This window comes from Acanthopagrus latus, chromosome 9 (genome assembly GCF_904848185.1).
Source record: "Acanthopagrus latus isolate v.2019 chromosome 9, fAcaLat1.1, whole genome shotgun sequence".
Taxonomy (NCBI): domain Eukaryota; kingdom Metazoa; phylum Chordata; class Actinopteri; order Spariformes; family Sparidae; genus Acanthopagrus; species Acanthopagrus latus.
The window spans coordinates 14,308,207-14,380,295 of NC_051047.1; the positions used below are offsets into that span (position 1 = coordinate 14,308,207).

The following is a 72,089-nucleotide window of genomic DNA, read 5'->3' on the forward strand; positions in this document are numbered from 1 at the left end:
CCACACACAGGCGGTTGGGGTCGAACCCTTTGAACTGGTGATTTAAGGAGTGAATTAATCTTTCATGAAAAACACTCAGGGGAAGCAAGCGGCACTGTTCAGCCTAATTTAATTCTTTTTACCTTAGTGATGTAAAATGTCTTCAACCCGTCCAAAAAGGATGTGAAAATCGAAGATACTTGAGGCTTCAGGGCGTGACCTGTGAAAACATCAGATAAGAGTCAGCTCTATCTACTCTTAAAGAAGTGGGCCTTAAAAAACGGATCATTTTCTTTCACCCATTAGTCATAGCCTGCTTCTGCTCGCATCCTCCAGCATTCTGAGAGGGCAAGTGAGTCAGATTTATTTGGGGTTTCAAACAAAAGGAGGAAATATAAATGGTAACATTTGAATAACTTTACAACTGGCCAGTGGCTGCCAGCGACAGCGACTATAAATCAGAGGCTTTCCGAAGGGAAGTGGGGTTGACACAGCGATATCCGTCTTCCTCACCCACACTTTTTGATTTATTCCTGATCGGACGCACAAAAGCGCCTGTGGACAAGCGAAAATGAGGGGCTGGGGCCAATGGGATGGTTATCAATCACAGCAGGGAAGTCACGGGTGATGTCGCCGAGACTTAACAGTTCATTTATTTCCCCCCATGCTCAAGTCTCTTCATCACTTAGTGTCCTAATTGTTTCCATTCCAAAATTTGATTGCAGGTCTTTAGGTCTCTCGCAGCCATCATACTCGTTAATTAAATACTCAACATCCAGAGAGAGAAAATTACACCTACACTGAATTATTTTACTTTTAACTCTCCCCTCTGTGGTTTAGTTGCCTTTTTTTTGGCATATATCAACACAGGCTGCTACTGACTACAACAGTCTCATTATTCATCTTGTGCATCAAGACAGGCTGTGCTAAATTGTACTTGTAGTCCTGTGAATACATCAACTCTCCTTACTCAACAGCCGACATGATTAAAAGTGAGGACAAGCCACTAATAAGCCCAAGACGGTATCATAGAGGCATGAGTTTTAGTTATTAGTGAAAAACCTGGTCGCTTCATCTTCCCTACTTAATGCTAAGAAGTGCCTACTCTGTGAAAAGTGGAAATATACGGGAGATAATGAGATCCCTGGAGACTGGGGAACTTTACAGAGATCTCTGGCAGTGCCAGATGCATTCCACTAGACCTTAAGAAACAACATCATAAAATTTCGATGTAACAACTACTTAATTTTGGCCAGGGTCATTTTTCATCTTGCTTCAATTCGTTGTCTGTGTGTGCAGCTATTCTGCTGCAGAAATGATAATCAATTTAACAATTCTGTGCTGTAGAAGGTAAAATCATTGCGTGCTGTACCGTTGCCATTCATTGTTCTTCTCTCAGGAGGTATATACAGTACATCAATGAAAAAACAACTCACAAAAATACAGTAAGACTAAGTAACACATTTAAACTCGTAAATATGATTATTAGAATGCTGCTAGTTAACTGCTTGCCTCTTGATAAAGCTCTCTGATCAAACCTAAAGGTTAAACTGGGGCCTAAAAAAACACTCCCTGAAAACAAAAACCAGGTCAAATAAAGTCCTACTTGTAAGTTAAAGGTTAACCATAAAAGCACCCGGAGGGCTTAAATGAGAGTCATGTTTCTATACAAGGGAGAATGACAGCTGTGATATGCTTTAAGTCTACACTGGCCTGTATTATTAATTATCAAACAAAACTTACCAAATTTAAACTGCTCATTATCCATGAGACGTATAGATGCTGGGGCACACCTCTGAAAAACAAAAGACCATCTATATTAGTTTTACTGAGCAATATTTCCTCCCCCCCAAAAAAATACGGATACAATAATAACCTGCTTTTCATAGCTGATACCAATAACATAACTGATAATTCTACATTTTTCCTTATTTATTTTTTTCTCAGAATATAAAGACTCAAACTTTTTTAAACCACTGTAAAAAATATGTCATACATGTACCATTTTTTCTGTACCAAGAAGAAGATTAGATCATCCATCCTTCTCACCATCAGTGAGATGGTTGCATTTTTAGTATGTTAGCAGGGATAGCTTAGCTCAGACTGGTAGGATTTTAACAACACATACAAACAGTCTAAACATTTTGTGAGATTTTTTTGCTGCATGTAATGGCCAGATCACTTTTCAACAAGTAAAGTGATGACCTGAAAGTGCTTATTACAGTTTGGGCAAACCTCCAACACACCCAATAAGCCTCTGGCCTTAACCTCCTTCTGAGGCAGGGGGGAAGCAGCAACAAAACGCAGCGTATTTGGAAAGAGATTAACAAGTTACCTGTTTGGCAACCTCTCGCAGACAGGCAACTCCCTGCTCAAAATTAGGGAACACCACAGAGCCGTATTTCTGATACTCTGGCATGGGACGAATCTTCATCGTGACCTCAGTGACCACACCCAGGGTTCCTGTGGAAAATCACAGTGAGAGATTCTGAGTTTAACAAAAAGGAGCAAACCAGTTCCCACAATTTATATGACCTAACCCCCTCCAAGAGCGGAACTTAAGACCGTTTTACTGGGCTCTGGTACATGTCCCGAGGGTCCTTTGGGTGACCTTCGTCTCACATTTCACCTAGTATATCTGGTTTTCTACCACACACTGGGGGACAACTAAGATTTATCAACTTAAGAGCATGAGGAAATAAAGCAGAGCTCTATCAAAGGCTGCGAGGCTAACAGCGGCAACACATGTAGGTACACCCAAATGTCTGGCTGACCTTATGAACCTGAAAACTGTCAACCATTAGCTGCTGCTGCTGAGGGAGTCATATTGCCTGTGTAACAACCAGTGTCTATTCGACCTTACACAGCAAATATGTCTGGGAAAAATAAAATAAACTGCAAATATCATTGCAAACTGTAGCTATGGGATGCCATCCCCCAAGTCACATTCATTTTATTCATCCTAACCCCAAAGATGCTGAATGTTACCTTCCTAACTGACTGACTTCATGAGCAAAGTGTCATTCTCAGATTAAGAGAAGAAAATTATAATTAGGAAGGCATAACATTCTTTAAGAGTATTTTACCTCACAAAAAAATCAACATAAGCAACTATTCATATAGAAACATCTGGATGACCAAAACAAACCTTGTGGCTTGCAAACTTTGGCCTGGGGGCCCCACTTTGGGCAGGGATGGATTAGATTAATTACAAATTGTGAACATCACAGTGACATTTCATCACCTTTTCCTTTAATATTGCAAACAGTTGCTTATTTACACATCCATCAGCTTCAAAGCAACAGTAGAATTTATTCGAACTTGTCCGACAACCTGGTGAATGTACATCCAATATTCATTCAATTTCAGCTACGATTTTTGTCTCTCCGACTCCTGTGGGATATATTTAGCTCTTTAAGTGCTAAATGCTCCATTACTATGTTCCCCAGCTAATCGCTGACTCTGTCTGTCTGTCATTTAGTGCTGAGAAGATAGTGTTCATTGGGTTTTAAGAGCTTTTTCATCTAAAACAGCTGCCTGCTGTGGCTGAAAATACTATATAAATTAATCGTATTATTCCTTCTGTCTTATGCTTGTTAATGGTATATCATCTCTTTGTGGTTTGTAATGACTAACAATGAGCTTGATCCAAAAATAGGGCAGAACAGAACAGAAAACGTTGATCATTTTTAACTAAATATATTAAGGTTTAAGACAAGATGTAACAAAAAATTCACTATTTTCTGATGTGTTACCTGGTAAAACACATAATCAAACCAACAAGAGGATAATGTGAGTTGCAGACCTATTTTCATGTTTATGAATTTTAGCCCGTGACCCAAACCCATTACCGCCCCGGAGCCTGCATGTTCTGTATTTCTCTCTCCTGAATATAGCCTGCTCCATTAGGAGCCTGTTATGGCTGTTAATGAGCCCTCTAACGTGACACTACATGCCACACGCTGCTCCCTAGTGGCCCAGTGGAAAACATGTGACTCCATTAGGCCTCAGCCATGACAGGCCCCTCCCTCCTGATAGTGTGCAGGAGGAGTGAGCGAAGGAGTGAGGAGGAGGAGTCAGAGAAGCAGAGAGAGAAAGAGAGAGAGAGAGAGAGAGAGAGAGAGAGAGAGAGAGGGAGGAGCTAGAGTGAGAGGGGGAAAGGGGGTGAGTGAATCACTGAGGAATAAAGGAAACAGCAAAGGTTAGAAAAACACTCTCTTGAGGATGATTGCAATGCAATGAAATGAGTGAGTCCATTTTTACTCAAACTGTCTTCCAGGAGAGGGGCTATTCCTAATAAAGAGTCTGAAAAGCTTTTGAAAATACAAAAAAAAAAAAAACGTGTTGACCATTGTGAAGCCACCACATTAGAATCAAAGAATATGCGGCCCTGTGCATTAAATTAGCGCCGGTTGGCTTCACTCACCTACATTACATCCTCCACGGTTGAGAGGATATTTTAAAAGAGAAGGGGATTATCATTGATTATTCCAATCATTCGTTACGCTGGTTGAAGCAAGAGGGAAGAAAATACTTTGTATTCAGGCTACTTCAAGGTCAGTGAGATAGTGGGACCTGGTTGTTTTGCAGTGAATGAGACGCTCCAGGTTTCACAGTAATTTCTGATAAAATGGATGTGTTCCACTTAACATGCAGAGCGTGGTGGTTGAGGGTTTTAGTGTGGTGCCTTGGTGCTGCTGTTGTTGTGGCCTGCTGTCAGACTGCAGGATGCTGTTTCTGGGGTGAGGAGGTAGATAATTTTAATGAGACTGTGCGGTGGTGTGACCTCCGAGGTCCAGGTTTAGGCCTCCCAGAAGTGCATACACTCCCAGAGACGTGTGGTCCTGTCCCATCTCTGTTACAGCACAAGCTCATTTTGTTGACACTACCTACTCTAACAAAATGCTTAGGAAATTTTAACTTTTATCATTTGCCTTCACTTATGAACTAGACCTCTTATAAAGATTCAACCTGCTGTTGGACTACAGTTAGACACCCACAGTGCTGGATGTACGTTGAGCTTTTCTTATTTTATTCTCAAAATTACATTTATTGGGGTTAGGGGTCAGATGTGGTGATATACATTCTAGAAAAATAATGTTTTTTTTTAGGTTATATACATATATATATTCATATCTTTATGCTGAACTGCCTTGCTTTTGTGAAAATTTATGTTTGTATTTTTAACTCTATTTAATGATTTTATCAAGTGAACTGCACAAATAGCCCATTATCAAGGAATCATACCAGCATGCTTCAAAATAAGGCGAGTATTGTGAAGTGTTAAATTCTGCATAATTTAAGAGCAGACTGAAGCTAATACTTCTTTACAAATGAAATCTTAAAAATTACTATTTTGGAAATAGGTACACTCTAATAAACTTAACATGTTGTGGACACTATCATGATGTCTCAGTTATTCTACATGCTTATACACGATATATATAAACAATGAGAAAAGGTTTGATTTTAGTGGAGTTGTTAAATAAGCTCTCCCTCTCACTATACTGCACAGAAACACACAACCCCTCCTGGGTAATATTGTAGTATGACGCCCAATTGGACTACTGGGGATTTTATTATCAAAGAAAGAGACATAAAACACTGGTTAAGTTTTGACAAGTGCCCTGTTGTGTGTGACGTTTTCACTGCAGTGAATAGATAATGACTGATTTTCATTTTTGGGTGATCTTACCCTTCAACATTCATGCAAAATAATAATCATTCACTGCCAACATTACCATTAATAATATTTACTAATAATGATACTTTCATGATGAATCCATGAATCCATTTGACTCTGATCTTACATACGGATGCTGTATTTCAATAAGGTATTGAAATCCCTTCTAATGAGTACAAATGGAGATTTCTGCAGTGATCCCAGTCCAGTCAGGGAGCAGATTGCTGAGCTTTGTAGGGCGAATATAAAGTTTGCATCCACAGCTGTTTAACATAGCGATGCCAAGAGTCTCTGAACCTCCTCATTATGTAGGGAGAAACTGGCATATGGCAGTATTCTCAGTGGGCATTCACAAGGACAGGGCGCTGCAGATGGGGTGGGGAGGACACTTGCTGGTTCCTAACTAACAACCCCTCCAGATCACTCTTCCACCAGAGCTAGTTAATATGTAAGAAGCCCACAGCATGAGAATTGTCCTGATGTTACTGTTTTATCACACAGACCTGGAGACATGCACACAAACACACAAAGTCACACACAGGCCCACATGCTCGGGTGTGCTTAGATCACATGAGAGAGGGAACAAACCTTCTGAGCCCATGATGAAGTGGTGAATGTCTGGCCCTGTGGACATGCGTGGGCCCTGACAGCTCTTTTCAATTACCCCTCGTGGGGTCACCATCCTTATGTGGATGACCTGTTCAGACACACAACACAACCAACACCTTTTAGAGACAAAACAGTGGTTTCACTTTCTTTTAAAGATTCACAAATGTTGAAAAATATTATATTTTTGGTGTTATATGTACCACAAGCATGAAGGCATTTCATAACTGATACTTTGATTGCTGCAAAGGGCAAAGTACATTTAATCTGCTAATAATTTCCTTTTCTAATTATTGTGCAGTGCCTGCAGCCTTCTGACTGTCCAGCATTTTGAACAAACATGAGCAGGTAGGAAGTGGGAGGGCCTGCGACTCACAAGGTCCTCAATGTTGCCGTAGATGTTCTTCTTCATGCCTGATGCTCTGGTTGCTACCCAGCCCCCAAGGGAGCTGAACTCCATGGAGTCAGGCTCATGCCCTGTACAATAGCCGCTCTCATTAAGCTGTTGAAAAATGAAAGAGAACATGCACTTGTGGTTCAAATTCAAAGGGAGCCAAATGTATTTGGAAAACGAACATTTTAAACCCACAAGAATGTTTTAATAACAAGCAAAAAGAATGAGCATGCAAAGGGAAAAAATAATTGCAGCTCTGCTGCTGAGAGTTTCAATGCTCTCGTTTTGCTGCAAAGCTCAAACTCGGGTTTTATGGCATTGCAGAATTTTACTACCGCCTAAAATAAACTGAGAGGAATAAAACAAAGAAAAGACTAAAAGAGAGATTGGTGCATTATTTGGTTAGCACAAGATTACATGTTTAGGCTTTTTTAATCTATTCTAGTCGAAAATTAAAATGAAAGAAACTTCACTTTCACATGTTTATGTAAATCTGTGTGTTGAAAAGAGACTATGTCTTAGACAGTTTTGATGGAAGATTTCTGCACATTCAGCTTCCACTGCCCCACCCAATCCACAAAATACTGCAAGTGACTTCTTGCCACATGGCCATAACAATGTGACAATGCACTTTGGGGTCATTTTCAATACAAAAAACCCCTTTGAGCATCCAAGCAACCTTCATCAGATGTACCATCCCTCCGGCTTCGAGGAGACTGTGTAGGTCATCAGGATTCCACACATTCTCCTTAAGATTGCATCTTTAGGCAGAACATTTAGTAGTAATAACAATAAGGACCTTAAAGTACAACAACAACCCCCACCAGAGGCACAAGACCGGGGTTAAGTCGGGCCTAGTTTTATCACAGCCCTCCCCTGGAAGGCAGTTTATAATGCAGACCCATCTGCTCCATCATAACGACACGGTCTAAATGCAGAGGTGGGGTCTGCTTTAGATGCAGCTCACGCATTCTTCTACATCAAATGCCTGCTCCTTCTCCATTTTTCTGAATTAGCTTGATGGTGCCATCTGCTCATGACCGCCGCCTCACTCTGTAATCTCTCTCCTTCAGCACTCTGCTCCCGTCTCAAACTCCTTCCTAAACCCTTTTAGATCTGCTGAGCAAAGAGCACCAAGGTGAATGAGCATTGGGCAACCTGCATATGAATGGGTAGCACAACGCAATTGTTGGTCCAACATTTACAGTAATGCGGGCTGGTTCAGTGGGTGAAGACGGAAAACATGAACAGTACTTACCAATCTCTCCAAATCCTGGCCAACGATGCCAGCTTCAACGTGGGCAGTTAAATTTTTCTCATCAATCCACAGAATGCGGTTCTGTGAATGAAAAACAAACAACATGAGTGAGGAGGTCATAAAACATTCACTTCATGCCAACTATGGAATTTGTTTCATTTATCTAATGTGAAAAAACGCCATTAATTTCAGCCAGGTTACAAGATCTTAATAGAAAACCTTGTGTATCACCATGTCTGTCCTATGACATTAACAATACACTCATCAGCAGTCCATGGAAGCAGTCCCCTGACAGTTTGCTTACAATAGTGGAAGTTTTGTCCTTCTAGCCTGACGGTCACATGTCTGAGGATAAATGTGTGCACAGGGGCTTCAGGACGGAGACCATTTCCTCAAGGTTAAACTCAATTTAACATCTAATTCCAAATATATGCCTCGTATTTGGGCCGCTGAGCACATGGCTTGCCCCTACCTGCAGGAGGTCATTTCACACCTGCCATCAATTATTCTCCAGAGGTAGTAAACTTTATGTTCCAGCCACACTGCTCCTTTCATGTGCTTCCATTTGAGCCACATCACCTCCGACCCCTGACACAGAACACTGGTCAGTCGCTGGTGTCTGTGGCAACTCAGTGACTAGCAGCATCCAGACAGCTTATATGTCGCCTCTGTGTGAGCTTGGATCAAAGGTCTGTACTGTGCTGCAGAATGTATTCACCATTTTGCATCAGATCCAATGGAACCTCATGTTCATGGTGAAGTGCTTGGTCTCTCTTTTTAAAATAGTGGCTGCTACAACAGTGACGCATTTATCATCCTAAAAACAAAAATTAATTTATGACAATTGGCGGCAATTAATGCTATTTTTACGAGACAGAAAAATGTTAAAAAAGCAAATTTTCACAAGGTGATTTTTTTCAAATGACTCATTGATATAACATGTAATACTTCCTATTAAATTACAGCTATACAGAACAAGAAGAAAAATGTTTAACTGTGTCACTGATAAAAAAATATTTTTCAATTAAGCATGCTGATTAAAAAAATTAGAAAACAGGTGCTCTAATTCTAACATGAAAATCTGTCCTGGCATATCTTTTTCTTGACTCATCTTGGAGAAACATTAAACAGAATTTAGCTCTGTGGTCTTACTCGAAGTGGTAGATGGTGATGGCATTACGCATCAGTGTAACATGTAATTATGTTAATGGCATATTCCTTATGGTGTCTCCATTCTGTAATTCACATCTTTATACATATATATTAAAAGTGTACTTCTAAACATTTATGACAGAAGAAAAGTCTCTAAATCTTGATCTAATGTTTTAAAGTTTCACAACGATATAATTTACTCAACAGTATTAGTCTGCATTAGATTTGTGTTTAGTTTTTCTTGTCATTAGTGCAGATGAACTCTTTTGACTCTATACAGTTGTTTACGTACCATCTGTGAAGTGTCCAGAGAGATAATGGAGCGAGTTTCCTCTGGGGGGCACTCAAGGGCACTAGAGACACTAGTCCCTCCTGAGTGAGAGAGAAAAAAAAAACAGCAGTCACAATAGGGGTTACAGTAGAGAATGGACCACGTGATTATACTGTACACACTGTCCTTGTTCATGATCTTAAACACAATCAACACTTTAAATGTGAAATGTGTCTGCAGCTTAGTGTAGTGAGTATATTAAAAAAAAATCAAGCGATTTACAGCTTTTTAATACATCAGAAAGTAGTTTGGAGAAGATGCTGCAATGTGCATAAATGTCTGCACTGACAGATATACAAACTACAGAAAAGAAAAAAAAAGTTTGCACAGTGCAAATATCCTCATTCTTCTTGAAAAGACTTGAGGCTTTAGGATTTACATTTATGGCTTACATCACTCTCGCGAAACCAGTTGACAAACTAGTGCAATGCTACAGACAATAATTCCAGTCATTTTGTCTCCATGATGCAGCTAACAGAAGTGAGTGACAGGAGACATGCGTGGGTGATAGAGAGAGGTATGATAGAGGTCCGCAGGCTGGAAGTGAACTGCAGACACTGCGATTACATCACATCCTTAGATAAGACGCTCAGAAGGATGTGTGCTAAGGTTTTCTGTTGCTCAAGCACAAAACACACACAGCAAGATGCGAAATTCAGTCAGCAGTTCAGTATGTTATTTAGTAGATTAATTTATGAGGCAAAATGAACTTCTCTCGCATGTCATGGGTATAATGTTATATTAAAGTACATTCAAGGCAAATATACATCTAGCATTGTATACAGTGTGTGACAACTAATTATGTTGATTAGAGGCATTGCTTTCACAACTCACCTCCATATGGTATCACACAAACATTGTGTTTGCACGCCAGTTCCACAATTTTCACAACGTCATTGTGGCAGTCTGCAAAACATAGGATATCATTTGGAGATTAATGGTCATCAAGAAAATGTTTTAGTTTATTGTCCTCCTGCATTGATAAATTAAGTAATCACTTAACAACCAACAGTGGGCACAAGGCAAAAGAAATAAGAAAACCGCATATAGCACCACATGTATACAGAAGGCAATAAATAAATGTATATGTGCTGAGCCGTTTGAGCTGGGGGAGCGACAGAGTGGCAGGGTGTGTTTTCATCTGCCTGGGGCTTTCCTCAGGCGGAGTCAGCCTGCATGAAGCTGCGCTCTCAGGGGTGGGATGTGCTGGATCAATACAAACTAGTTTTGGCCAATCACAGAGCCCACATCCATTCACACTGGAGCAGTGAGCGAGTGGGAAGAGCAGCAGTACCTTCCTACGTAGACGTGCTTGACCGGCCTCAAGTGCTTTTAGAGGCGGTGAGAAATGCCTGCATTCTAGATATTTTTGCCATCCAATTAAACACATGGCTTCTGCCTGCGGATTACAGTTCAACAACTAAACCTCCACTTAAAAAACACAGCTTGACTTAGGGGGACTACTGAGGAATGTAAATTATATGTGAAAATATCTATTAGATCCACAGCAAATGAGAATGTATTTGCAGTCGGGTTGGTAAAATTCAAATTTGGTGCTGGCGTGGATGAAACAATACGTACAGTTGCTTGGTGATTTGCTGCCCATTCGGGATGCTGCTAATCAAGTTTCAACCATCAGTCAACACTCATTTGCATGATAAAATAGTGCCAGCCATAACAACAGAAAACCAATCTCGGAATCATAATTCATGGGTGTACTGTGGTGGGCCAGACCGTGGTGTATTGGGTGTCAACCGTCCTCCCCCTGACGCTTCTTATTAAGCCTCCACTCATACATATTAATATCCCTGCCTCTGCAGAGATTAACCCTTTAAATCACCTAAGCCAGTAGGGGGGGATCAGCGATACTACGTGGGAGGAGAAAAACAAGGAGATAAAAACACGGAGATGATGACACAGCTTCTCAACTCACTTGGCCATACCACCATGTCTGGAACGCGACCAAATTTGCCTTCCCGTAGAGCGAAGATCTCGTGTAAGCAGTGTCCTGGGAGAAAACACAGGAAAGAGATGACACAGAATAAGAACACTGTTGCTATTTCAAAAATCAGACAAAGTGGGTGATGTTTTTAGAGGCTGACCGATACTGGACTATGGAGCTGATGTCGATATGTAATACAGGCAGGTATTTTACAGTTTATCTTAAATTACATCAGTGCATTGAAACAGCACACTTCACTATATCAATATTGGGCAATAATATAAATCAGCCACTATATTGTCCAGAAATATCCAAGAACTCTCCTCCCAGAAAGCCTTACCATGGGCTCGAAACACCCGGTCCTCTGCGTCGTGGGAGAAGGGAATACCTGTGGATTTCAGTTCCTCCAAGAAGGCCTCGTTCAGTGTGGCAGGCTGTACAGCGCTGCTGGTCAAAAGGGGCTGAAACAAAACAGAGTCAATGTGGTTTTGGTGACTGTGACCAAGACTTTGTAATTCAGATTTATTTGTTGTGTCTTCAATTAATGGCACTCACTGTTGCAGTAGTTTTATGCTGCAGATTGGCTCCAAATGTGCCCTCCATCCAGTCTTTCAGACCGGGAATGATCATACCACTTAGTCTATACCTGCATTGTGTAAAACAGAAGACAGAATGTGTGAACAGCCAATTAAAAAAAAAAAAATCAACTAAGCTTCATGTATAAGTGATTTCCTGTGGTGGAAGTCAAAGCCCTCAATTGGAAACATCCAAATGCTTGACTGGGCTTATTCATTTGGAAAACCAGGCCTGTGTCTAATAAGAATAGAGTGTGAGGTTTGAGTCCAATGAGGTTATTAGGCAAGCGGAGAAGCAGCGACAGTCCTGTCCATGTGATCGCCCTCGCCATCCCTTGCATAATTGAGCTGCTGGCACGGCCTGGGCCAGCCCATCAGGGGGACTGTGGTGTGCCTTTGTCCAAGAGAGCATGAAACACACTCTGTAATGAAAAAGCCTCTGTCACAGTGAGCGAGGAGGAGGAGAACGCCATCTCTGACATTCACTCAACTGAGCCCCAGCCCCGGTTCACTGTATGCCACCCAGGTAGCTTTTCAGTCAAGGGGGCATGGAGGGGTTTGTGGCAACTGCTAGCACAGGAGGAAACCATTTGTTGTGCAACATCCCGTTCAGCTGGAGTCATTACTCAAAATACATCTTCATACGCAATGTTTCAGCCGCTTAGAGAGTTATGTGTCATAATTAAAAATACAAGGCTCATTTTTATTTATGCTCTCGTCATGGGAGATGTTCTTACTGCTGTAAACTGAAGCCAAATTCAGGAAGACGGAGTGAAACTGGATTTGTCTGCACACCCTCACACATTCACATTCAAGTCAGAAATTAATAATTTCTCACAAAATGAGTTCCATTTTTCAACAGATTGGAAAATGGTTTCTGTTTATCAGCAACAGAGTTTGGTAAAAGCTGAAAATCAGTACCAGTGACCTTCTCAGGTGACAATGAACAGTTCAAATGCCAACCACTGGGTGGCAGTAGCACCACATTGCTGTGAGTGTAGGAAGGAGACAACAGCTGATTTCTAAAGCTGGGTATACAGAAGAGGTTGTGAATATGATCAATGCATAACTCCAACCTTAAGTCAGCCAAATGTATCAAAGCTGAAGCTAGACACCGGGGCTGTACTAAAACAAGATTACAGGCTTTGAATGAGACCTGGTGCTGCTTGATTTCTATAAATCCTCTACACATGAGCATGAACATAACATCTAAGATCAGTGATGTGATATTCTACAGTACCTTTTGCCAGTAAATTCTGCTTGGCCTTTCTTATTAAAGAGGAATTTCGAGTCACTGTATCCCCAGCCGTTCCATTTCATAATCTCCTGCCTGTGGAAAAACAAACATTGCCAGAGGTTGAGTCAATTTGTACAGTTTACACTGGAGTTAAGACAGTAAATAGCACTGGAGCAGGTGTGAAGGTGATTCCCAGAGTAGTGACCTGGTATATTGTTTTTTTGTCACCACAGTCCCCCTGGGCTTACACTAGTTTTGCCATTGGCAATATCAAAAAGACAAGTAGAATAAGGAAAAGTCCTTGCTGATAATATGATATTTCATGCTGGCATTTTAACACACGGACATATAGCATTTCACTGAAGTGAAGGAGTCTCCTTATTTTATTCAGTCATTTACAGTCTTTGCATTCATCCAAGGTGGGGCTGGCTATCATTTGACAAATTTACAATATAGGAGGGCGCAGCAAGGCACACCTACAGTATTTCCCCGGGCGACTACCACCACACAGCACTCCACTGACAGATTGTTGATGTTGTAATGCAGAAGCAGAGGGCGACACATTCAACCGACATATCCATCAACTGAGGAAGCTAGCAGACACTCCCTATGCCATCAGTCACTTCCCATTCAACACATTCAAATATTTTACATTTATTGCACCTGGTAGGCACACTTACCCAAAGCTAGTTTCCATACTGCTTGGATTTTATGATTACAGTAGGTCTTAAAGTGTGCAATGACCTATCAAGCTTCATCTAATTATTTAGCCTATATATCGATGAGCAATGTTCCTAATGGCCGTTGGGCTGTTTAAACAGAATTTCAAACTTAAACTGGTATCAAAGTAAGAAAACATTTTGAAAACAGTCTAAATGAAGCACAATTTAAAAGCAACATTTGAGTAGAGGGACATGACATTTCAGTGTATATTAAACCATTCTTAAATTTAAATGTGTACATTGATAAAATAATGACAATAAGTGTAACCTCAAATAATCATATTACAGTGTATATCTTTGGGGTTTTGGACTGACAAAACAAGTTGGAAAACAATCTGTAGTAGGGCTGCATAATATGGTCAAAAATCACATTGCAATTTCTTTCAATTCCCTTTCAGGTTTTGCAATTGTGATATAACTTATGATCAGTGGAAATTATCCCTTATGCATGAAAATATACATTTCCACTGAAAAAATGATTACAATCATGATGAGGTGACATTTGTCGGGATCTGTACGAGTCAAATATGTTTGTTTTTACATCCGGAGAAAGACGATCTCTCTGCACCGCTACAGTCACTGCATGTTAATGCTGTTTTGTCACAGATATTTATCAAAACATGGCAGCTTAATCATAATAATATTTAGTTGCAGCCCTATTGTTAAGGAATATTTGTCAACCAAAGATGATGCTACATTGTTTGTTCTCCAGTACATGGACACATGAGCTTGTGTGCTGTACTAACACTCTGCAGAGAGACAGCTCACCACTCACAGAGCAACCATAACTCATGGGTCACTAGGGACAGGATGCTACCACTGTAGAGTAAAAGCCATAATTAAGATTAATACCTGCCAAAATGGAGTTTCCTATAAATTAAGCGCGAGTGTAGAAATGAGAGTGACACACCGAGTCATACTTTAATGAGTCCTTGCCACTGGTGATATGCTGTCATGGCTGCAGAACATACTGAATAAAAATGTATCAATAAATGGGTTAAGTGCTTGTGTAGGTCAGTCACAACAGCAGGTCTTGATGTGTTTGTTTTGATAAACAGAGCTCTTTCCTGCACACAAAAGTCTTTACTCAGACTCAGTGGAAATGTGGGTCCAGGGATGAGGGATGTTGTATGTCAATATTCCCACTAGCATATAGGATATAACAGTGAAAGTGAAACCTTAAGTTCTTTCTTTTGATCAAAATTTAAAAAAAAACTAACACCTTTTGGATTCATATATTGAAAAGTCAAATTGATTTTGTACATATAACACAACTTAGTGCATAGAATGATGATTTTACAGTATGACAACGCTTGTTTGGACTGAGACAACTATGGATAAAAGTTGTGGATAACGTAATAGGGCTGAAACTTATGATTTTATTAATTGTCGGTTACTCGGTTGATTATTCTCTTGATTAGTTGTTATCTCTAAAAAATGTCAAGAAAAGTTGAAAAATGTCAATCAGCGATTCCCAAAGCCCAAGATAGTCAGTATACAGTCATAGAATACAGACACCAGAAAATATGTTCACATTTAAAAAGCTGGAATCTGAAAAGTCTTAGACTATAAGCTGAGCCAAGAATGTGCAAATGTTTGACAACACTGGATCAAATTTAGAACCACTTCCCAATGCAATTTTGACAAAACATGATGTGAACCTCATGATGATAGGATTTACTGCAGGGCTGCTGTATTATACTGCTTTTATTTTTTTTTCTTAGTGCGCCTAATAAACTATTAACTTAATATAGAGCTCAACCACATTGGATGAGTTGGATTGAGTTGTAGAGACATAGTGGAGCTGAGCCTCTACAGAACCTGCAAGTCAGGATTTTTTTTTGTTACCTAAAACAAACCACTTAACTCGCAGTAAAAGAAAGGTAGCAGTGAGGAATGTCTGCCAAGGCTAAGCCGAGTACTTCTCCAAAACAAACAGTGACTTTGTGTTATTTTAAATCAACACAGCATGGTCTGTGGTTAGGCCCAGTCTGTTAAAGAGCAGGGACCATCCTAATGACTGTCGGACCATTTGCTATTCAAACCTCATTCACCATAGACACTACAATCCCATACGCAGGCTAAGCACAACAACTGGCAGAACAATCTGGACTGCAAGACACAATATTTGATCATTATCGTGTCATATTAACCAGAACAGGTCGTGATGAACTTCACAAGACCAAGCACTGATTGTATAAGTCGCCTCAGCTGTTAACTCAGACTGACACTAGATGTCAGCACAGTGTGGTGGTGCTTCCTCAAAAGGAGCTCAGCTGCCAATAGGTTGAAAGTCAGACCACTACTTGTCCTGACCAATCAGATCAGCAGAAGAAACAGAAGTTTCACTGTCTACTACTCCATACAAATTATACGTCTGTTTTTTAATGTGTGCCATGTCTTAAATATCCAGTTCATAAAATATATTTTTTAAAAATCAAGAATCTCAATGAGTCCCCTACCAACATTTTAGCGTTACAGTCAAACAGCTACTACTATATAAACTGAATTAAACACGTAGCCGATGTAAATATATAGTAGTCAAATGTCAAAGCTGATGGATCAAACAGTACGTCACGTCGACTGCTGTGCATAACAGTAACATAACAGTAACGGTTGCGATAAAAGGCTACTGGACAACTTGCGTACGTTATGTTGCTAATTCTTACCCGAAGCATTAGAAAGTGCCAGAAGCTTAGCCATAACATAACCTCTTATCTACGCTTTATACACTCCCACTGACACTGAAACACTGACACACGTCAAATGTATCGATATATTAGTAGCCACGGTAAAAGCTACGGCTGAACAACTTCGAGAAAGTCGACCGTGCCCCCGTTAAACTCCTCAGAGTAGACCTAGCCGCACCCACCCTGTAGCAAATGAATGTCTACTGTGGCCAAGCAATGTTAGCTAGCAGGCTAATTACAAGCCGCTTCAGCCGGGACTCCCTTCGTTTGTAATGCTTTGAAGAAAGCGAGGAAAGCCGGTCTGTCCGTGTGTGTCACCCCCTGGCTCTTGTTTAGATGTTAGTTAACTAGTGTCTGAATTAATAAATAGCTAAAGCCACAGAGGCTGGACCTCCGTCCACCGCTCCATCACAGCCTTGTACCTCCTCCTCGGCATCGTCTTCCCCTCACGGGAGACATCTGTCTTGCTCCCCTGGGCTTTGCAGTCCGCGGCTAGGATGGCCGAGTCACCGTCCAAAGGTCCCTGTAAATGCCCGGCAATTATCCTCAGCCTTTGCTGTGCAATCCGCTGCCTGTCGGAGCTGCCGCCGCCGCTGCTGTTGGACGCCATGCTGCTTCCGTGTTTGTGAAGGGAGGGAGCGGATCCATGAGCGACTGTCAGAGGTCAGCGCAGGGAAAGTGCGCTGCGTTCACAGCCCGTCGGAAATAACTAAATCTGAACGAGTGACCCAAATAGTGGTCAATGCCAACAAACGAAACTGGGATTTTTTTTTCTCTTGTCACGTTTAGCAGTCTCAAGGGAAGAAAATCTAAAATGATAAATCGTCTAGATAGTTACATTGTGGTATGTTGAAGTGTTATCAGGAACTCGTTCAGATCGGAGATGAAACGGTAAGGCAATTTATTGATTTGAAAATCAAACTAAAATTAATCTGCAACTAACATAGATTTGTTGGTTCTGTCTTTTCAAATGTGATAATGTGCTGCGTTTATTCGTCTTACATGATTATAAACTATATTTATATTCGGGTTGCTGACTGTATGACCGACAAAACAAGTGAATATTGTAGGCTAATTTAAGGCCTACGAGAATAATCGTTACGTTATGTAAAGCGTGTAGCGCAAGTTAAGATAAAATCAAGTTTATCAAGACTATGCGTTTTGGCCTATGTGCACTATAATGTCACTTCAGCCTGTAGTTATAATATGGTTCGAAATAAAAGTGTGGCATCTTTTAATTCCCTCCCTTTTCGATTGTATAAACCAGAGGAAACACAACGGAACTTGCTCTGCACAATCTGAAATATAAGCTAAAGAAGAGCCCCTGAACGCACCATTTTACGTATTACCCAGCATGCTTTGCAATATATGACTGGTTGCATATGCTGACGGTTGAGACTGAAAGGTATTTACATAGTAGTTAGGCGATAACAAAAGGAATTCAGCCCTTACACAAGTGCTACTTGGAACACTTAAGAGGACGAGAAGTCATGCAAAAAGATCATTTGACGCTATTGTCGACGTATATTGTAGTGAACTGAAGGTTACAAAAAATGCCTCTTTCAACGGTTTCAAAAACAGAGACAAAAAAAGAGAAAGAAATACATTGGTAAAATAATCACTAGCTTGTCTTTGGTCAGAATGGACAAATGGAGAAAAAAAATAATGTAGTCAAACATGTCAGGTATATACATACATACATAAACATATATATATATATATATATATATATATATATATATATATATATATATATATATATATATATATATATATACATATATATATATATTTGAGTGACCTTTGTGACATGGTTTTCACCTGAAACAGTGTGCCTTGTTTACCTCTCTGCTCACCTTCATGCAGTCACCTGACTAGTTGACATACTGTTTCCATATGGCTAAGTAGTGACTGAACATAAAGTTACAGTACATACACAGAAAGTAGCTGTACTACTACTTGAATAACCTCAGAATAAAAAAATCAGCCTGGTTGAATTCTCAAAAACAAACAAAAAAAAATGGACGAGAGGCCTTGAAAAATGCTTGAGACAGATGTAAACTTTATTCCAGAAAAACAGTTCATTTGTCAACAGGAGAATTCCGCCATGCTGTAAAACTTAAATATCCAGATGTTTGATGATTTTTTTTTCCCCCACAGGTTAAAGTATTAACTTCCAAAACAAAGTTCTGTAATGCACTGACTGCGAGCAATAAGAGTCTGAGTGTATCACAGAACTTTATTTGGAAAGCCACAGTGCCACCTCATAGGTTTGTCCTTGTGCAGGACCTTATCCTCCTCATGACTGGGTGCTCCTTAAACCTGCAGTAAAGCACACAAAGCAAGGAGAACAGGACATCCACTTTGATTATGTCTTTTTCAGTGCATTTACCTCAACAAGTTCAAGAGAGAAAATGGCTGGCATAGTGAGAATAAGAGAACAAGATGTAGTAAAGACTTGAATGCTGGGCCTAGTTAGAGGCTGGCTGTGTGGTGGGTCCTCCCTAAAGTCCCACAGGTAAAGCAGGCCAGATGGAGTCTTTTTTTTTCTTCTTTTTTTAAAACAAATTGTCAGCTCCAGACAGAAATCATTAAATTGCTCAAAAAATCATCTGGGCATGTGCAAATGTTCATCATGTTGTACATCCCACCAAAAAGTGTCCAGAAATATATTCACTCACCTCTTTAAGCTGGACCATCTGGCTGCAAAGTTAATACATGAGCCAGTCTGTGCATGAGCTGACATGTCTGAAGGTCTTTAACTTCATTGGGATTAATTCATTGAATCTACCTGTTGAGCTTTAAAAACTTGATGAACTGAACATGCCTCGGGAGAGTGAGCTATCTGCTGAGTAATGTAGATAGATATGACAGCAATGAGGAAAGTGCAGAAAGCTCCAGGAGCAGTAAGTTCTGTCAGGCTCAGGGTAGTTAGGGGCACTTGCCACATCAAGTGACAGCAACTTCAGAAGTGCAAAATAACGCAACAAAAAAAAAAACTGAGCGACACGTCTCGGTGATTATCTTGACGGTACTTACACAAGAGGCAATCTGATGAAGAGAAACGAAGTTCTGCTGGTCATACTGTACCTGATGAAGGTAGACGCAAAAAAGGGACCAGCTGCAATCCAACACGAGGGGCAAGGATCTTGATCATAAAATGCAAAAAGCAGAAAGCGATCAGAGGACATCGCAGGCCACGGACGGATCCACAGTGCAAACGCCAGTTTTCACTGCGGTCGGTGTCCGTCTGCGGACTTGCAGCTGCTCTAATCGTAAGGTGGCTGCCGCCGCTTTTACCTTTTCTTCCCCCAGTCCTGTGCAGTTCACTATATGCAGCTGGAAGAATGTCGACGTGGAGCTGCCAAACGTGAACGCGTGTTCATGAGCGCGCATGAGAGAGGGGGGAAAAAATAGGCTTTTTTAGTGTAATTTCACGCAGTGGCACAGTGAGCTGCACTTTAGTGTGAGGCTCTTCACAGTTAGGTGCCAGAGGCAGGACTACGTCCGCCTTATTACCTTGACATATTTCTAAAGCCACTTCATTACGTCGCGATCGGACTTCTTCCTTACGTCGAGGTGTCAGAATGGTGTCAGATATAATTAACTTTGGGCATTTTATAACACACTGCCGGATTCTCGAATTGACTGATTGTCAGTCGTTTGAAGTTTAAAAATGAGTTGAAGTTATATGAAGATGACATACTAGCACGTCTGCTCAACACTGATGAGTTGAGTTTTCAGATTAAAGATATACAACAAATATAAAAAATAAAAAATAATCTAACACACCTAAAAGTCATTCATTTAATGACTTAAGGATAAGCATAGCCTATCGGAGTATAGTTGATATCATCAAAAGTAAAGTAGCCCTCTTCTTATAAACAATGCCATTGTCATGTAATTGGATATGTGGAGTCGACTTTAGCTACTGTTTGTTGTTTAATCTATAACACCAGTGGCGGAAGAAGTATTCAGACCGTATACTTTAAAAGCAGGAATACCACACTTTAATTATACTCTATGACAAGTCAAAGTACTCCACAGCAAAAACTTACTTAAGTAAAAGTATAAAGAAGGAGTGTCAGTAACTTAAAGTATGAAAAGTAAATGATTACACAGCAGAATAGGGTTTAGTTAAGAGTTACAGGGCTAAATTACTGCAGAAAATGTTACTGAATTATGATTACTGATGTATTCATGTATAAAGTGAAGATGGTCAAGGAAGAGTTAATGTGAACTACTTTATATACTGTTAGGTAGTTCAATTGGTAACAGTGTGACACGTCATAAACGATTTGTAGAAAAATCTTAATCTGCAAAGTGAAATTATAATGGCTGTTTAAAGCAACATAGAAGAATAAGGAAGGAGGAAATAGAAAATACTTGAGTAAACGACGAGTACTCAGATCTTGGTGCAGTACTCGTGGAAATGCTCTCAGTCACATTCCACTACTGTGTAACGCTGCGTCATCTGTTATACATTGATTGTAAGTTTTCCCTTCAATCTTATCTGCATCTTATATCTACACATGAACAAAAGGATTCAAAGGCAAGGAACCAGTGCTATGAAAATCTTTGTTCACTATGTCTCCATCTAATGCAGTAACTAACCTACTAATAAATATCTACTAGAAAACATATTTTAATATACAGGAAGGGAAGACAGAAATAAACTTACATTCTTATATAGCCTACTCACTACTCACATATGCAGATTCACACTGAGGTGGACAGTTACACAGTCAGTCAGTTACAGTGGTAACTTTAAGACAAGTGTCACATAAATGTAGGCTTGTGTGTTTGTGTGTGGGGGGGGATATTAATCTATAAGTACCTCCACACTGTACATTAGTGCAGTACATGAAAAAAAAAGCTGTTTTCAACTACTGCCTTTCACTGTTTGATAAGATTACAATCTCTATGTTTCACTGCACTTTATTATATAAACACTGTTGTAGTTTAGTTGTCACTCAGGGCTGTTTTTGATAAAGAGAATTGAAATATTTCATTCAGTATAAGACAATTAAAATGCATGTACTACAGCCAATGTTGGAATTTATTGTGTCACTTACTCTACTTAAGTGCTCTGTTGACATACTTCACTTGTTGTGAGTACTTTCATTTTATGCTACTTTATACCTACTCTTGCTTTTCAAAATCCACCATGATCAGTTACAACATCATCGTACTACTAATACACTGACATAAATAATTACTTTTACTAGATGTACCTAAAGTACATTTTGTCACCAATACTTCTGTAGCATACTTTTACTAAAGCAACATGTTGAATGCAGAACTTTGACTTCTAATTGAGTTTTGCTGTTAACTAAACGATCTAAAATCTACTTCCACTTTAGGCCAAAAAGCCATTTTTGTGTTTCCAGCTTTGTGTGGACCTCCCAGCTGTTAGTGGATGTCCTCAGTGAGTCCACGGGACTTTAGGGCCCCAGGGCCTCCAGCTCCACACCGAGAACGGTAACCAGCAGGGGGCGTTATGCACCAATCAAAAAAAGGTCTCCTGATGACGGAGTTAAAATAGAAACGGTCACGTTTTATTTCCATAATGAGGCCTACATACCAAATGGATTATAAACAGCTAAATATGTAGAAAAATGCTCAGTTTGGGTCGGATATTTTTATTGGCTTCAATTTTGTTTGTGATGTTTTAGTTTAATACATTTTTCATGTTTTTTTCTCATCAGTGTGCGATCATATTTAACAGTTAGTTCAAGTTCAAAACACATATATGTGTGTTTTTAAACGTCTATATTTGGCAAGTGGAGTTTTGGGTGGATATTTCCTCGCGTGGACTCGGCACGCACGCACGCACAGCTCTTATCGCCTCATAGGCCGGCGCGAGGGGGACGATCCCGGTGGCGCAGCAGCTCGGTAGGCAGGGCCATCGTTTCCGTAATGTGCATTAGATTATAAGGAAGCAATGTTTCCTTAGCCTCAGCTAGTGCGACGGACTCTATCGGCACCGGACCGCTCGCCATCTTAATCTGCCATTTGAGGAATATAACGCACGTTTATCCGTTATAAGACGTCTTCTATACGGCGGGACAGAGCTCCGTGAAACGTGGAAATGGAGGTGATGCATTCCAGTCAACAGGTAAATAAGAGCATTTGTCAAAAAGTGGCCACCGGGCTGTGAACTTCCTTTAATGCGGTGAGACAGCGGAGACGAGACGCGCTCACCGCCCGTTTAAAAGTTTTTAACGCTTCCCACGGCGAGTTAAACAAAACCAGTGCGCGGTGACAGTCCGGTTATGGCGCAGTTAAGATGTTATAATGTCGGAATATGAGCTCCGGGGAGGGAGAGACCGTTCACAAACACCCTGGTTTTCTTGATTTGGTGATATTAACGCTGACCTCTGAGCCGCTTTCAGTTCTGCAAGTCATTCGCTTGTGACGTTTTTTCTACGGAGGGGAAATAACATTAGGTGTATTTAAAAAAGCAATAAAAAAAATCGTGTCATTAGCATTTTGGCTGTTGGTTTGAATACAGTGACAGCCAGTTTCACCCTGATAAGTGTGATAAACAGAAAAGTTCTCGAGCGTTTTCTCGTAACTCCCCACCCCCTTCCTCCAGGCATGTGATACCATATCTGATATAGACGCGCTGGTGGCCATAGGGAAAGGTGTCTTAAAAGGCTTTAGTGCTGTCCATGTGTCTGCTGTTCGCTTTTTTCCAGCGTGTTACAACATTAGAAAATGGAGCCACAGAAGCTCAGGCTGGGCTTTATTGAATGTTATTATATCCAATGCAGTGGTAATATAGAATTGGGATTATTTTCCACGTGATATGGCCTCACATCCATAGTGTTTGGTTTAAAGCTGTCATAAGTCAGGGTCAGTGGAAGTACACAGTTGACTGATGATGAGGGCCTTAAAGGGGGCTGTTTTGGAACATGCTGTGTTTCATCATCCATGGTCAAGGGGTGGGTGTCCGCCGACACACATCCCTGTGTGATGAAAGGAGGTGCAATAAACCACTGGCCCTCCTCCTGTTGTCGCTGAAGAGAGAGGTAAATGAACAACTCACACTATAAGCACAAACACACTCTGTGTCAGTCCTTCTTCACCCAGTCTGATAGCCAGTGGAGCCATTAGCTGTTGGCTGGCTTTCAGAAAAATGTACTCAACATGTGTTTTCTGGTAATAAGGAGCCTTGTGTCTCTTCTGCATATTTGGTCTCGGTTTTAAAAAGAAAGGCATGTTGTTCAGTGGTGTATTGTGTGGCAGGGAGGTGTGGGAAACCAAAGTACTTTTATGAGCTAGTTTCCTTGTTCTGGTGCCAATACAGGTCTTATGACAGCCAGGTTAGTGATACCAAGCTGATGACCTGATCTTACACCTGCATTTACTCCCACATTTACACAATCTGTTTGGCTTTCATTCAAAATATTAACTACAATTTGTCAAGGTACTCAGGCTCTGCGACATTATGTAACACTGTAATTAATAAGTGACAGTGAAAGGGTTTTATAGGTGAGAGGCCTTTTTTTTTTTTTTTTTTAGACATGAGGGTTGTTTTCTATGGGACCAGTATGACTCGTCTGATGAGCGTGTAAGGTGTGACTTACAGCCAAGAGTGTGGCTTTTTAGTTCGGAAAACATGGATGACCTCATGATGTGCATTCAGACATATTTTTAGGGCAACTTCCTCGTTCCTACAGCCGCCATAATGCCTGGTTTTGTGCTCACCTCTCAGTTGGTGAGTGTGACTTACAGACGGACTCAGTAATGTGTAATCCTCCAGTGGTCATGACTCTGATGCAACACTAAGGCAAAGAGGGTTAGTGGGTTCTTATTTTGCACAGTGGCACAGTTGTAGTCAGAAAAATGGTGTCAACAGTATCTTAAAATATCAATACGCGCTTGTTTGCTATTATTATCGGTTTATGAAGGTTCCCCACCGACTACATTTTTAAATGGAAGGAGAAAAGGTTTGTTTTATAGAATTTTCTCCTCAGTTTCACATCCTCTTTATTGTGTATTGTTCTGCTTTGTGCTTTATTTCCTCTCAGTTCCCTCTCTGCTTCCTCCTGGCTCTGTCTGTCCTCGGCATATGATCAACTGCGTTACAAAAGCCGAGCCCATAAGTTGTGTTTATACCCAAATCTGAGGAACAAACAAGTCACATGCTCAGACAGTATCTCCGGCTTATGCAACATCCCTGGGCCTTGTGAAATTGTTTCCTTCTGTAAATAAGTTCTGGTAAAAGGTCCAAGGAAAAGAGCAGCACAGTTTATCTTTAGACGCTCTTGTTTTAAAAGGCAAATAACATTCAGCCTGTGAGGGGAAATCTACAGGAAACTGCATCACATTATGCCAATATGTGTTTGTGTGCTGTGTCTGACATTTTGTATCGTCAGCAGCACTCGATTTAATGTGTAAATACTAAATACGGGACACAATTATTTGTGCAGAGTTATGACAGAATATACTGAGGTCAGTTATTAGTAATCTTAGTTGTTTTTTGAAGACAAAGCAGGAAGCAAAACAAGGAAACAAGGTCTGTAATTCTTTTTATTACTAATATATCCTGGTCATATTACACCAACCTTAGCAATATTATGGTTACATCATTTGAAAAAGATAAATATAGACAGACCTTTAACCTCCTGATTTTATAAACGCTGTGAAATTTGCATGTTTGAGATTACCTAATTTAGAGAAGCAGCATCTAAATTGTAGCATGGAGTCACTTCAGACTTGAAGGGTACTCTGTTTGTTGAGTTTGAATGTGACAAATGAATTCACACCTCCAGTGTAATTGATCAAGGGTGATCACTTCCCTTGGACACAGTATCAAGTGAGGATACATGTCTTTGGCTGGTGTGTGGTGGTGACTGGGGAAAAAAGAGAGCTGCATCTATTATTCATGCGGCTTCTCTCCCTTGACATTAGTGCCAGTGTTGTTGTCGGTGAGCAGATACTGAGGGACAGGGTGTGGCGGGTGCAGCAGCCATGCTTCGCAGCAGGGACTCTCGTCCTCCTCACACTCTAACTGCATGGACAGCATGGCTCTGGCTCACGGCTCTCTAACCTGATCCACTTCTTTATTTTACAGGACATGAACCTGATAGACATCCTGTGGAAGCAGGACATTGATCTCGGAGCCAGGCGGGAGGTGTTTGACTACAACCACCGCCAGAAGGAACATGAGTTGCAGAGGCAGCTTGAGCTCCAGGAAGAGAAGAGGCTGCATCTGCTCCGGGAGCAGGAGAAGGCCCTGCTGGCGCAGCTACAGCTCGATGAGGAAACGGGAGAGTACATACCCCGCCCGCCGGCCAGCGCCCCACTACAGTCCGCTGTCACACCTCTTGAGGTTACACAGGTACATGCACGTGGCCATCGTTACTCATGTCAGAGGTGGACCACTCCCACCTCATTTGATAGGCTGCGGCCGTGTCGTAGCTAGGTTACCACCTCATTCTATGTAATTACAAAAACACAGGTGGGTCTGTAGTTTTGCATCAGTGTATTTTGCTCTAGAAACTACCCTGCACAGACCTACGCTCTATTAAAATAAAACCATGTGCTGCCACGAAGGAAGCTAAGGGTGAATTTTAACGTGTATATTTGAACCTTTCTTTCAGAATGTCACCTTTACCGAAGAGAATGGTGATGCCATGTCCTTTGACGAATGTTTGCAGCTTCTAGCAGAAACATTTCCTGTTGAGGAAACTGAGGTAAGAACATTACAGTCTTGCCACACCTATGACAACATAGCATGCATCTTTTAAAATGACTTTAAGTTGCAGAAAAACTGTCATATTCTTGTGTTTGTCTGACAGAACACTGCAGTTTGCCTGGACACAACTGCTGTTTCAGCACCCATGATGTCCCCAGAGCAGCCCGCTTTGCTTTCGGCCACCCTCTCTCCAGATCCACTGTCACCACCATCACCACAGAGGATGTCCCCAGATTTGGAGCAGGCCTGGATGGAGCTTTTGTCCCTCCCTGAGCTGCAGGTATAATACATGGATTCTACAGCCTCAACAGCACGGCAGTTAGCGTTTGGTATTTGTTGGAACAAATACCCAAAGAATGCATGGATGGCAGGAGCCGGGCACTAGAGGACAAATACTTTTTTGTCTGCTCTATGAGAACAGGGTCTCATATGTGAGACAGGTGCACCTGGCTTATTCCACTGTGACTGGGTTTCATTGTTGAGACTTTTTAGAGAATTGTGGAGGTGGTGTTCAAGATTTGCAGGACAATACGTGGGTGTAGGTGTGCTCATAAAAACTTTACAGCAACATGCGGACATGTACATGATATTTTTTTTTTTGGCTGTTGCCTTATCAGTTCTTTTTGAACTCAGATCGTATTTGCATTGGCTCACTGGGCGGGGCAGCGTGCCATTTGTTGTCTCGACCTCTCACCGTGCGGACTGGACTACAATCCTCATTGCATGAGTTGCTCTGACAAGCTGCTGATAAGGCTGAGGAATTTTGTTTCAGTTTGTGTGGTTTTCATAGATAACGTTCTCTAAATTTTTCAGCAGCAGCAAACAGGGAGATGGCTATGGAGATTTCTGGACCACAACTGGATATCATGTTAGTCTTGGAAATTTAAAAAGGCTACCCTGTGCCTCACCCTCAGTAGCTCTGCCGGCATTGAAATACTAGCCTGTTGGGACAATTGCATGGCTGAATATCCTAGTTTCCTCGTGTTCAACCTTTATATTGTAACTAGAAGACATTGCTATGTTTGAATGGAACAAGGCAAACTCATTTGATCATATTCATCCAAGATTGTAGTGTTTAGTTTTTTTCGACTGAAGATAAAGCCAACTCGATGTGCAAAGTAAATTACATTTAATAGAGATTGTTGGAAATATTTTTTCACAAGCTTTTAAGTCACACCATGTGTCACAGGTCATGTTTTGGACGCCACTGTCGAAATGCTTCCATAACAACACATGCAATCAACGTTAATATTTTTATACTCACTCTAATGTTCTGATCTACTAGCAACACCACTGAATTTCATCCTTAACAGAGCAGAGTTTGTAACATTCACTGTAATATCTTGGTTTATTTTTAAAAAATGGTTTCTTTATCTTTTTCTTCTAGCAATGCCTGAACATGCAAATGGAGGACACACTGGAGACCACAACATATCCCCTTCCAAACAACCCAGAGGTTCAGAATCCAAACTACAATTTTTACCCCATGACCAATCTCACAGAGGGAGAGACAAACAATGTAAATGTTTGTCCTGCAGAGTTTATGAATACATTCAACAGCTCTGTTCCCAGCATGGCCCCACCAGACAATCTGAGCCAGATGAAGGCAAAAGCTCTGCAGTTAAACACTGACTTCACTGCAGAAAGTTTCCCTGACATATTTTACCCCAACACCATTCTGGAAGAAAGCAGTGGTCAGCATGGCCTTGAAGGACATGAAAGTGACACCATGTCTGATATTCCAATCAAGCCACCCTTTACACCGGCGGACAATTACTGCCTCTCACCTGGAGATGCGTTTGACAGAGGCAAACACAGTCTGACAGCAGAGTTGCCAGACTCAGATTCAGGAATCTCTTCGAACACAAGTCCACATTGTAGTTCACCTGGCAAGTCTGTATATGGAGATGGGTCCTTCCTGTACAGCGATTCAGACATGGAGGAGATGGACCACAACCCCGGGAGTGCAGAATCTGACTACTCAGAGATGTTCTCAATAAATTTCCAACCTGATGATCTTCAGTCAGCAATTTCTGTGTCTGCTGTAACAGGGCCACAGCAGCAGCAGGAAAAGAAGCCCAAACTGCACAAGACCGACCCGGTAGAAGAGAGTGGCCACAACAACGCTCCCTTTACCAAAGACAAGAAGAGACGCTCTGATGTGCGTCTCTCCAGAGACGAGCAGAGGGCTAAGGCCCTCAAAATCCCTTTCACTGTAGACATGATTATCAATCTGCCTGTTGACGATTTCAATGAGCTGATGTCAAAGCACCGACTGAATGAGGCCCAGCTGGCCCTGGTCCGAGACATACGCCGCCGTGGCAAGAACAAGGTGGCTGCCCAGAACTGCCGAAAACGCAAGATGGAGAACATAGTGGGTCTGGAGGGCGAGCTGGACTCACTGAAGGAGGAGAAGGAGCGTCTGCTGAGCGAGAGGAGCCAGAACACCAACAACCTGAAGGAAATGAAGCGTCAACTCAACAGCTTGTACCTGGAAGTCTTCAGCACGTTGAGAGATGAGAAGGGGAATACATACTCGCCGTCCGAGTACTCCCTCCAGCAGTCGACGAACGGCAGCATCTTCCTCGTCCCTCGTGTTAAAAAGACTCTCATCAAAAGCAAGGACAACCAAATGTCTCCTGCGTAATATGCATTATCATAGTAATACTATGCAATAACTTTGTAGCCGCTCAGCTTTTAAGCATTAGTAGCTCAGCAGAACTATTGTATAGTTTTTGCTCACTTCTCCTGAATGTTGTAATATTTTTGATATTTTACTTCTTTTGTACTCGCTCACAGATTCTTTAACCGACATTGTTTGTAAATATAAACATTACTTGCTTTTGAGATTGATGTTACTGTACGTGTAAATATATATATTGTAAATATCATATTTCTGTATGCTAATGGTTGTTTCAATCATTACTCATATTTTATAACTGTCCCTTTATGATTTGCTGCCCAGGTTCTTTTATAAAATCTTGAAATCTGTGCTTTCCAATAAACTATTCCTATAGCTACATGGGCTCGTATTTACTGAAAACAGAACATTGTGTATTGACCACAGCCTGCAAGAGATTGATGCCAGATGGATATATAGTCTAAGGAATGGTTGCATAACTTACCACATGTTCGAGCCAGTTCTGTACTCGAAGGCTCTTACAGAACAGCAAAGACGGAATATTGTACTCAAACAAAATGTGATTGGCCTAAACCACTTTTACAATCGGATTGCCCTTAAATGGAGCAAGCTTGTTTGTACAGCAACCTAAATCTCTTAATGCTGTGATGTCGCAAAAGAAATCACACCCACAGCATTCATTATGTTTCACAACAAAGAGAACAATTGTGGAGCTACAGTGGAGTATGCTCAGTGTGAACCATGCATGACAACTTCACAATGGTCCACCGGGTACGCATATTCAAAAGGTAAAGCCCTACGCAATCAGTATGTGCTCTACATGCACTTTCACACACACACACAAACATCACCTTTGATCACCAAGCCCATTTTCTGCTCTCATGGCAGACATCAGAGGGCGTGTGACAAACTGAACTGGTAAGCAGGGCAACAGACTGAAGGACGTCTGGGACTCGTAAATCAAACAACAGAACCTTTTAACATTAAGAGGAATTTCAGTAAAGACAAACATTTACATCTCGACATTTGACTTTAAAGAGCTTTTCCCAAATAAAACACTCGCGTCATGGAAAACATTTTTATTCAAGAGCCAACATTTACACATCTTACTGTTGAGACATAGTTCATTGACACTGGTGTGCTTTCGGCAAGCACAGCTTTATTCTGTGTCATCGAGTTCGGCATTCCTCTGTAGAAACACTATCCTTCCACTGATTGAGAAACACATTAGACATGATTTTTCCATATTCTTTCTCATACTGAGCACAGCTGACCTGTGTGGAATCCTAAAAGTGTATGTTTGTAAAACCTAAATTTGCCGCAGGTACTCATGTGGTTCATACATCTACCATGTCTATGATCATGTCAATTTAAATATTATGTTTGATATGAATAAATCTTAAAAAGCGACATTTTTGTCAAGAAAAATAGTTTTCTTACTAAGATTTGCATTGGAAGTGCATGTTTTAACCTACCATATTAAATCACCAACTACATAACTGCTACATCCTAAAATGCAGTCATTACAAGCTACTAGAACAGCAGCAGTAACTTCCTATTTTTAATGAAATCTGACAAAAGTTTACCATCCGTCTCAACCTATTTAGAACTCAGGAAGTAGACAAAATGTCAGCCATCCATGAAATGGCTTTTGGACAAGTCATTAATATTTATACTTCTTAGAATGCACATCAGTGACTAATAATTGTGAATGCTCTGTACATGTTGTTTGCCATACTGCTATAGTTTACTTTCAACTTGTGACCACAGTTTCCCATGTTGTGCATCTGCTCATGTGACTGCCTGTCATATAAAGTAATTGTTTCGTGACAGTTTCTTTGGATGAGGTGCTTATGATTTATGCAGAGGATTTAGCCACCTTGACTTTAAAACTGGACTGTCAAAGTTCTGATCTCTTGCCCCATTAATAAATTCAATATAATTATAGGTTACAGTACTATGACCTGCCTCAGCAGTGGTTATAATTACTTGATTTTCCTTCTTATTATGTTCTTCATTGTTCCTAACGGTGATGAGGACAGTAATTCCCACATATTTTAACGCGGCATGACGTAATATACACTCTGTGGCCACTTTATTAAGTACACCTGTATAGTCTAATGTAATCCAAGACAACTCTTCTGCCATTAAAGGTCATCTACACCAATTTTACACATTCAAGTGTGTTTACAGGTCTTGGGGAGTAAGACTGCATGTGGGAAAAATTGTGTTGCCTTTTGTGGCTGCAGAAGAAGCTGCATTAAAAAAACAAAAAAGCAAAACAAAAACTTTATTTGGTAAAAATATATATATACATATATATATCTACAAACATCATACCAATCATACCAGTTCAATAAACAAAACCAGAAAATAAAAGGCTAACAACAGGCAATGGTAGAATAAGAAAATAAATTATAAATGAGTGACAGACTTCTTTAGACAATGGTGACAGGTATTACTGGAAGAGAGAGACTCAAAGTAACAATCAAAAAACAACTAAGGATGGGTTTGAATTAGAGCATTTAGCTTTGTGAATGACATGTCTCTAATAAAAAAACCCATTAAATATAGTGCATACGTTGTGATCTTTACATTCAAAATAAGTAACATTTACCCCCTCAACAGTGATTGCATGTGTTGTTTTAGAGTAAGCAATGCTAAAATCTTTCCCGTGGAAGCTGCATGTAATCTGATAAATTACCTTGTGTTATGTAACAGGGTGGCCAAGTTTTACTGTGGGTAATGTCAGTGCCAGGTTTTAAATAAGGAAGAAAAATGCACACGTTAAGAACGGCAGTATCTGTTTCTGTTGTATCGACTTCAATCATTTGTTTTTAAACTGTCCATCATGACTAAAAGGTGTCCAGTGCTACACTGGTGGACTGCTTTTCAAAATCTACATTACCCACAATGCAACTGAGCCAGTGAGTGACATCACAAAAAGCTTTATTCTACTGTCTTCAAAAATGCAGTAGCACTCTCAAAGACCTGTAAACACACGTTAATGTGTAAAAATTACCCTTTAAGTCTGCTTTCATGAGGACTGAAAACTTGAGACGCCTGTCAATACAATGTAGTTCGGAACACCTTTACCCTTTTTATGGTCTCGTATTACTGAAAGTTAGATTTCCAAGTGTTTTTTTCATCTTGAATATAAAGCAGGTTTAGGTGCCATATAAATTCTGTGAAAGTATCCAGTCCCTCAATCCACAGGGAAACGCAAACAGGCCAGATTCTGAAACGATTCTCAATCGAGCCGCCGGGACTTCTGTAACATTGTGATGTCACAACGATACAGTCACCACCCTCAGTCAGCAGAGCCGTGGTTGCAAAAACACCGGCGGCTGATGCTGAAAAGACGGTGGGCAGTGTCTGCTCAGGCCTGTGAGAGCTGACCAATCAGAGCAGACTTGACAATTCAGGAGGGAGGCCCTTAAAGAGACAGGAGCGTTCAGAGAGAGGGTAAATAGAGGAACTGCAGCAATTGATATGAGAAATCTGATGTTTGGACATTAAAGTTGCTTAGTAAACATCCAAATTAAAAAACTTGAAAATTAACTAAATATGGGATCTTTAACTATAACCTCAGTAATCAAACATGACTGAATGCAGACATCTCTAAAAATCTCATCAAAAATGAAATTATAAACTTTGCAAAGGTAGAATTTACAGCAGAGCTGTTTAGTTGTATTCTAATAGAGTGTACATGTGTACCTAGGAAAGTGGCCACTGAGTGTAAAACCCATATAAGGAGAGCCTGATAATGTAATTAATTTGTTTAGTGTTTTATCAGTATAAAACTTTATCAGATCTAACTGATAATAAAGGTAATAAAACATGGAGACGACATATTTTGAAACAGAAGCAGTGCGCTGAAGGTCAAAGTGGAGTGACACTGGATTATATCATACTGCTCTTTTACCTTAAAAGAACCCTTGCACCTTTGTATAATTACCATCTGCACTGTTAGATCACAACATGAGCAACCTTTGATAATATTTTGAAAAAGTCTTACCCATCCAGAACCTTCCATGTTATCAGGTCTTTACAGATTTTCAGCAAGAAGAGAATTCCTCTTTCCACATCTGCAAATCAAGCAAAGTGGTTACTCTTACCTGCTCCATCTTCTTTAAAGTCAGCTTTTGTGAAATACTCACTCCCTTTTCTTGTTAATGTCTGAAATCTAGAAACTGCAGTATCTCTGACTCAAACAGGATCTTCAATGTGTCCAGGAACTAGTCTTTCTTCGCTAGCACCAGCTGCTGGAGGGTTTAGCTAGCCTTGAAAGAGAGATAGATGCTCACTACCAGGAACGACACTGCAAGCTTCCTCCATGGGCGTTGTGCTCGATGCTGCCTTCTCCCTTCTCTCTCAAAATGCTGACTGGTCCACTGTGCTGGGGCTGAAGACGTCCTGTCTGACAGTCATCTGCAATCTTCCACACTAGCGACGCTGAGGGCCCAACTGCAGGTGCTTGTGGCTGTTATAATCCTACTCGCTCAACACTGGCATAGGTGGTGCATGGGCCCTTGACCTAGGACTACCCAAAACTCCCTTGTCATTGACTCTGGTACAAGCAAATGCATCATATATATATACACTATTTTCACTCATAGATATCTTAAATAATACTCCAAAAAGAGATGACAGTTCTGGACAGGCGAATTTGCTAAACTACACAGTCACACAGAGCAGACAGCAGACAAATAAATTTATCTTTTTTTTTTCTGAGCCAATAACGCACTGAACTTCATGTCACTTTACTACACAATTTTATTCGGTCTTTTTCTACTAATCAAAATATTCGAACAATCTAGAATCCGTTTTTTTGGGAACAAGAAGAGTGAGGGATTCCCTTAATTCTAATCCAGACTTGCTCATATTTGTTGACACTGGTACTAAGAAGGATTTACATACTGTGCTTCACATACAAAATCAAAATACACTTGACACTTGAGCAATCATAATAACTTCAGAAAGAAAAAAAGTGTAATTCTAGATTTTTCTGAGGGCTTGATGTAACGATGCTATTTGACAAAAATTCATTGGACCAGAAAAAAACTAACCAATATAAAAAAAGGAAAATAAAGATAGTAAGAACTGACTTCAGATTAAAAAAAACAAAACAATTTACTCTTTAACCCTGATACCATAGGCACAATACACACACTTCAAACGCACAAAAGGAAAAAATTGCTTAGTAGGGAAACATCTATCACAGTTAGGGAAGGGGATCATCTGCACTCATGTCTTGTTTATACAGTCCTTCTTCCATAAACTTCTCCCATTTAGAGCTGCAGTTAAGTCTGACTTGTGTCTTCCTCTAATGCTTTCAGATGACTGCCTCAAAGTAACCTGCAGCTTTCCTGACAATTCCTTTGCTCACCTCCTCGCCTCTCCTGCTAAGAACTGAAGCCTGTTGAATGGATACAGGATAGAACAAATAGTTATTCTGCACTTTCATGGGCTCACTCTGTACTGTGCTAGGAGGGTGGTGCGAAACTGAATGCAACTTACCAAAACACGAAATAATTAATATCGCCGTGAACCATAGCCACCTCCGCCGCCTCCACCAGAGCCGTAGCCACCTGCAGTTAAGGATTGTTGACCACAAAATATATTAAGGAGAATTCTGATGTGAAGTCACCAGATATTAAGTGTATTTGGGGGGTAAAACTCACCACCATAGGGTCCCCCTGAATTTCTTCCACCAAAGTTGTTACCCTTCATGGGCCCGTAGTTAGACTGCTGTCCACCATAATTACCAAAGTCGTTGTAATTTCCACCACCTCCGTATCCTAAAGATGTAAGAGTCAGTCTTAAGTTAAGACTTCATTACAGGTGTCTTTTACACTTTAGTTGAATAGTCAAAATATTGGAGTCAATACAACTTCTACCTCCATCACTGCCTCCATAACCTCCATCGCAGTTGCCTCCAAATCCACCACCCTGGTTGCCATACCCTGGACCACCGCCTCCGTAGCCCCCTCGGCCTCCTCCATAACCTGGTCCGCCACCATAATTTCCTCCTGGACCTGCAACAAAGAAAAACAAAGCAAACTTACACCATAACCTTATTTAGTTACAGTTGTAAATTATTGTCTAAAGACATTACACAGTTGTTATGTTTATGAGCAATGATATTAACCCAAAATATGTCCACATGAGTAGCCCATGTGACTTCATGCACATCTGAAAGACATTGAAAGTAAAATTTTCCCAACAGCTCACCATTGTCAAAATCGTCATAACCACCTCTTCCTCCACCATAGCCACCTAAAAAAAAAAGAGAAAGAATACAATACATAATACCTTAAAACTGTGATTAATTTGTTCATTCTTGCAGCCATGTCACGGATGAATTGTCCACTTGTTAATGTTGTTTGTGTTGTTCTTACCGTTTGGCTTTCCTCTTGATAATATATTGCTTTGAATTTGTTTTATGTTGATGCTTATCTCTGTTTTGTTATCCCCTTTGCTTCTGTACCAATGCTACTAACAACTAACAAACTGACAAAGGATGATCTTATCTTTTATTATTCACACTGAGGCAGCATTAAAGAAAGCACTCTGAAGTATAAAATTAAAGTCTTGCCTAGATGGTGGGGCGTGACAACAAAGCTTCTTGGGTATGCAGACCTGTGACGGTGAACATTTCATGAGCATAACAATGTGTTGCTGCTTTTAAACAATGTTAAAAGGCCCTGTTTCTATAATCTCTGACTTTTTGTAGCCTTTTCTCTGCCTCACCTCATCACTGAGATATATATTTGGCAATTTACCAATGCAGTTTATGCAGTTTCATTCTCTGTTTGTCTCAGGCAACAGAGCAGAGCTTCACCTGCCTAAATCCAGCTGCGGAACCTGTTACCACATTGGTATGGCCATGCACCATTTATTTGTCTACCAGCCAACATTAAAAGAAAAAAATAAGGAAGATGAGATATAACCATTTGACTTTTTTCCCCAGTTTGAATGCAAACCTTTAACCTGGAAACCCTCACTAACACATGAATACCACTATCAAGTGTAGCTGCATTAGTATGATTTGGGTCACTTGCACCTTCAGCTGGTTTGCAAATTAGACTCACCTCGGCCAAAGTTGCCTCCACCTCCATAATTGCCACCTCTCCCCATGAAGTTTCCAGATCCTCCACTTCTGCCTGATATGAAGACAGGCGCCATTTCAGAAATGTTCACAGCAGCGTTGTAAGTTGAGCTGCAGACAGCAATAACGATAATGGTCTCTAAGTATATCTTTTTTCCATTTGATCGTGTGCTTACCTCTGTTTGAGGACATAGCACTCATTTCCTGTTTGGAGAGAGCTTTCCTGACCTCACAATTGTGGAAGTTGATTGTGTGGTATTTCTGGGCTGCAAACAAAACAGGAAAACACATAATACAGTCACACCATTACTTAATGTTTACAAGATGCCTTGGCAACTCTCATACAAGTAGAAAGACTAAGCAACCACATACCAACGATTTTGTCTACGGTGTCATGGTCATCAAACGACACAAAGGCGAAGCCTCGCTTCTTCCCAGTAGATCGTTCCTCCATGATGTCAATGCATTCAATCTTTCCGTACTTCTCAAAGTGTTCGCGGATGTGGTACTCCTCGGTGTCCTCCTTGATACCGCCGACAAAGATCTTCTTCACGGTCAGATGGGCACCTGGTTTATTAGAGTCCTGAAACAGAGTGTGTATCAATGAGCACACATGCCACACAATGACACTGCTGAAGAATCTGCCCTCTGGTCTGCGATTTGTTTACCTCTCTGGACACGGCCCTCTTGGGCTCGACAACTCTTCCATCTACTTTATGAGGCCTTGCTTTCATAGCCTCGTCGACTTCCCTCACAGAGGAGTATGTTACAAAGCCAAACCCTCTTGAACGCTTGCTGTTGGGGTCCCTCATCACCTAGAAACAACAAAATGATAAACAATGGTAGTGAGTGCTTCATAACTGGCTTGTAGCTATGTTAACAGATTTATAGAGTTTATCATCATCATCTCTGGCAATTTTGTCAAAAACCATGATAAAAATAAGTACCACACAGTCCGTAAGAGTACCCCATTGTTCAAAGTGGGCCCGTAAACTCTCCTCCGTGGTTTCAAAGCTCAGACCTCCAATAAACAGCTTTCTGAGCTGCTCTGGTTCTTTAGATTGGTCCTGTAATGTAAAAAGCATAACATGGAAATACATTCAAAATATTGTAGCAGGGAAAAATGTTAGAGGAGACTAATTGGGAGCCATACGGCATGGTTACATAATGTGAGTATACCACAGCAACAAAAAATAAATGAAATAAAAAAGTAACAAAAAAATTACGGTACATACTTAACGTGTAACTGCACTGTATTGATAGGTCAGGATGCAAACTAGGCCCAACGACGGCCAACAGTAAACTACATCATCTTAAATAATTGGAATGTCAGATAATCCCAATGCATAGATAAAATTGACGTGTCTTGGCAGCAGAGCAGGAGGACCGCACGTGATAGTTTAGATTAAAAGAGCCTGAGTTAGCCTGCTAGCTTTGCCAGCTAGCATTAGCCTACTTCAGGGCTGCCGTAGATCGGACATTACGTTATCATTCAGAGTTTCGCTGACTCTACGTCTTATAACAACAAGTGTGGGCTAACTCTAGCAAGCAAATGCCATTAATGTATCAGTCATGTGAAACAGTCACGCAGCACAGAGCTACCCAGTGCTAACTAACACAACCAAATGCGCTTGTTGTCATTTTGACAGCCTTTAGCACGTCTGCTACGGCCAGCAGCGCTGCAGACATCACGGCAACATTACAGCTACAGAAAAGCCACGTATCACAACACAGAAGCGCGCATTCCATCCATTTGTGACACACATTTTAAAGACCAAAAAGGCTAATTTTATTGCGTTTCACGAATAGCCGTATTTTATTTGCAGTATTTACGGCCGCCTCACCTCCATTTTGCAGACTTTCCCTGGAGCGGAGCTGAGAGGATCACGTGACGGTGACATCGCTCGTGCTGTCAGTCCGTCTCCGTCCATCCTGAGTGATCAAAACTACACCTGCAGCACGAGACGGCTACTGTCATTCATGTGTATATATGGTCGAGTGAAATTCCATCTATGTAAAGGACTGTTTCTGCTTAAAAGTGTAGAGTTACATTAGTACACAGTGTTCCTTTGTGATGTCTGACTTCCTGCAATTAAAAAAAAGAGCATAATTTGTGCCATCTACTGGTTGAAGAGGAAAACGACTTGACAGAGCAATAAATCCTCATGCAGCCCTCTGGGTTGTTTGGGCAGACCTCAGTCCGTACTGACAGAGACGTTCAATTTACCATCTATTGTGTCTAATCCATTGCTGTTATTTTTCCAAATGGGATGTATGTAAGTGGTTGAAAACAGTATGGATTACTGGTTTTATGTCTATTCTTTCATTATCAGCTATAAATGATGAGTCAAACCATAGTATCACTCTGCTATGGTTTGCAAGCTATAGTGATGGTTGTTTCATTAACAAAAGGTAATGCCACTTGCCTTCTCCAAATCTGGGCGTAATTTCTAAATATGAACCTTATTATATTATACTGCAGACCTCCTACAGTTTTGCTTTTTTTTTTTTTTTTTACTGATGTTTATAGATTAAACTTGATGATTATCTCTGATCTCAGATGTTCATGGCATGCTTGTGCTACAGAGGAAGTGATCATTTAATCCAGTGGTGCATGTTCCTGTTCAGTTTAACCAAAAAAGAAAGACTTTGCAGCAGCAGAAACGAGATGTATTTGATAGAGATGTAGCCTATTAATTTCACAATTTCATCTAAATTATCTCTGTGCTATTAATTGTAAAGACAAAATAACAATATAGACATGAATGTGAATCGTTTATAGGCTATAAATGGACTGTTAATATCTTATATGAGCCAGCTGGAGAGTGAAAGGGGCTAAAGTCTAAAAGTATACATGAACTAATATTTGCTGTTAGGCTACAATGTGTTTGCACTGGGACCTTAAAGTTCCCATTAGGTTTAATGCAAACAGTGCTCTTGTTGAACTACATTTGGACAAATGGCACCTGACTTTGTTTTTTGATGGAACCATGGAAACATCTCTGTCACATTAACTGTCATCAGGAACAAACAGTTGACAGCTAACTTAACTAATGTGTGTATTGTTCATGTTGAGGATGCTCTGATCAAGGCTAAAGGGCAACATACACCTCTGCCCATGTATTCTGCGTAGGCCAACGCCTTGATGGTATCATGCATCATGGTGATCCCTAGCCTAATAACTCAGTATCAGTAACTGATGGAACCGATCACAAAAAACAAAACCTAAACACAATTATAGAGGAAGTACTTTTTAATAATCAGAGCAGTGGTTCTGTGTTTCCTGTTTAAAGGGGCAAAATTTACTTACAGAAAGAGAAGAAATAGCAGTTATGACATTGATGCATTGTGTTGCACAGGCGTCTACAGAAGTTAGCAAGCTAATCAGTTAGCACCTTTCCTTCGCTGACTAAAGCTGCTGTGCTAGCACTCCCCTGGCCCTCGAGATTACCAGTCCAGGCCACGAGCTGCATGGCTAACTTAGCCAGCGAGCTAACGGCAGCTACATTTAGCAGCAATTAGTGGTTATTTTGGTAACATGTTTGTTTTGAATTTGACCGGTCAACAATTCTTACAAATTGCAACTTTGAATTGCTAATTGTAGCAGTCAGTGTAAAATGTACTGCAGTTTACAGGAATAAGACGAGGCCAGATAGGCATCACATTCTGCAAAATGCTTTTTATTTGTCAGGTGACTAACTTATAATGCCTCAGAGAAGAAAAATGCATTACTGAAGAGGACCAGAGCTCTCTCCTTGTTAACGTTCAGTCACCCATTCTTTCTGTTTAGTATTTCGGCATGATTTTACAGATTAAGCAGCAATTTTTCAGACCAAATTTGCCTCATTGCTTCATCCAAAACTTGTATTTAAATCATGTTCGGCTGTCACTGTGGACTGCGCATCTGTGTTTTTCAGCTCAAGTTCAGATCTCTCTGACAAGAATACTTGATTGCGAGTTTGATCTACGAGCCAGATGCTACGGAGCCTTGTTGAAGCTGACCAGCATCTCCAAATATATGACTGTTTTATGGTTTAGACAATGTCTGTCATTAACTTTATTGTAGTGTGTGAGGAAAATACAGCCCCAATAAAAGGGGTAATGTTTCTCTGACACAATTAATGATGAGTATTTATGATCAGTCCATAGTTCAAATACAAGAGACAGTCTGTGTTGGGCTCCTTTTATTCTGCTGCAGTTACTGTATTTGCTCTATAATTGCTCATCTTTTAAAATACGTACAAACCAGTAAATCACTGCCAAATTACAGTTTTAACTTTACAATTTTACCTTAATTAAACTTCTAATGAGAATTTCTACTTCAGAACACACACAGTAATGGGAACATTACTGAAAGCAGTAATACAAACATCCTCCTTTTATTGTTTGATTTATTTATTTTGATGCCCCCGCATGTGTGAACATGTGAAAACCATCCTCCTCTTTGAGAAATGGACCCTGTTGGATCATCGGAAGATGATGAAAGAATTGCTGACAATAAACGGCTATATTTTATCTGTATGTTTGCAGCGAATGACTGTTCAGCAGAGAGCAGAGTTGCACTTGGCATTTGAAGCCTGTGCGAGCCACAGTTGTTGAGCTAGAGCAGATGGTTGGGGTGTTGTCCAAATGTCATGGTAGGTTAAAGTTTTTTTTTTTTTTTTCTGTGACTGTGTTGGAACAAGCAATCTAAACAAGCACTAGCATTGCATTATGCAACAGAAACTGCACCCTGTACTTGCGTGCATCAGAGAAGAATTAATCTGGTGGTGATGATAGTGTAATTTTGTTACTGAGATAAGTCACAGACATTTTTCTTTAATTATGATTACCGCTTATAAACTAACCTTCAGCTGGTGTTTTCCCATAATGTGCACATTCGACCACGATCTGCTGCTCAAACTGGAATCAAACGCTGCAAATCACAGATTTTTGCAGTTGAAGCCAATGTACTGATGTAGTGATGCATTGTCCTTCACTCTGCAGTTATAATTTCTTGATTAAATGTCAGTACTTAAAATTGATTAATAACTGCCCGTTCTTGAAAGTAACTCAGTACATTTAGCCAGAGTACAAAATTGAGTCCAAAGTATTTTTCCAACAGCAATCAAGCTGTAGTTTCTACACTCTTGCATTGACTCATTATCAACTGATATTGATGTACGGAAGCCATAGCGAACTTTATAAAAATGATAATGTAAAATTGAAAATTGACACATAATTCCGCAACTGCATTGTTGTTTCCAAAGTTTCCATGCGGTATTTGAGTACAAATGAAATTGAAAATGCAATATTTAAATTTGAATTATCATTACAAACCTGTAGCAGTGGCTGTAGTGATAAAGACATAAATAGACATAAATAGAAGGTAATCAGACTTAAGCTACACCATAGAGGACATTATTGAAGTGTAATAAGTAAAACAGCGCCCCCCATCTTTCAGATTGTGCATTCAAAACATACCCTTGGTATGGATTGAATACCCAACAGTATATGATCTTGTTGGAATAAGCTCCATCTTGACAAAATGCAATCTAAAAATGTTGACTACACATTAGTGTCACATTATCAACGATTGAATGATATATGATAATGTCACACTGACATGAGCCAGTCTGTCTGCAGCATGAATACCTTCAATTTTTTATACTTTAATAATATTTTGCTGTTCTACTTTGACTTAAATAACCTCTTGGAAGACTTTCACTTGTAAAGATTTACGTATTTCTAAATTGTGAAATGACTTCTTCCACCGCTGTCAGTTGTTTTGAAACCTTGCTCTGTTAGCAACGACTGTCACTTAATAAACTGCACGGTTGTAGATGAACACGCTAACAACACTTGTTGTATTGAGAAAAATGTAATCAGAATCAGATCTAGTATCAGACATGGCTTTATTGGAGACACACACAATCTGACTCTGATTTACGGTAAAGCATGATGAAAAAGAAAGAATTGTGAATGTTCAGGACTGTTCAATAGCATATGAAAAGAAAGTAGTTGTGTTTCCACTATAGTGAAAACATCTTGGCCAACACCATAAAAGTAATATCAGAATCAGAAATACTTTATTGATCCCTGAGGGGGACACTGAGTACATTTTACAGTTTCTCCCTCTGCGATAGAAATATTGCACTATACAGAGATTATAAGAAGATATGAATCGAGAAAGATAATGAGAAGTAAGTACTAGAATATAAAGGTAAATGTAAAAACAACATATATGCCCATCTACAAGACATAGAGATGTAAGATATGGGCCTCTCTGCACCAGTAATATTACACATGATACTGCACAGAACAAAGAGGTAGTGCAAAGAATTAAAGAATAAATACTGGACGACTGTGTGTACATAATGTGAATGGACAAATTATATACAATTCTGTACATTATTAACACATGTAAAATGTATTACTTGTGCATTTTGATATGTTTTGCTAATTATCCTGTGTGGTCTGTACTCTTCCAGGTCACCACAGTGGAGTGGAGCCACTTGATGATGCCCAGACCTGCTCCTTCGTCCTCCTGGATCCACAATACTTCACATATATTTTCTGTAATTTACTTGTTTCAGATATTTTGTCTATTTGTAAACAGTGTTGTTGTTGTTCTGTCCTGTACACATGACATCTATTGCATGATGATGGCCCATCCTGGAAGAGGGACCCCTCCTCTGTGGCTCTTCCTGAGGCTTCTTCCATTTTTTTCCCCGCGTCAAAGGTTTTTTTTCCTCACTCAAATCGAGGGTCTAAGGACAGAGGATGTTGTTGTACCATTTTGTACTTTGCCAATCGGTGATGTCATACCTTATTTTGTGACACATCATCATCATCTCCCACACAGACCTGCACCCAGTTAGTAATCATCACTGCAGTCCTGATAAATAATCTCATAACTGAATAACTTGTCTTCCACATCTGAGGCCGTAGCGAGTGTCGTGAGAGCAAACGGCACAGTATCAGCCTCTCACCAGATGTAGTTTGATGGATGCTCTGTGTACACCTCCTCGCCCCGACCTCAGGACAACATGTTTGTTTGGTTGTTGATCACACGCCTCAGTCTTTGTACCTAACTGCCCCCTGACACCGAGATATATCACAGGTCCCACACACTGCCGCTACCTGCTAGGGACATTTCTATTCACTGCACTCGTGTCGGCTGCTTTTGTCCTTTCATGCAGCAATTTTTTTTTTTTTTTTAGTTTTTCTTCTTTCATTTTCCAAAGTACCAGCTTCTGTTTCATCACTCTGTAGTTTGGGGTATTTATCACTGCTACGTATGGAGAACTCAGATTTAAATGCAATTAGCAGTTCATTTACATCAAATGAGGTAAAAAAAAAAAAAAAAGTAACAATTAACGACACCTATAAAAAAGTCTTGGTTTGCTCTGATTTACCATACAATTATACAATCCGGGTCTTGATTGTAATTTTTTCTGACAAATGAGTGATATAACGACCCCCTGAAATAGAGGGGGATGACATGCCGGTGTGGACTAAAAGGCAGCACTTAGAACCACGATTAAATAATTAATACAGGTTTTATACCCATTTTACACCTCCAAATTATGGTTTGCCGTATATCTGAGACACAGCGGCGGCAGAGGAGTACAATGTCAGCAAAAAAAATTTCATGTACAGTAAATCTTTGTGAGGGAAGAGCCAGTGGCTGCAAATCATGTGCGAGGTGAGGGACGACATGAATATAACCTTTCCCCCTTTTATTCTTATCAGGTGGCCCGGGTGAAAATACAGAGTACAGACTGAGACGCAACGCTCACTTTCTTGTCTTTTGACCTTTGCATCTTTTTTTTTTTTTAATTTGATCATATCCATAGCATTGCTGCTCTGATTGCACTCCAATTCGGATACAGAGGAAGTGATCCAACAGTAGGTGGCACCATATCACAATGCTGCCTGTGTCAAGGTTCAGGCATAAAGGAACTGCCAAGCCAGCAGGGTCTCCTTTCAGATAAATCCGCTTGATCCACTCATACCAACATATGAAATGACCTTTTGTCTGGGCTCAGTAAACCCACGTACGCCCAACTTGCAATTTGCACAAAGCAAATAACACACTAACAATATAACCTCTCAACTGGTGGCCATATTGCTCCTGGTTCCCCTTTATTTTTTCCTGCGCCCTCTAGATGGCACCATGGTCCATGAAAAGATGGGCCTTTTATTTTTCAAATCATATCACCTTGTAAATGTCAAACAATATTCCTCGACACTAAATTATTATTTCTCCCCTGTGTCACATGTCTGGCTACTTGATTATCTGCAATCATCTCAAAGCCTTAATTATATTTGTTTCTATTTGTTTCCCCTAATTAATGTAATTATGGGGAACACATTTTTATTATTGGCCTGTTAGCTGCTGCATGGCAAAAGTGTACTTTATCAGGGGGGCTGCTGCAAAAACAATGTTTTATTACAGGCACTTACTATTCACAAGAGATAATGATCGCATTTCACATGTGTTTACCTCTTCGTATCATTCGTCACTCAAATATTTTCATGAACCTAATGCCCCTCACAAAGCCTAGCCCTCACAGTCCGCGGGGCCCGGGGCGTTAAGCTTGACCTTGTCCTGAGAAGGCGTACACTCGGCTCCATGACTCCATTAGGGAAGCCTGCCTGCCCGCCACAACCTGGGCCGGTGCGGACGGACGTACGCAAGTGGAAACTCTGAGGAAATGGCAGATTCAGAGCAGGGAAACCAGGGAGTCAATTTAGTCACTGTCTACTACCTTTTCGCATGCAAGTACAAAGCCAATCTCACACGTCGGTGTTGACGAGAATCTCTCTCAGAGGAATTCAGGGAAAGAACAATTCCTAGCATCTGTTTCCTGTTCACTTGCATGGAGGAAATTGGGTGTAAATCACACCAAATATAAATAGAATCAGCATTCAATTTACAGAAGCTAAAGTTGGTTACAGTGGCCTTGGGCTGTGGTTTTCTCTGATATGTGTATCTGCAGTGTGGGCCGACAGCAAACTTGTAACTGCATTAGATGAATAACAAGGCATTCATGTGCTTTTTAAACTGACAACATAACAAAGCAGGCATGTGGGACATGTTGTGCAGGATAACAGCACAGACAGTTAGACAACATGAGACATTTCTATATTTTCTGTTTGTTTACCTGAAGTGTTGCTGTTCTGCTATAATCTGTACAAAGTGGAGAAAATGATTAATGCTGGTTTTTGAGTCCATGATTACTGCTTTTTTATGTGAATTAAAAATAAGTCTCAGTCAGTTCACCAGTACTCTGCTGTTAACAGATCAAGAGAACCTGATGAACACAAATATATCTTATTTTTCTTACAATTGACTTATTGATTACTGAGTGATATAACAATGTTGCTGTTGTTTGTATTAACTTCCAGAATACAAGAAATCACTTTGTGGAAGCTAATGTGGTTCAAAACAAAGACTGAAAGGAGAGCAAAGAAAACAGAAAAGAAAAGAAAAGAAAAATGATTATAAGTGGTCATACATTTCAGAATAAATAAATTATTAAGATGTAAACACATTATAGGCAATTAATGAGTAAAGCTTTCAGTAATGTAGTTTGAGCGTGCATGTTTTCTCACTGTTTGTATTGCTGGTGTCAAGACTGCAGTAAACCTGATCTGTAGAAATCTAAGTAGAGGCTTCTGTTTTATCATGTTGATTGTTAAAAAGACCTTCACATTTCTGCCTGTCTTGTCTCAGAGACATGTTTGATGATAATTTGAGTTTATGCAGCAATTAAAAAGTGATTAACATGTATTTAAAAAGGTGGTCTTAACGTTGATATAAAAAAAATGCCTGTATGTATTAAAACATTGTTGAATTATTGAAATTCAGTGCTCTTTATGTAAGATTTATTTCAGTGCAGAGTGTAACGGGTCACGAGACCTGAGTTTAGTGAAGGGCATTCTGGGAGATGATATTCTGCTGCATGTGCCTCACATCATGATTAATATTGCTTCTTGATCTTATGGACCTATAGATGAAAAAACTAGCCTCTTGTCTAATTTTGGCACATTTACAGTAGTGTTCATTAATATGCACTGCCCCCTGAGAATTAAAACTGAAATTAAAAAAATTATGCCAAGTTATGATGTCTGAGTCAGTAATGTTACTGAGTGGGAACCAACATGGCTATCGAGGAAAAACATGGTTCAACACGAGGCAATTGTCTTTCATTTGTTTTGTGTTTTTATATAACGTTTATTGATGTGTCTTTACACATACAGCAGTGATACATTTTTAGTGATTTTATCTGATTTCAGCACATTTCTTTTGTGTGTTTGGGACTGTTTATCAGTGGACGCTAGCTTGAGAGGCTGTATGATTTGCACCTTTCATGTCTTTTTTCTCTTCTTGTAGTTGACGAAAGAGAGAGACACTTCCATAGACATCTGTATGACGCCTGGCTATTATTTCACTGGATTGGTAGGTGTACTAGTATCTGTATAATTTGTATAAAGAAGGTAAAGTAACTTTTTCTGCAGGGAGCACTGTTACATTCCCTCCATGTCTTTTGCTTCAGCCCCCGAGGGAGTCAGCTACTGTTTTCATACATCTAAATCTATACAGTTTGCTTTTTATTATTGACTTTTTCTTTTAGTCTGATACATGGTGGCCATCACACCGTGTATTGATACTGTCAGAAAAGCCAGGACAAATCCTTTTTAAACGAGCTACAGGTCAGGATGGGCTCGGAGTGCTCTTCTCCTTCGGCCGCATGTGGACACATAATTGCAGGTTCTCTTCAAATGCTCTTAGGGAGCAATAAAGTGTGTTAGGTTGTTTGGTTTGTCAATCCCTCTCCAAATGAATAATGCAGTGATGGGATCTGAGGCATTAGTGTGAACGTTGCTGCTATATTTAAAACACAAGTCAGTCCGAGAATGTGACTGTTTTGGCATTTTTTAAACCAGTGACTGTGACCTTCCCTCTCCCTTTTTTTAGTAGGGGAAGAGAAAGAGGAGGAGTGATTATGCTAGGAAACAGTCCAATGCATTGGCCTATTGATGTCCGGAGAAGAGACGCAGATAGTGTGGTGTAATAAAAACCTTTATTTACAGCTCCTCAGCGGAGAGTAACAGAGGAGCGCTGTGTTTCCCTCTGGCACTAATTGACTGCCTGCAGCAGGAGAAACATAGACTCTCGCCCCTCGCTGGCGCACTGCTCTCAGATGTAATAATAACCACTATGCTTTTCTTTCAATGCACTTCCAAAGGCATCCTCCTCTCCCGCTATCATAAACGAGTATTCATTTCGATAACGCGGGGATTGTCTAATAAAATGAAGATTTGGGGAGGGCATTTTGTGTGCTGCCCTGCGTGCCCCCCCTCTCTGTTTCAACGTGATCAGTGCAGCTCCCGAGGCAGTGGTGTGCGGTCCATTCAGTGCATGTCCCTTCTTCCTGGGTGAGGAGTGAGGGAGGGGAGGGCAGGTGTGGGAGGCGAGGGAAAACCATCTCTCCCTTTCCCCTAATTTTTGTGTACGGGCAACAAACGACCACAAAAGTGCTGCTTTCACAGTTTTCAGTGGCCCGACGTTGAGCTCCCAGCAGAACGAGACAAAGGAATGGCGGGGATGATGAAGTCTCGAGCAGTGCAGGGCAGGTGTTTCCTCTGTCTCCTGGGAGCCGGGGAGTACACCTGCCCACTACTAACCCACTGTGATGGATCGATGAGGCAGTAACTGACTCAGCACTCCAAGAGCTCTACCTGGGATTAGAGCACAGAGGACCTGATTGAAACACACTGTCATCCCACAAACAATAACACGCATCCATCTTGGAGGGCCGGCTCCTTTACCCTCCCCTGTGCTTTACCATCGCTGACAATGATTGCACCTCTGATGATGAGAGGAGCAATCTATTGGATGAGAGGCAGCGGCTAAATTTCTGCCGACGTGATGTCTAATGGCACCACTTGGATACTGTAAACACTATCTGCATCGCTACGAAGCAGCTGAATTATGACCTCCGCACCTGGTGATCCAACGCTGGTTTACAGATGTGAATACACACTCCACGCACAAAACCTTAAAATTGTGACACGTGCATGTACAGAAATGCTGCTATGTGCACGGGGCAGTCAGATAAACACATTCCTGCAATGTTTTGAATTCGACGATGCTGCACTTAAAAAGAAGTATAACCATAAGGCCGGCGCGGTCCCAGGAGTCGATGACTAATGTGGTATAATGGCCAGTGCTGGCATGGGTCATTTTGCAAGTTGACCCAGGCAAATCCTCAATGGCCTTTTATCCAGTTAGTCTGCAACAGCGGCTAATGAGTAAAATTAATTGAAATGAACAATTTGATAGAAACAAACAAACACAGGAATCCTACATGTAGCCACATGATTGGAATGTGATACCTTTGTATTTACATCTAGCACATAATATAAACTTGTGTTTGGTGAATTGATCTTAAGCAGTCCTCTTGATCTTGATTTAAATGAAGTGGTTTTTTTTGTGTAAGTAGATGATGACTGAGAGGGGCTTTTTGTAGTTTTGGAGAAGAAATTCAAACTCAGAATTGAAATATTTAGTCGTAATGAGGTAATAACACAAACTCAGAAATATTTATTGTTTCCATAACTGGATAAACAAGCTGTTCTCAGAAGAAAATAAGGTCCACAGAACACTAGTTTTTGAAGCGAGAAAGGTGGCAGGGTCCGCCACATATAAACATAAAAGTAAAATAGTATGACACTGTGTTGTCCTTTAAGGTCAGTTTGTTTATTCAGTCATGAAAACAAAAGTTTGTTTATTTAGTTTGTTTAGGCATAAAAAAGAAAAAAGCTAGTCAACGAAGATCTTTCTCTTCTGGTCAAAATGTATTCACCAAAACTACGTAGTGCACCTTTAATTTTTACATATTTCAGTGCCCTCATGGCAGGGAATCCTTGTGTTTGATGCTGATTGTGAATGATGTAAACTAACATGGAAGCTTTGAAAAATAAAAACAAATGACATGCAATGCTTAGACACAACTTTGGAGGGAGCCTTAAGCATGAGTTTGAGCCTCATCTGAAAGCAGACGGTGCCATTAAGCCCTTTCTCTTCTCTTCTTAAGCAAATATTTATGGAACAAAGAACCAGGAAATTATAGTTGTCCCTCTAAATACTAGTTTGACGTGTGTGGAAGAGAAACATTTTGTATTATAATGGGATATGACTGTTTAAATATTCCATGACATTTAAATGTTGATTTAACAAAGCGATAGGGAAAGAGGAAGATTTTCCTGCATCGTTTTAAATGGGTGAGGCCAACCATGCTGATTCAGCAAACAACTTTTCACCTGCATTGATCAAAATGCAACGGCAAATACTGTATAAAAGTGGTGCTATCAGAGTAAATGTTTAGAGAGGGAGGCTCGGTTTCATCTGGCCGTGGCATCAGAATATCTGGCTGCACTTCGCTGTAGCTGGCCGCGCTTCCTTATCTTGTCCTGTTCTGCTTATCTGGCCTGTGTACAGAGTTGGGTTCTGTAATGAGCGTCACGCCTACACCTCTCCCCATGTGGACGGACGGACCTCTGTCCCACACATCCGTCCACACATGCGCCGAGTGGAGGAAGGGCGCGGGGTGTGCTGTGCTCCGTGTGCCACACACACTCAGACAAACACCTGTGTATCTCCCCGCACATGTGCCCACCACATGCACGTATGAGGCTGCGGCGTGTGGTCAGAATGTGGGACCCTGGTCCAGGTGGCACTGACAGATTTAGAGGATGTTGTGGACGGAGGTGGACAGAGGCTGGCCTATGCAGGATATGTGTGACATGTAACATGCAGCGGTGGCGTGGAGTGATGACATCCTCTGTTTAATGAGCGGAGTCAACACGGCCCATGTTAGAATGAGCTGCCCGCCGTGGAGAGCTGTAAATCTGCCTGCTATCACTGCTGCCCCGCTAATACAGGAAGTATTATCTAATAAGTGCAACTAGGAGGACTAATTTCGATAGAGCTGATACCCCCCAGGAGCAGAGAGGAGAGGGTAACCCAGTTAGAAACTTTAAGCAAGTATGGAGTTAGTTTAATGGGACAGGCCGTGACCAGCCACTTCTACTGTCTTATGTGGAGGTTAGTAAAATCAAACATGGTGCCAGACAAATCCCAGACGTCTGGTCGTCCTGCCCCAGCTGCCTTTTGCTCTGCAACATTCCTGGGCTGAGCTGGAGCTCTAAAGGACCTCTGTGTCAGTGCCCCTGTTCTGGCCTGCCCTTCAGCCCTGATTTGTAGAGTGCCGGTGTCAAAGGGGACTACTTTGTAGATGGTGTGCTCTGCTTACCTGTTCCCCCACAGCAGAGGCAGTAAATGTCACTCTATGACACTCTCTGGACTATCTCAGCTCGACCATTAGAAGGCTCTGGGATAGATACGCGAACACAGCCAGAAAATCAAACGTTAAGGAAGGTGTTAACAAAACCCATCCGTGTGTTTGTAGCTAAAAAAAGCTCGGGAGTTTAAAAGGCAGCGATAGCCATTTTCTTTGTGGATGTCTGGCATTTGTCTACAGCTGTAATGCAATTGTGTCTCAGAGTTTTCCTCCACTGAGCGGGGGGTAATTGCTGACTAGTCTTTTAACCTTATTAAATCATCCAGAGGCAGTGTTGGAGCGAAGATGGAGTTGATGATACTGCACCTCTCGTGCTTTTAGGAAAAGGAAAGATGCTGACTGCACCTCATCCAGGGGATTATACGCCGAATTCAAGCAAAACTGCAACGGCTAATTAGAGGGAAAGGGAAGCACTGTGACAATCACCATGGGATGAACCTCAGGCAGTGCTGCTGGTTTTATTTCCACTGCATTTTTCACTTTCTCCACGCAAGTAAACTTGGCAGAGCCATTATTGTTTTTGGTTATTATGTTTACTACACTTTGCATTTGCTGTCATTAAAATTTATACGTCCCCTCATGCAAAGCGATCGTCAGATTTTTACGGCCGCATATCCATTGGCAGCCATTATTCTATCGCTGTGATGTGTGTTCATAAAAACACACACATACGCGGGTTTGATCGCTCGTGGCCGTTTCTCAAAGCTTTTGACATTCACAATATGGATGCTGAAACTCCGAAGAGGTTTGGGTCTGAGCTTAATTAGATCCTGTGGAGCTAAATCAAATCAGTCTAAACGAGAGCAGCGAGCCAAACCCTCCCCATGCAAACGGGTGTCTGTTGTCTGCGCCGTGTGATTGCTATCTGAACAGGACTTTGGAGGTTGGAGGTTTCGAAGGAAAGCCACCTCTCCGCATCTTCGTCGCCCTCTCCTCCTGCCTCTCATGCGTCTTTGTTTGGTCGTCAAGGAAAGAGGGAGTGAGAAGGCTGGAGGTGGAGAGTTTTTTTCGCCTCTCACTCCTCCTCCTACCCCTCCAACAACCCCCCCCCCCCCGCGCTCACACTGCTTAACCTTGACAAGTCAATATGATACAGATGCAATTTGCTTATCTCCTCCTGACATTACCACTGTTCTCCCTGCTGCGGGGGCATGGGGCCTGTGCCATTAGCATAGCTTACAAACACATCACTCTCTCTCCGAGGAGCCACGCTCATCTATGGATGCTCACCTACTGTACAAGAAATCACAATGAATCATCTTAAAAAGCATAACTATGCAACTTTTTTCTGTCATTTTTTTATAATACAAGTCTTGCCTGACTTAGGTGACACAGCCTTTTTCCTCATCATTTTCTGGCTGCCTGACAATCACACGGCCACCCTACCCCAGAGTCAAATGTGGTGTGCAGATATATACCTGTGTGTGTCAGGCCGGTGAACTGAGCCCCTCAGCATCTGGCTGGCGCTCCCTGGCCAGAGAAACAGTCAGCTCCCTGGTCTCCAGCTGCAGGGTGGCTCCAACCCAGCTCCATTAGTCACCAGACCCTGGACACCTCTCGCTCATCCCACCACATAAGGTAGCGTAATTGATACCCATCAGCCACGGCGATAATCTCCTTGGTGGGAAGCGGCGCGGGTGTGGGATGCGCACCTCATGTTTGGTTAAGAAGGTGCCGAGCGGGGTCCAGGACTCCGGGCCTGTCCCTTTGCCATCACTCCACTTGAAGGTGAGATGATTTAGGGGCCTGGGAGAAAGTTAATTTCTCTTGATCATTGTGTGCAACCTGGAGCCTTAATGGCGGGCGTAATTAATTCTGCTGATGTTAATCACCAGGGCTGGTCCCCACAATTATCAGCCCTGTGCAGATGGGGCGCGGCGCAGACATGAAAAATTAGGAAAATGAATCTGTAATGGGGTGGCAGATCTAATCTGCGTCAGAGAAAACAAAGTTAGGAAGAGCAAAGAGCCCCAGGATTCCAGGTGAAAGCCACCAATACCGACAAACCTGTGTGGCAGAGCTGAAAAATGTTGCCGCGTCCAAAGTGTTTGGTAATTACTGGGGCATTGAATTGTTCTATTGTTAATTCATCACGGTAGCAGAGGTTAAGTTCAACATCTCCTTCCTGGGCTACGGGTTGCGAGAGGAGGGGAAGCAGCAGTGGTCACATGCTTCTGGAGTCACTGTAAGGTTAATCAGGTTCTACTCTCAGTTGTGTGGGCTTTGCAATCAACCTCCACAGGGGGGGAAAAAAAAAAAATGAAGCACGCTCCACAAATGAATGAATGAAAGACTGATCTGCTGTGCTGATATGCACAGGCGCTTATATTCACTGTATGCAGGCTGAAATACAGTCACGCATGTACGGAAGCACACGCAGACCCTGTCTCAAATGAATGCGCACACACACTCTCAGACACACATAGTTGATTGTTTCAATCATGGGTCCTACCGATGGAAGAATTACTAAAGCATTAGTGGTCAAAGGACAGATACTCCCAGAGGACGTTTCCTCTGCCAACGTCAAACAAAATTAAGCAAAATACAACTGATTAATTGAAATAGCAGAGGAGCCATTTTTCAAGCCCTTACTTGGCTCTGGCAGTTGGGCATGCCGTCATTCCTATTTGGTCTGCTTAATTAGTCTTCTACCTATTTTGTCTTTAATAAGGCATGCCATAGGTTCTTAGAAAATCTAGGAGGTTAGAGCGAATCATTATTCATCATCACTGTTGTTAGAATGGTGAAAAGCGAGCAATAGACTGAACTGCTGGCTATGATTTAGTTAAAGTGTGTTATTAATGAGTTGAGTAACTAGCCCTGTTACATTGTTGTTACTCGCACAATCACTGCTTCTCTTTTGAATATCAAACCAATTTAAATATCACACTTAATGGTAAAGAGGAACGCATAATGGACTACTCCATGATTAGAGTAATGCTATCCATTTCCTGTGTTGTCATTTATTACAGAGCAGCACACACCTTTCCGACGACACGACCGGCCACCTCCGGACCGTCGAGGTATTTAGTTGTAATTACAGTTGTGATCAATACACACATATTGACAATATTGCTCTTAAAGTTTCTCCAATATACATCAAAGGTCAAAGGCTCATTTTCTTGTAATTACTCACAGGAGGGGCGAATGCGATTCTTGAGGTGAACCTCAATAAACAATAATAGATGGAGCAGCTGGCTGTTCATTGTTCTGTGGTCAGACGTTCCACAGCAGCGGTGACCAGGTGTTTACACAGGGCGCCGCCACACAGCCTCGCGGCAAGGGGAAGGACATAAAGAGCATTTAAAGGAGCCCCGCAAAGGTCTCAGATCACGGAAGACACACACACACACACACACACACACACACACACACACACACACACACACACACACACACACACACACACACACACACACAATCCAGACTTGACTGAATATTACATTGTCATCATTGTCTGATGTCCTTGTAGGGCTCAGAAAATACCTTTACATGCAAGAGTGTTTGTAAGTGCACATAGAGGATTCCTCTGGGTGGGAGGACACTGTGATTGTGATTAGTATAGTCATAATTCCAGAGGATTATATGCTAATGCACTCTTGCCTGTTTGTGTGAGAAAATTGCATTGTGGTTATTAGCGTGACACCAGAGCTCCGAGTTGCTGCCTGGCAAACGTCCTCATCGGCTCTCGGATGCCCTCCAAGGATTTACATTTTTATTACAATGCGAGAGAGAAGAACCAAAGTGATATAACGCCACCACCACGCACACAGCGAACGCCCTCAACTTGAGAGATTTAATTGAATGTATTCAAATGTGATTCATTGAACAATTACACTCTTATTCTGGGAGCACATAGTGCAATTGTTTTGCCTATACTGGGCTCTCCTCCCCTTTCCTCATCCTCTTGCTAACACTCCCACTCCCTTTAAATTAGAAATCGGACTGGCCTTTGTAGGAGACACTGAGGGGGAATCAATAGGTGCATTAATTACAGCAATTCATTACCCAAATAAACATGGGACTCAACCTTTGCTGGATACAAATTCGGGGGACGTTAAGTGTTTGGCTGGAGACAAAGGCCTGGACCGGGAATCCCTATTGCATTAATCTGAGGGATCAAACTCCGCTGAGTGCCAGCACTCCTCCTGGGAGTGTCCAGCCTGGGATCAATCCCCACGCGCAGGCAGTGAGTTATGGCTACCGAATACAAACGTGGTCATGTGACATGGCACCGGCACTGCTCCGCTGTTGCTGTGCTCTCTCTCTTCTCTCTCTGGCACTTAATGGGAGTCCTGCTGGCCCACAATGCAGCGGGCTAACAGGGCAGGCTCCCGCTCCCCAGATCCCTCAGCCATCCCTGCCCATTCAGGGTCTGGTCTCCTGCATACGGGGCCGCAGAGACTCCTGAAGGCTCCTGGCAGAGGACGAAGGTAAAGGACATCCCTCTCCCTCACTGTCATCTCTACAGCGTGTGCCTATTTGTGAATTATATCTCCAACGGTGGCCATAATAAAACATGATAATGATGGATCACACCGATAAATTACTGTTGAGTGGATTGTTAGGTCAGATGTGTTAGTGTGTGTGTGAGCTGCGGTGAATGTGTGAGAGCCCCGAACACCCAGGAAAGTATGAAAACCCCCCTGAGCAAGGTAAACACACATACAGGCATATAAAGCATGCTGATGAACAACACATGTATGCACACCGGGCAATATGCTGTGGAAGCTGTCGATTTTACACAGCAAACACTGTCGTTCCTCTTTTTTTTATGTTCCCCATCAGTTCTGAGTGAGAAAAAAACATCCTGAAGTCATCATGTACTTAGTTTGTGGGGTTTTGAATTAAGTTTTTTCTCTGTATGAGTTTTATAAAAGGTTGTCCAAGAATGTCCTAGGAAAAAAAAAAATATTTGCACCCAGTGTTGTGGTGATTGCGTCTTGTATGAAGTGCAATGTGGTAATCTTGACTAGAAATCTGATAAATATACTGGGTAAGATTTAGAGATTTTGGAGTGATTTCAAATCATAGAGAAGCGTGACTGGTTCCACAATTGCATATATGCAGAGCTCTTCAGGAAGCCAGCTCGGCTAGCTGACAGGCTAACCAAAAACACCTGCATGATTATCAAAAATACTAAAAACATTATATGCAAAAACAAACATCCAGCTATTAAACAATACATGTAACACTGTTTAACTATGCTTTAGATGAAAAAGCACTAAGGTGAGGGTAGATGTATGCTGTAGAGTCGGCGCTTGCAGCAAAAGGACGTGCAGTTTTACGTCACGCTACATGCAAGAGGACAATACATCTATTGTGCCTCGAACTATTTAATGACAGCGTTCTCTTTTATTTATGCTCACAAATGGATTTCCACAGTATAAACTGCAACTTGTGTTGTATATTTATCTCACCACAAAACTGCAAATTTGCCAACAGCATCCTCTGACCTTACACTCTCAGTTCGGATATAACTCAACAAAAACTCACTGTCACGGTTAAAGAAAAAGAAAAGCGAAGAGAAAAAAAAGAGAGAACTCTCAGCATCAGCAGCGGGAGAGGGATCTTTTCTTCAGGACGGACAGACAAGACCACATGTTGTACACATGAAATTAAAGAGGAAGTAGCAGAAGGTGAAATTCCAAAATGGAGAAGAAAAATGACAAGAAGTGCTTTCATCTATAAAGAAAATGCATGTTGAGCCACACCACTGTATATCAAGACAGCTCATTGATAACAAGCTGAATAATAATGTGTGAAAATGAAGACCAATTCCTAAAAATAACCCAAATCCTATAGGATCATATACGGATTGCATGCTATTTCTCTGCAGCAGATCACAGTGTGCACATCTGGGCCTAAAATGTTGCAGATGTTGCATGGGTATGTTTTGTGCCATCATAAATACTGGCCCAGTTTATCAAAGCTGGGTACACTTTGGTCACAAACTCGTGCCAGATGAACTCACTGGGTACACAGTTACGGTCTCACCTGACCCGCTTGTTTAATGCGGACTGACATTTCACTGGCCCCAAATTTCCAGCAACCCTGAGACGATATCTGACCTGACCCACTTTTCAGCTCCTCCGCCGCTGTCCTCTCAGCGCAGAACTTTGAGAACTCATAAGGTCATCAGTGTTGCGCTCTGTGTGCAGGTAATAAATGTAGCTTTTCCTTGAAGATGTCACGCTAAGTCATACAAATGCAAGCCTGGGAATAATTGGGATTTAGCAGTTTTCATTTATTGCGAATATCCAAACGCTGTTGAAGCCTCAAATCGTCCACTTACACCTTTTAACACTTAAAGCTAAAAGGTGATTAGTTTTTCATAAAAGTCCATTTGAGTTGGCCACCATCCAAAAGTGTTACTAATTAAAAATCAATCTGTGGGCCATTAGCGCGAAGGTGTGTGCCAAGGTTGTGTGTATCAGAGGATCATTTGTAATGAGGCTAGCTTTGGATCTGGTGCAGGGAGGGAAGGAGGGATGGGAGTGAGGGGAGGTACAGATCTGAGATAATCTGGGGACCTGCTGTTGCTCAACTTAACAATTGATACTATGTGTAAAGATGCTGAACTTGTAGTCTTCACTAATTGATCCACTTACCCTCATCGGGAGAAAGCAGAGAAATAAATGTGGGTGTTCATTGCATGCGAGGGACTCCATAGATAACTATTAAAGCTGGATTTGTTGCCCTGATTCTGATGGCTACGGAAGGGATTGCAGAGCAGGAAGGCATTTGTCTGCTTTAGCAGGAGTGGTGTTAGATGTTTATGTGATAAATGTTAGCTAACTCAGACCAGCACCTTGGGAGCAGCAACCTGGAGCCCAGGACTCTGGAACTTATTAAAGTTGCAGGGGTGTATTTCATAGCACCTCTCTAAAATCTGCCCAATTACAGAGGTGTAGCCGGTACTGATGCTTACCAATTTGGCCCCTAAGTCCAAACTGTAAAGCACCACCATTTTTTGTCAAAGTGGACAGGACAACAGCTCAGTTTACTGCCGTTATATTGAATAAATGTTTTAACAGAACCAATTGCATAAGGGGCCGTGCAGGATATGAGCCCAGCTTTTATGTCATATAATGCCAAATAAAAAGGGTCTACACATGTATTTTGGTGGCCAATTTCTATCCCCTCAACGATCTTTATGGTAGAGCAGCAGCTAATGTGGCATAAAACTCTGCCCTCTAGATCATCTGTGGTAGTAAAAAGAAGCCTTGACTGTATTATAGGAATAATTGTTGAAATGACTTTGAAGGTGGTTGGTTTAACTGCTCTTTACATTTATGCGCATGGCGTCATACGGATTTTGTTTCAAAGAGTCAGTAAGCCCCAGGATTGGGTTGCACTTCCTAAATCTAAGTTTTGTGTGTATAGTCCTTTTTATATGTTAATGACTACCACAGGTAGACCATGCTAGTGATATACTAAATCTGGTTACAAATGTGCAAATCAGATGTTGTACCAGTTTGTGGTGTTAAAATAAGATTCTACAACATCGTGGGTGGTAAAATATCTCACAAAAATGCAGTTTAGGGGGCCAAATTTAACCAGACAATCCTTTGTAAATTCAGGTATGAGTATCTTTTTGCTGATGTTTGCCACATGGAAAAATATGTGTTTATACGTGCAGTTTAGTGAGAGCATTAACATTAATGTAGGCTGCATTTTGTAAATCAAGAACAATTGTAAAACAAATGTGAAATATTACACATTTTGCATCATTATTAAACATCTTTCAATTAAGGGGTCGGGTCATATACTGGACAACTGTGTATGAACCATATAATTAGGCTACCTCTCATAGTTTTGAGTCTTACCTGGTTTTACGTTAGCAAGTTAACGTTAGCTTGGCCAGTTGGTCCATTTAGCTAACAGTTACAACTGGCACTTTGTCTGTGTGATAATTTAGTAACAACTAATTTATGTATACTGTACAAATTATCTTGGCAACCCAATATACTTACAACTGGTAAATAGAAAACGTGTGTTTGTGGCATCCATTCAGTTTCGAGTGAGAAGGATCTATATAATCAAGCTACGCCAAAACCCATGGTGTTTGGTCATTCATGGCAGCAAAGCATTCTGTAATTTGTGGTCAGTGTGAAATATAGCACTGTACAATTGTAGTATTTATCAACCATACTTATATGTATGCGAACTGGTTTTTCAACCTCTTTTAATTACATATGGTAAAAAGACAATGTGTGCAGGTGGCATTCAGTTGAGAGTGAGACGGAAATATCTGATCCGGCTAATCTGACCATCATTATTGGGTCACTTTGTTAATTTGAAGACAACTGTGTTATTTATGTGAAATATAATTCAAACAATAATTAAAACAAAAATTTAAATCATTATTAAACACTATTGTAAGGTTTGGGTAAACTGCACAACTGTATACCAACTATATTTGATACACCTCCTTTCCCTCCTAGTTTTGAATCTAAACTAATTTGTATTTTGGCCAAGTTGGACCAGTTGGCTATGCAACACAAGAGTGTTCGTAGCCATGTTTAGTTATTTAGTAACAATCTTGACATACAAACTAGTTTGTATGCCACAAACTGTTTTAATGTAGGTGACCTGTAAGCCCTTTCTTAGTGATCGCTTCATGTTATAGCCTTGCTAATTTAAGTTTTAGCCTAAGAACAGCTGGCGGCTCAGTTTCAACTACTTTGAGGGGAATACATTTATTTTCTGAGTGTTCATTTGCATGTGGCTGCCAGGCAAAGGAAGAAAGAGAGAATGTGAGAGGCAGTGAATGTGAGAGAACGAGATAGATTTTGTGTGTGTGTGTGTGTGTGTGTGTGTGTGTGTGTGTGTGTGTGTGTGTGTGTGTCAGAGAGAAAGAAAGAGAGGGAGCGGTGTTGCGTGCTTTTGATAATACATGAGTCTTGAGAGCGATCCGTGGCTGCTGTGACAGAGGAAGCTCAAGGAGAGCTCAATAACAGAGCTGTCAATGTATTCCCTATTTGAGTGTATTTTTAGTGCAGGCATCATGGGCCTCATGCATATTTCAATAGATCTTTTGTATATTAGGTGCGAGGGCACACACAAACTGGAGTGAGGACTAGCACAACATGACTCCAAGAAATATGGGCTTGATTCTTAGATTTGACAGAACAGCTCAGAGTGGCTCCAGATAGGTTGGGCTTGACTTTCAGTGGATGGGGTAGGAAGACCTTCATTGATTGCATTTTGAGACAACAAAAGAGATGACATTGAACCTACTATAAGGAATGGGACAAAAAAGAAAAGATGTGCAACATATTAAACTATTCAATGTAATAACACCACAGAAAACAGAAGAAAATTAATAGATGTCTTGGCAGGCAGGCAGACTCACACAAACACGCACATAGACAAGCAGGTTGGGTATAAACACTCTTTTTTTGCGTTTCAAGCTGCTTTTTTAGATGAGATTGTGCGCAAAGGGATGAATTCTAATCAGCGCCGTCGTGCATCACATTTCAGATAGATCATCGCAGAGTTGTAGATTATGTCATATAATGGCTCAATTTCTCCTGTCTGATTAAATCAAACTTTATGAAGCTGTCATTGCATTTGCTGATGATGGTGCCATAACTTTGCAGCGACGCGTGTATTTGGTGACATCAACCTGCCCCCCCACCCAAGAGAGGGAGGGTGTGTGTTCGTGGCTGACTAGCCGTAACACCCCTGTGACCGCAGCCCAGTTCACAGCCTTGAGAAACAGCAGCGTGCAGCCTTTCAGAATCCACACGAGAGCGTTGGGAAGAACAGACAGCCGTTTTTTCCATTACATCGAGGTCTTGGAATTTGCTCTTGATGATAGCTGGATTCTATTAAAGAGGCAGTCTCTGCTGCCTTTGAGGCTTTACTTTAATATGCATACATCACATTATGGCAAATGTATTCTATAATCGATTCCTGCGATGAGACAAGTGGCTGACATCTGCCAGGGTCTGTGTAACGTTAAAGAGACAGCTCTATATTTTGTACGCAGACGTCTGCCTATGAAGACGGAGGATATTTGGCTACAATGAGCCCTTCAGGGTTAAACATCCTCAGATGTCACAAGGTGTTACTTCACACTGGATTGCACTACAGAGCACAGCCAGGAGAGGGAGTTTTTTTCATTGTCAAGAATGTGATTGGCTCCATTAGCGCAGCAGAGCATTACCTTCCAGGGACTTCATGTCCAACCAGCAAAAATTCAGACGCTGTTTGCGTGAAGCATCTGCAGCAGAAACAGGCTTCAACACTCAGGGTTCAACAGCTGGTCCCAGCTTTTCTTTTTTTTTAACATTTTGCTAGACCACAATCAGATACTCAATACTGTGTGTGTGAGATGGATTTTGTTGTTACAAATATCTCTCCTATGGGAAGGAAGTTTGATGTCCTAGTTTCACACATCATCTGTGGAGCAACAAAGCTACCTCTGTGCATTGCTTCTCTGTTCTGAGGTCAGTTCCTCGCCTCCTGATACCCAGCGTGCATGTCTTTTTCTATGTGAGAAAACCGCAGAGAAACCCACATGAATGTGAGAAGAACAGTAGAAGGGACTGGAGTAAAATTTAAACCCAGTGCTAACCCCAGAGCCACGACCAGTCTTATATAAAATCAACACTTTTATGAACAATCGTGAACAAATCTTGCTAATACTTTATATTAGGGTCCTTGTAAGGGCCTGTAAGCTTGAGTTAATAGGTAAAAATGCCCTTATCAGTCCTTATTAGATGCTTATTAACATTAAAAACTTTAATAAAGTTCTTGCTTCAAACTACATAACAATGACAAAACAGGTAAGTTAGTTAAACCCTGTGTTTGTAATGCTATTATAAACAATAACAAGGTTATGCAATTATTACTTGCAACCTTTTAGTTCCAGTCATTTCTGGCATACGTAGAAATATTTTAAACTGACGTCGGCAAAAACTTGCTCAGGAATGGTTTGCCATTATTTCCAAAGCAGTCCTGGCAAGCTGGAACAATCAGCCTGTAGTCCAAACCCACCCGGCGCAAGTTTGGACATACACATGCTGTGCTCCAGGTAAAAGTATGCAGTGATGACAGACCCACACTGAGATAAACTAGAGGCTCTTCATGCATTAGGTAAAGATGCTATTTAAATCACACATGTATCAGCAGGAGGTCAGCGATAAGCACTGCTCAGTGATGAATAAATGGGTGTAAAGGGTGAACAGTTTGAAATAATGTTAAGGGGAGGATGAATGGGATGAGATGATGATTCAATTAAAGACACATTCATTTTAAAAGGACTACAAAGGACGGATCCTGTTTGAGGATGCAGCCTCACTCAGAGGTGTAATTACATGCAGAATACCAAAGTCAAAATATCCCTCCACCATTGGAAATCTATTGTGTCTATGGATTGGCCTAGAACTTTCAAGGTGCTCTAACGAGAGGGAGAGGAGCGGTCACATTGATGGCAGAGGGGGCATCAGATTTCCATTATTGACTGCTGCAGATATTGCACTGTAGCGGTGTGTAAATTGGTTCCTGAGGGGTTTTCAGCTCTCTGAGCTGGGGCGAAGTGTGCAGGTTCACCCCCACCCCCATCCTCTGTAAATCGTAGCGGTGGATCGCTTCCAGTCCCTCACTGGCGCCAGGCCCCCTCCTCTGATCAATACCTAATTCCAGCCTGTGCAATCAGCCGCCGTTGCCGGGGCAACGCTGATGTCACACAAGTTGAGTGCTCGCCGCTGCAACAAATCATTTCCTTTAAGCAAACGTAATTGAGTATTTGTACAGTGGGCTGTCAGCTGAGAATATTTACATCAAGCCTGAACCTGCGGGACATTAGTTATGCCTGTTCTCTGAGAGAGGAGCTCGGCGGAGCAGGTGACCTTACAAAGTAGCCCGGACGAGGTAACGATGGCAACGCGGGCTACTTTGGAGCAGAGCAACTCCGGAGAGGTTTGGGGTCACAGCGGGGCAGGAGATGGGATGGAGCCCCTTTTCTTTTTAGGAGGGGCGAGCTCGAACCCTTGTGAGGTAAATTAGTCACTCGTCCTTGTTCGCAGCCAGAAGACACAGGTACAGAAACATGACTGATGTACAGTCAGTATCAGCTGTAATATCGCAAATGAGAGGACTTCTTTTAAATCAGTTTGCTTTATTATTCCTGCTGAGCCCGAGGCAGTTTAATTTAACAAATTAGCATATTAGGGAACAGTTTAATTACTAATCATATTTTCAGAGAGATGCATTAGTGCACATAGCATGTAGTGTCCAGTTGGACAATAAAACAGAACTCCTACAACTAATTTAAGTGGTGGAGTATCACTCAAAATCAAACAAAGAAAACGACTGTGTGATATTATTTAATACATCAATATGCCGTCTCTCAGAGAACAGCTCCACCAATCACAATGTTTCAATGCTCAGTTGCAGGACTTAATAATAACGTCATGAGGATTTAGATTGCACAGATTGGTTCAATAAGCGCGGCATCCTTTTTTTTTGTATACAGCAAGTCAAATGAATCAAGCACAGATGCAACCGCTGCATGTGTTTGATCGTCTGAAAATAATATCAAGAGTGGTACACATCATCCGATGGCATCTTTCATTTCTTTAAGTAGCTGTCAGGATAACTCTCCGTACTACTACATCCCTAACTCACTCATTCCTGTCCGTTCATCAATCACTCATCAAAGACACAAGTGGAGATCAATCCAGTAAAAGCATGGTTGAACCACATCCTTTCTCAGCTCATCCCACTCATTTAAAGCTACTACAAGGAATCTCTATTTTTTTGTAGTTTCTGGAAACCCTGTTGGACAAAAGACAACTGCAAGTATTTTTTACTTTGTTCCTCATCTTTAGCACTCCACCATGACATTTCTTAAAATTTTACCCAGTGACAGACATTAATGATATCACCATCATAACCATGGAGAAATAGCCTTCTTTTCGCTGATGGTCTCATTTGCTTTTGTAGGTATAACTAATGATGTAATGAGTAAAAGCATTGCTCAACGCAAACATGTATATAATTTAAAGGGGCAGTATGTAAGAATTTTAATTCAAAGCATCCAAAAATAACTGCAAATGTTCAATTAAATGTGAAGAGGTAACAGTTTCATGTTATGACGTCTGTGTATTGTTGCAAAGGTAATTACCGAAGATAGCGTGCTAACTTGCTAGCCTGACCTTTTATAGTCATAACTCTCAAACTCACGGTGTAAACACTTCAATTTTCCAATCTGGATCACTACCTGCATGGCTAACTAAGCTAACTAGCTAATGGCAGCAACAGTTAGCAGCAATAAATGTTTACTCTTGTGACATGTTGCCCCCTGTTGGTTTGGTGTAGGAATACAACATGTGACCAATTCTTGCATGTTGCACCTTTAACATTTCCAGTGCTTTGTCTCAGTTTATGTTGATGCAGACAATTACCAATCAAGAATGACAAGAGAGTTTGAGTTTGCTACATGAAACCCAAACATGCCTTGAGATCTGTGCAGCCATATTAACCCAACATAATAAAAGATGAACCATTCATTGTTTTTTATTCAGTTTTCTTGGTGAGAAATTATAAAAATGATCATACAACCTTCCTATACATTCTCAGTCCTAGCATGAAAACCATTATTATCATAGCATTTTAATGACAAAACCAACACTTTTATTACTCTCAAGGGAGCTCAATCTGAAGCAAAATACCTTTGTCAACCCTACAACAACACACTTTTATTGGATATTAATACAATCTTCATATCAGGAATGCCGAACCCCATAGCATAACCTGTCAAATCTGAAAATCTGATTTCTATTATCTCTCCTCAATGCAATTTTACTGTCATTTGTCAAAGTTATTGGTCATTTATCCTGGAAGAACAATTATATGTCTCAGCACAGCAGGATGTATAACACTTGGCGAGTCGTGAAGACATAAAGAAGGAAGAGCAAAGTGATGGCCATAAATACTTAATTGTTTATGCTCATAGAAAATAAATTGTAGCCTCTCTGTCGTAAATCTAACTACATTTTAATACAATAAGGTGAGTGGTAATATTTGCACTGCTTTTTGATTTTATGTGCTTCATTTAAAGTTACGCACGCACATTTAGGATACAAGGTAAACACATTTAAATTTGATTGGTACTTTTATGGCATCGCTGTGATTTATAGACAATATCAGTTGCTATAAATTCGCTCAAAGTTTGCTGTGGTTTGGTTTCTCATGCAGCATTTGATGACTTTAGAACACTTTTTTTTCTGTGCTTAGTCAGGAGGAAGTTGAACGGATGACCGCTAAGTCCTGAAACGTTGTTACAGCAGATACGGTTAGAGTGGCTTGTGTGTGTTTGGTATAGATGAACTCTCCCCAGAGGCTCCATGGCCCCTGATTGAATCAGTGTGTCTCCACGTCCACTGTTTCCTGGCACTGATGTATTACAGGGTGCAAGCGGTGGTGTGCGGCGTCACTGCGTGGATCAAGTTATGTCACAGCCATTTCACAGCAGCTGCGATTTTATTCAGTGGCCGTCCAGAGACGCTGAGGGGTGAGGACATTAGTTTGATCTGCTGGGTATGATCCCTTTATCTGAATGTGGATTGAGTAAGGCAAGATGAAGGTCGACTGGATTTCTTAGTACACTGAGAGGAAACGAGGGCAGAGGGAGTGCAACTGGAAAGAGAAGAGACAAAGATAAAAGGTTTAATGGCACGGTTTACATAACAAAGTGCTCTTAGGTCCTTATTTAGCCCGATCAGCCAAATTAAAGAATAAGGTGGGACCTATTCTACCAGCAGATAATTTCTAATGGCACTCAGCTCCGAGCTCATTAATTACGATAAATGTAAATCATTAAAAGCACAAAACAAATAATTTCATTTCTAAAAAAGGCAATATAATCTCTTTGAACAGCTGGACACTGTAGTTTTAAACAAATGTTACTCAAACAGGAGTAAACAGTGCATTTGTCAGGGGACTACTTTCAACTGTGGATTAATACGCACTCGGTGCACCAGAGTGTATTTACAGCAGCAGGATGGTGTAGGTGGGATTGAGTCCAAATAAACCACAGTGCCCATTTTCATTGTAAGCCAGCCATGTCAACAATGGAGCTCACTGTTGTTCGAGCCATAACAGGCTTTGGCTACACAGTCAACGCTCAGTAGTAGGGTTGATTGTTAATTTTGGTCTTTTTACAGGATTTAATGACAAGATTACACATATCATTATATTCACTATCTTTATATCTATGATTATGTCTCTCTTGATCGATAACATTTGGAAGTAGCTTTAATTTCAAGACTTTAAGCATCAGCATAATCATCATTTCATCTGGTGGTCCCTGGCTTGACATCTGTCTTGTCTGAACAGGGTATAACACGTGTTGTAGAAATGCTAATATCATACTTGGGCTGCATATTTAATCAAAACATACGTTTTCATCAAAACCACAAAAATCTTGCTCTAGATGCAAATGAGAACATGTTAGTTGGGTTCGAACCTCAACCAATGTCCCATTATCACGACCAACAGTTTTTCAGTGAAAATAAAACTTGTGATGCACAAAATAATCATTCCCACCAATTGTGAATCACACTGCATTTGCAATGTCTGTCACATGATTTTTTTTGACCATACTGTGCAGCCCTACATCATACGTGTGAAACAGACAAATGAACGTATCATTCGGATAAACTTACAAGGCGGACATTTTATTATGGTGACTGGGCTGTGTGAGACAAACACCACATTATGTCTCTGAGTTGGACCATAAATATACCAACTGGCGAACTGGGAGTCCAGTTTGGGGTCCAGGCCAATGAAAGCATTTCCCACTTGGGAGAATATGGAGATATTCTAATGTTAATCTGATTCAGACCTTAGTGTAAATTTCCATATTATTACCCAAATGTATTCCTCTGGTGCATGCTTTATTCAAGGTGACTTTTGGTTCTATACATTATTGTATGACAATATGCTGAATGTGATTACATGGCACTTATTCAACTTGTCATTTTCCACAAGGGTTAAATAAATACAAACTGAATTAAATGTGACTATTCTTCGCTCTCCAAAGGAAAACAAAAGCTGAGGCACTGCTTTGCATATTCCCTGACACCTCCCGACTAACAGATGAGACGTGATTTAAATAAGAGCTTGCTTTCCTCACCTGTCGACCTCCTGTAAATATTATTTATGGCCTGAAACGCATCTTTTAATTCCAGATATGTATTTTTTTGTGATAGCCAAGTGTCAGTAGGCTGACTCAAGGTACTGGCTTGTGCCCATTTTTCAAGACCACAATGAATATTCAAAAGATGAGCCTTAGAAAAGGGGTGAAAAAAAAGAAAAGGGGGAGCGTTAACATTAATTAATATTCGTAGCAGTAAAAATGAAAGCTAGGCCCGCGCTAATTTCAATAGACAATTAATCATGAGGCTCAGTAATTACACCGGGGAGTTTACAAATGATTTTTTTAAGGGGCCAGAGTAAAGGAAAGGAGATAATCCCCTACCCATCACAATCACTGGCTTCCCACCAATCCCCGCAGAAAGAGCAATTAGAGCAAACAGCAGCAGAGCAGTAATTGTGTACCAGGAGAAGATGAAGGCAGAATCTTAATTGCGGGGAATGAAGATCACTTGCTCTCACACCTGATTGTGCTGAGGGAAAAGAATGTGCAGGCCGGAGCAAGTCTGTACCACCTCCAGGTGCCGGAGTAAAAATAACCTTAACAGGAGCTCCTGCTGTATGAGGGTGTGTAGCACATGACATGTGGGCATCCAGAGCGCCCCATTCTAGTTCTGTCACACGGAGGCTGCCACACATTCGCAACTAAATCTCACAGGGCACGTTACCATTATTTCACATTTCACAACTTATTTTATTTGGTTCAAATGACTCCCGTTGGCTTGTTTTTGGAGATTTGAGAACGTGGAAAGAAGCCTCGAGCAACCACGTGATGTGTTAAAACGAGCAGACATTATTTCCAGTATGGGCTATTTTTCGCCGTGGGCACCAGTACCTGTGCACTGCAGCATTTTCCATAAGATCATTAAAGAGACCAAGTTGGCACCTGAAGCCACTAAACTGCTAATGTTTTCTGTGTTGCTAAGAGAGCGAAGAGGCCAGTGAATACCACTGGGGAGACGTGCAGGAAACACGATCGCGGTCGTATTTAAAAATCATTTATACATCATAAAAGGGGATTTGTGGTCAGTGAATCTTTGGCTTTTTCAGAAATGAACATTTAACACTGACAGTATTAAATTGTGTCACAATTAGGAGAATGCTGGATACGGCACACATTATGACCGCAGACCATTTCATACCCCTGTCGTTTCCTGTGTGCTTCTTCATGATCAACTATCCCATACAGGCAAACCTAAAAAACCCCCAACAAAAAACGGTTTCTGTACCTGCTTTAGTAAAGCGTTACAAAGAAAACAGTTTCAGTTTCACAGTTTCTGCAGTGTATGTACTTAACTGGCAGCATGACTGGTATCTTTGCATGCTACATGCCTTTCATGCAGAACCCAAGCTTTCCTTGTAAACTTAGACATATACACAGTTTTTGTTTTTTGTAGATTTATCTTATGATGTAGAGTATTTACATTTGTTTATTGTTCCTGTCTAATCATATTTTTCTAGCAATTAACATTTTCTGAGACATGCGCCAAAACTAATTCCTTGTATACAGTACCGAGTGTATAAAGTCTGATTCTGATTAAATATCCATTTATCCAGTTTGGGTGAGATTTTTTCACACTTGCTTAAAACATACAATGTGTAAATTCCACCGCTGGGGGCTCCCCATCAAAACAAAGACATCTGCAGAGTGTGATGTGGGGAGGAGCTGCTGCTCAGCTGTTAAGAGACGGCTACAGTCACATCAGATTCTGGAGCAGGTTTATCTTCACTCCTGTTTAACGGCCTGACTGCGGCAGCGATCTGCTGAGGAGACCTTGGGACTCCCGAGTGGAGCTGGATGGGAAATGTACTTTATTTCGCCCAGACATTACAGTGAGGAGAGGGCGGAACTAGATATAGAATCGCAGACTCTGGCGAGAGCCAAATAGTGATCCGTGAATTAAAACACATGCGGGCTCTGTTTGTGCGCTGTTGCCTGCAAACATTAGCTTGATAATGTATGTGCACGACTACACAAAATGCAACATTTTAAGACTATTATATGCTGATTCCCTACATAATATCCTTTTTTTTTAAATTTGACATTTAACAAAGACAAATAATCATCACAACATATAATAGAGACTCTTTTGCAGACGTGGAAAATCTCCAATAAATTCCATCATATCATCTGCTGCTCTGATATTTTAAGATTATCTTACTCATTTCTAAAGCTCCGCAGGGACAGGCACCAGCTCATGTTGTCAATTTTCTCAGCTCCTATTCTATATTCACACACCTCCAATCTCCTGATCAGTAACTCTTCACCATTTTAACTTTCCAAGCCCAAATCCAAGGTGACAAAGCATTTTTCACTGTCTGATCTTTCTTTTCAGTTACAGCTGTATTTGAGTGCCTTGAAAGTGCTTCAGTGTTATCATTTACCCATTTTTCTTCTTTTCATCCCTAAAACATTTACTGGTGCTTAAACGAACTCACTTCTTTGCTTCGACTTGACTATTTTGAAATGAGTTGTTTCTAAGTTACATCACTACAACCAGGGCGCAGAAAGGAGTGCAAATCCAGGTTGCCGCGTGTTTTGAGCGTGTTTATGGTGAATCATGAGGAAAAATATGAAGTCAGGTCCCTCTGAAATGGTGTTGAAATATTGCGATGTCAGCACGTTCCCACATCACCTCATGACACACAGTTGGGGCACACAGCACAAGGCCCGGCCCGTTCACCACAGTGTTGCTGCTGGCTCCCTGCTCACGGTGACCTGAGCCAGGAGGCATGCAAGGGTCCAACCTTTTTAACAATTACTCTGACTGCAGTCTTTTTTTGCAAGACCGCAAATGCATACTGTACATGCCTTGTTATTATTCAAAACATTCATCAGACTATTCATCAAAGCAACTGTGCAAGGATTCAGCCACTCAGTTTTTGGAAACCCTCTCACCTGTGGAGTCTCTGTACAACTTGACCTCGTTCAAAAGCTCCGGCCTCTCCTTTTGTGAGTCACGAGAGGAATATGTCACGACACAACTCCAGTAAGAAGAGCGATTCAGACTCTAGCTGGACTTGCTTTAATGCAGTGGCTGGATTGGTTTAGAAAGTAAAATATTGTGCTACGAAGTGGAATGGTTATAGCTCACTTAAAACATCAGGATCAGTAGAGTCAGTGAATAATCTCTATTGTTTCTTTTACTGCTTTAATAGTTGTAGGAAAATTTTACAATCTCATCTCAGGTAATATCATTTTCTCTGAATATGCACATAATTTTGACACTGTGATCTTCGTATCTTGTTCTTTTTTGATTAAATGTACCTAGTGGTGGAAGGTAAGTACACCTACTTAAGTACAGTTTTGATTTAAGTCTTTCCATTTTACGCAACTTAGCTCCACCCAACACTTCACTACATTTATCTGACAGCTAGTTACTTTGCAGATTGAGATTTCATGTACAAACATGACATGAAATCCCACACAATAAATCCAGTGTGTAGAGTTTAGTGGTAACCCAGTGAACAGCCCTCACGTCACTCTCCCTGTGAGGGCCCCGGTACATAATTACTGTACCTTTGGTCGTAGTGATAGTATCTTTATTCAGTCATCTCATATAATACAATGAATATAAACACAGCTTGTGTATCAAGTAGTGACTGAACAATCTTAGCAAAAGCGAAATGCTAGTCAATGCCAACATTTTTGTCAATGTAACTACCATTTTTGTGTGGTAAACCTGCGGACACCTCTCCGATCATATTTGCTCTCCTGTAGTGAGAAAAACTTAGTTTATATTAAACTATTAATATCAGTTAGTTTGTAGTAAACTATTTTATTAGTTTATAAGAAAGCAAGTCATTACATTTCATAACATGATGATTTAGAAACAGATTTGTGTAAGAATACATATTATGTAGTATGTTATACAAGGGTTCAATTTTGAATGCAGGTCTTTTACTTGTAAAGGAGTATTTCTGAAATGTGGTACTGGTCCTTTAACTTCAGTACATGAGCTCAGAGTTAGGGGCATATTATCTATATTAACAAACAATGTTCTAAATAAATATTATTTTAAGGATAATGTACAACTTGCTTTACCAAATACATTACATTTTTAGGAAAGCTTTCCATTTTTTTAATTTGAACTAATCCGTATCAGTCGAGATTGCTGAGAGTTAAAATCGTTGCTTTTGATATCAATATGCTTAATTCAAAAATCATTTTAGTTATTTTTTGTTTCCTGAATGATGAAAAAAAAATACAAAAAGCACAATATAACCACAGCAACTCATATCATAATTTAATCATTATTGAATAAAATTGAATTACCTTTGCCTAAGAATACAGACAGACAGCAAACATGCTCAAGTCTACCAGTGATACAAAGCTTCATCCCTTGTCTTGGATATGGCGAGACAGCTGGGAAATGCAAGATTTTAGTGATCTATTTAGGGAAGTGTGTCCAGTTGACGAGAGCCTGATAATCGTTAAGAAATGAATTACATCTACAGTGAATGATCAGTGCCGCCTGTGATCTCAGTTTATTGTGTAAGAGGATACAAGGGCAAGCACGGCGGAGCCTCGTGCTTTAACCCCAGCTTCCTGTGTAGCAGTATAGCATTTCTGTTTAACTTTATAATCAGGGCTTTATTAATGTAATGCTTTTCTTCCGCCTAATAATGAAACAACACAAATAAAATAAATTGTGATCAATGGAGGCGAGCAGAGACAGATGAGGAGTCTGTCACACTGGGGATGATACCAATTTATCTCTTTAATGCATCTCCATGGGGTTCTCTCACTAAAGGATACAGATTACTGAACCCCTTGTCTCAGAGGGAAATGCGTGAGAAGAATCCATATAACATACAGAGATGGAGAGCCCTCCTTTCATCTTGTATCATCCATGCTTCTTGGTCACTCTCTACAGAAAATGCAAAGAATCTGGCAAATGTGTGTACACGCATTCAAAGGGGAGAGGGTGTTTTGTTGCACGTTAATTTATTTACACGGCTGCGGATTTACACGCAGACACATTCCTTAAGAAATGTATCCAAATAACTGAGGTAGCACTTTACATTGTAGTTCTGTAATAACATATACACTATACAATAGTAGTAAAAGCTACTGATAATAATTAGGCAATACTATATAATAAATAGAATAATAACGATAGGTATATGAGAGTAATGTCAGACCAGTCAGCAACTGAAAAGATGATGGATAATGAAATTCCAGAAGAACATCAGGTCATTATTTCAAGATAAAACAACATATTTTATAGCCCAATGTTAGCATTCAACCACATCCTAGCTAAAATTATGGTTTGAATACATCCTGAGCATTTTGCTCTCAGGCTTAAATAAATGCGTCGTTGTGTAATACTATCAAACAGCAATGTTAGCTGGGAAGTGGCTGAATGTAAGCTTACGTAAGCTTATTGATTATCAAGTATTACCTCAAAATATGGGCCATTTTAATTTTAAGTAAGCAGATTTTCTCTGATCATCAACCTTTCAGTTGCTGATCAATCAGGCAGGAGTGAAATGATAACAATTCATGAAATGTCCAATGTTTGGACTCCCAACCTG

The 72,089-nt window shown here is 40.9% G+C and overlaps 3 protein-coding genes across 6 annotated transcripts in view; 1 reads left to right on the forward strand and 2 right to left on the reverse strand.

Moving 5' to 3' along the window:
• The window catches only part of agps (alkylglycerone phosphate synthase), a 29,532-nt gene extending 12,273 nt beyond the window's left edge, over positions 1–17,259 (reverse strand). Inside the window, exons 1-14 of the mRNA XM_037109923.1 lie at positions 16,992–17,259; positions 13,161–13,250; positions 11,901–11,991; positions 11,686–11,806; positions 11,337–11,411; positions 10,238–10,309; positions 9,365–9,444; positions 7,921–8,001; positions 6,645–6,770; positions 6,251–6,359; positions 2,315–2,442; positions 1,723–1,774; positions 123–199; positions 1–34 (exon numbers count right to left, since the gene is read on the reverse strand). The exon at positions 1–34 is cut by the window's left edge and continues 79 nt beyond it. Of these exons, the coding sequence (XP_036965818.1) occupies positions 1–34; positions 123–199; positions 1,723–1,774; positions 2,315–2,442; positions 6,251–6,359; positions 6,645–6,770; positions 7,921–8,001; positions 9,365–9,444; positions 10,238–10,309; positions 11,337–11,411; positions 11,686–11,806; positions 11,901–11,991; positions 13,161–13,250; positions 16,992–17,179 (1,324 nt within the window). The 5' untranslated portion in view covers positions 17,180–17,259. The remainder of the gene's footprint in view (positions 35–122; positions 200–1,722; positions 1,775–2,314; positions 2,443–6,250; positions 6,360–6,644; positions 6,771–7,920; positions 8,002–9,364; positions 9,445–10,237; positions 10,310–11,336; positions 11,412–11,685; positions 11,807–11,900; positions 11,992–13,160; positions 13,251–16,991) is intronic.
• Positions 17,260–22,504: 5,245 nt separating this feature from the next.
• nfe2l2a (nuclear factor, erythroid 2-like 2a) lies at positions 22,505–29,295 on the forward strand. The gene is made up of 5 exons (XM_037109058.1): positions 22,505–22,687; positions 25,652–25,918; positions 26,181–26,273; positions 26,379–26,555; positions 27,663–29,295. The coding sequence occupies exons 1-5, from the start codon at positions 22,661–22,663 to the stop codon at positions 28,920–28,922; spliced, it is 1,824 nt and encodes a 607-aa protein (XP_036964953.1). The 5' UTR covers positions 22,505–22,660; the 3' UTR covers positions 28,923–29,295.
• Positions 29,296–31,190: 1,895 nt separating this feature from the next.
• On the reverse strand, positions 31,191–38,114 carry hnrnpa3 (heterogeneous nuclear ribonucleoprotein A3). 4 transcript variants are annotated; one of them, XR_005076832.1, is made up of 12 exons: positions 37,872–38,114; positions 36,975–37,094; positions 36,696–36,842; positions 36,400–36,610; positions 36,204–36,293; positions 36,011–36,082; positions 35,151–35,195; positions 34,811–34,954; positions 34,601–34,717; positions 34,437–34,507; positions 32,935–33,004; positions 31,191–32,351 (listed from the first exon to the last, which is right to left on the reverse strand). XR_005076832.1 is itself a non-coding variant. In XM_037109061.1 (11 exons), the coding sequence occupies exons 1-10, from the start codon at positions 37,956–37,958 to the stop codon at positions 34,452–34,454; spliced, it is 1,089 nt and encodes a 362-aa protein (XP_036964956.1). In that variant the 5' UTR covers positions 37,959–38,114; the 3' UTR covers positions 31,191–33,004; positions 34,437–34,451. The 4 variants fall into 4 exon arrangements, 3 of the variants coding, with proteins under 3 accessions (XP_036964956.1, XP_036964955.1, XP_036964957.1); XM_037109061.1 differs by having other exon boundaries at positions 31,191–33,004; XM_037109060.1 differs by lacking the exons at positions 31,191–32,351; positions 32,935–33,004 and adding an exon at positions 33,669–34,335 and having other exon boundaries at positions 37,872–38,112.
• Positions 38,115–72,089: the final 33,975 nt, after the last annotated feature.

Bases quoted from the DNA above. Each gene is read 5' to 3' on its own strand.
- nfe2l2a (XM_037109058.1), top strand. From the start codon at position 22,661: ATGGAGGTGATGCATTCCAGTCAACAG. The intron at 22,688-25,651 runs GTAAATAAGAGC...TTTATTTTACAG, and splicing joins TGATGCATTCCAGTCAACAG to GACATGAACCTGATAGACAT. The intron at 26,556-27,662 runs GTATAATACATG...TTTTTCTTCTAG, and splicing joins TGTCCCTCCCTGAGCTGCAG to CAATGCCTGAACATGCAAAT.
- hnrnpa3 (XM_037109061.1), bottom strand. From the start codon at position 37,958: ATGGACGGAGACGGACTGACAGCACGAGCGATGTCACCGTCACGTGAT. The intron at 35,196-36,010 runs GTGAGTCTAATT...TTTTTTTTTTAG, and splicing joins TGGAGGCAACTTTGGCCGAG to GTGGCTATGGTGGAGGAAGA. The intron at 34,955-35,150 runs GTGAGCTGTTGG...TCTTTGTTGCAG, and splicing joins TTATGACGATTTTGACAATG to GTCCAGGAGGAAATTATGGT.